Source organism: Cornus florida, unplaced genomic scaffold, assembly GCF_030987335.1.
Source record: "Cornus florida cultivar Cherokee Brave unplaced genomic scaffold, ASM3098733v1 CherokeeBrave_3.0.0_Hap2_Chr01, whole genome shotgun sequence".
Taxonomy (NCBI): domain Eukaryota; kingdom Viridiplantae; phylum Streptophyta; class Magnoliopsida; order Cornales; family Cornaceae; genus Cornus; species Cornus florida.
In genome coordinates this window covers 61,373,935-61,446,023 of record NW_026775571.1, presented here as the reverse complement: position 1 = coordinate 61,446,023, position 72,089 = coordinate 61,373,935, and the positions used below count along the sequence as shown (strand labels likewise).

At 35.5% G+C, this 72,089-nt stretch overlaps 1 protein-coding gene and 1 pseudogene across 1 annotated transcript; one reads left to right on the top strand and one right to left on the bottom strand.

The window, feature by feature from the left end:
• Positions 1 to 937: 937 nt before the first annotated feature.
• On the top strand, positions 938 to 14,097 carry LOC132273286 (G-type lectin S-receptor-like serine/threonine-protein kinase At1g11330; annotated as a pseudogene).
• A 21,767-nt stretch (positions 14,098 to 35,864) lies between these two features.
• LOC132273274 (uncharacterized) lies at positions 35,865 to 39,349 on the bottom strand. The gene is made up of 3 exons (XM_059774270.1): positions 38,908 to 39,349; positions 38,366 to 38,832; positions 35,865 to 35,969 (listed from the first exon to the last, which is right to left on the bottom strand). Exons 1-3 carry the CDS (start codon positions 39,347 to 39,349, stop codon positions 35,865 to 35,867), a joined length of 1,014 nt encoding a protein of 337 aa, XP_059630253.1.
• Positions 39,350 to 72,089: the final 32,740 nt, after the last annotated feature.

Genomic DNA, 72,089 nt, shown 5'->3' with positions numbered 1-72,089 from the left:
TTTTTTTTTTTTTTTTTTTTTTCCCTTTTTTGATCAAATATTTTAGATTTTTACTTCTTTTTAATTAAGTTTAATTTTAGTTTCCTTCTAATATCTACAACTTGACTTGGAATATGCCTAATATTAATATTACTGATGCACATATGAATGGTGGAAATGGTAGTTGAAAAAAAATGATAATTGTGCCAAAAAATAGTATTTTGCATGAAATGCACCATTGGAGTAGAATTGGTAAAATGTAGCATTTTGATACTGTAACACCAGTCAAAATATAGATTTGGCATGTGAAAATGACTTTTAACATTGGAGATGCTCTAACAGAGTCAGATCTAGAAACCTTTGCAATTTAAAGACTATAGAATCCGTTTGGTTACATAAAAATTATTAGTAAAAAGTGAAAGAAAGTAAAAAAGAGAGAATTAATTGCATAACTCTCTCTCTAGGTCAAATTTAAGTAACTAATTAGTAGGTGCTTTCACCATGCTAATTAAGCCTCTTATTACTATTAGTCAAAAAATTGTTAAAAGAGTAGAAGAATTGATTCGTGATTAGACCTCATCTTTGTTTATTATATGGTTTATAAATTAATAATGCTTAAACTGCGCATAATCTTTGATTTATATTGCAGACGACATGAATTTGATAAAATTATCAGTAATGCGCATCCAAACCAATAATGAAAGAACAAAAAACAGTTTTAAATTCACAATTATTTGTGTTATATAGTATCATAGGATACTGCTTCCGTTTACGGGGCTTTGAACCATTCAAAATTTATGACTAGTCGTAGATTCGAATCCGACTTGATTTGGAAATGGAGAGTTGAATTACTGTTAGCGCATGGAAGTCCTTTGGCAAAAGGTCAGAATCAGAAGACATCACACCTTCCATATTCACCAACAAGAGCCACTCAACAGAGTTATTGGACTTAATTGCCATGGTACAAGCCACTTTTTTTCTAATCCTTGCCCTCATATTTTACTGTTCTTGTTGTACTAATGAATTTTGCACTGCCATAGACACAATTACATCTACTCAACCCATCAGTGACACTGAAACTATAATCTCCGATGGTGACACCTTCAAATTGGGATTTTTTAGCCCTGTTAATTCTACTAAAAGATACGTTGGTATCTGGTACAATGAGATCTCTGTGACGGCTGTGGTATGGGTAGCGAATAGGGATAATCCTCTTAATGATTCTTCTGGGACTGTGACAATATTCGATGGCAATCTTGTGGTCTTGGATGGACAGAAACAGATTGTTTGGTCATCAGGTGTTGCACACTCTTCTGTGAACTCAAGTGCCCAGCTTTCCGATTCCGGGAACCTTGTATTACGAGATGAATCTAATGGAAACATAATGTGGGAGAGTTTTGAACACCCTTCTGATTCTTTCTTGCAGGGGATGAAACTTAGTACCAACAGGTTTACAGATAAGAAGACTCAGCTGACCTCATGGAAAAGTCCTTCAGATCCATCCAATGGAAGGTTCACTTTGGGCATCAATCCTCTGAATATTCCGGAAATATATATATGGAATGGCAGTCGTCCATACTGGCGGAGCGGTCCATGGGATGGGCAGATTTTTATCGGCATACCTGAAATGATTTCGGTGTACCATAGCAGATATGATATTGCAGAGGATAAAGAAGGGAACATGTACATAAGTTATACCTATTTAAAAGTGTCTCCTCTGTTATATATTGCCTTAAGTTCTGATGGAAATCTAATGAAGAAGAAGAAGAACTGGGAAAATGTGTGGTCGGCCCCAGACACTGAATGTGACGTTTATGGCAAGTGTGGTCCATTTGGGAGCTGCAATGAGCACGGTTCACCAATTTGCACCTGTTTACAAGGGTTTGTTCCAAAGCATATGGAGGAATGGAGTGGAGGAAATTGGACCAGTGGATGTGTAAGGAGGAGACAGAGGCAATTGCAGTGTGAGAGAAACAACAGTGGTGGTGAAGAGGGCAAAGAAGATGGGTTTATAAAGCTAATGATGGTGAAAGTGCCAGCCTTCGCGTTGCAGCTATTTGCTCCAGGAGACAAGTGCAGAAGTCGGTGCTTGAATAATTGTTCTTGTATAGCTTATTCATATTATAGTGGCATTGGTTGTATGCAGTGGAGTGGAGACTTAATTGACATACAGGAATTCTCCTACGGTGGAGCAGATCTTTACATCCGTGTTGCATATTCAGAACTCGGTAAGTGTTTTTTATCATCCTTAAAAATATAAAATAACAATAATATGTGCTTCTAATCCTTTTTGTCTTATTCTGTTTGTTTTACTTGATGATTCAGTATAAGCAAATCTCACTTGAATTTGAACCATTGCATATTCTAAACATGTTAGCCACCCGACATTTGTACTTTAGTTCACAAATGCGTTTGTTGTCTATTTTAATGGCATAAGTATGATACCTTTTCCCATTTGCCAACCGAAAAAGAGAGCCACGGAAAGCGTCTAAACTCCCAATTCTTTAATCTATATTAACTACAGTAGTCTCACAAAGTTTGTTGTGTTTTACAGAAAAAAAGAGAAGAACAAAACTAGATATCACAATTGTAGTGCTCATAGGCTCATTAATCATTGCAGTCTGTATCTATCTTTCCTGGATGTGGATGGCTAGACCACAAGGTATATGCCCATTAAAATTAGCTCAAGAGATTTGCACATATTGTTGTTATTATATAGATTACCTATTACTAAATTTTGAACCAGGTAGGAAGAAAAAGAGGGCGAAGTTATTATTTAAAAGAGGGGTAGTGAATCCAGATTGTTCAAATGAAAGAATGCTTGGAGATAAGCTCGACCAAATTAAACTTGAAGAGCTACCTCTTTTCAGTTTTGAGAAACTAGCAATTGCAACAGACAATTTTGATGTGGCCAATAAGCTTGGGCAGGGTGGTTTTGGTCCCGTGTACAAGGTAATGTTTGTTCATCGAAGCTCTACGCTGTTTGAAAAAAAAAAAAATTCACTTTCATCTTTAATTTCAGGGAAAACTGTCTAGCGGACAAGATATAGCTGTCAAACGGCTTTCGAGATTCTCTAGACAAGGGCTGGAGGAGTTTATGAATGAGGTTGTGGTAATTTCCCAACTCCAACATCGCAATCTTGTTAGACTTCTTGGCTGCTGTGTGGAAGGAGAAGAAAAAATGTTGATCTATGAATACATGCCAAATAAAAGCTTGGATGCATTTCTCTTTGGTTAGTTCATGATAAAGCTTTTTTTTGTTATTTCAATTAGCAGGAACTTCATTGTTTTGAGAAGACAGAAAGCCTTTTCTTTTGTAGTGTTTGTGAACATACTGATCTACTATAAGTCTAAAACTATAAATCTTATCTCAACATCAATTTTAATTTTCCAAGAAACTTTCACATACTTGTTTTTTCTTTTCTTCAATATTGTTTCAGATCCAATCAAGCGAAGACTCCTAGATTGGAGAAAATGTGCTATCATTATTGAAGGGATTGGCCGAGGCCTTCTTTACCTTCATAGGGATTCTAGATTAAGGATTATACATAGAGATCTGAAGACAAGTAATGTTCTGTTGGATGAAAATTTAAATCCAAAAATTTCAGATTTCGGCTTGGCAAAGATTTTTGGAGGCAACCAAGAACAGGCCAACACTAGAAGGGTTGTTGGAACCTAGTAAGTAGCTTTTGCTTTAATTTGTCCAAAATGATTAATTATTCATGTGATAATTTGTCTTTCTCATGGCAAACTTCAACTCAAATAATTTTACTGTTCGGGCTGTCATGATGCAATGTAGTGGCTATATGGCCCCCGAATATGCAATGCAAGGAAGATTCTCAGAAAAATCTGATGTCTTTAGCTTTGGAGTATTGTTGTTAGAGATAGTAAGTGGGCGAAAGAACACTAGCTTTTACCACGATGAGCACTCTTTAACCCTTCTGGGATTTGTAAGTTCACTCGAACTATTGGCTCAGTTACTACGTATAGTTCATTTTAATCTTTCTAATTTCAACTTTTGGTGGTTGTGTCATCGTGTCTAGGCCTGGAAGTTGTGGAATGAAGATAGGATCGTAATGCTAATAGATCCAACAATTTCTGATCCATGCTTCCAAGTTGAGATCTTGAGATACATACATATAGGATTGTTGTGTGTGCAAGATTCTGCCACTGATAGGCCAACTATGTCGACCGTTCTTTTGATGCTTAGTAGTGAAATTGCAAATCTTCCAACTCCAAAGCAACCTGCATTTACTGAAATATGCAGGTCTTCTCAACAGAGCCAAAGGGGATGTTCTGCGAACAATGTAACTATTACAACCATGTATGGCCGTTAGCACACAACTTCTTCTAGTATTACTCTTACTATCATCCATTAAGTACACTTTAATTGGTTATGCAAAATGTTGTTTTGTTTTACAAAATGTGTTCATCAACTCTATGAATTGGTGTGGGTATTTATACTATTGAAATGTAGTCTCCTTCTTAAGATATGCCTAGGTTGTCTTTGAAGAAATGCTAACATTCAATGATTGGTGTGATGATTGTGTCGAAATCGATTTGGTCTACGGAGCTATGCAAGAAAAGTAAGCAAGGGTTTGGAACCTATGGGAGCCCTAAACCTGAGTGGTTGTGTCACGTGGCTTGTGAAGCTGACGAAATTTAATTACTTAATTTATCATTGTTAATTACTTATTTTATTGAGACATGTAAAAGCAAGAGATTTTAACTACTTTATTTATTTGATTTTATTTTATTTTATTTTGGATAGTTGAATGCTCAATTTTAAATATTTTGATGTGTCTGGGGTTAGATTGGAGTTATATAAATAAATTAGGCATTGGAATGTCAGTATGAATTGCACTTGTGAAATGACTATTACAAGAGATGAGTAAATTCTTGGATTTATAGAGGTAATGGGATTATGTGACCTGAGCAATCCATACCATCACACATATGAATAATAATAATATACATGGTCACTTGTATATTTATATCTATGTGTGTAGGTTGCAATCATGTATCATATACAAGGTACAGAAGTTAAATTCAAATATAGAATAATGGAAATATAAATATCATAGAATTATTAAAATTATCTACTAATCCCCTCAAGTACGTAAACTATTATATTACCCAATCACGTTTTTAAAAATATATCATATCAACCCCTCCCTGTTAGTTGACCATCTAAAATTAATGGGATCTTATCACGCGACCATCACATGCACCATATATTGCATTATAATGGCCAAGATACCCTTGTTCTCTTGAAATGACCAAATTACCCTTCTCTATAGTCTTATTTCTTTCTCTCTATCTATCTTTCTCTCTCTCTCTCACACTCACACCCAAACACAAAGATACGACTTATAGAAAGCTCCTTTCTATTAAGATCGTCTTATCATTATCATATATATCGCTTCGTTTTGATCTTTTCTCTCTACTTTAACCCCCAAAACATATCCAAAACCCTAAAAATTGAATCTTATTTTTATTATCCTTTCCCAACTTTCTACTCTGGCTGTATATTGGATTTTCCTATTTACCACCATCGTCCACTGGACATCACCCCTCTCCGCACCGGTCGTCGGCCGAGATGAATGTTGGCAGTGATGAAGTCAGTAAAGTTGACGACTTCGCCCCACCATCATCAACATGACGACGATAACTATATCAGCTGATTGCAAAGCCGCCGGTGGAGGCAGAGCCGTACTAGCACCGCCGTCGTCGTAGTGGTGGCATTGCTCATTGCCACTGCCACATGGCTATCATTTGTCTTTTTTGGGACCACCACACCTCGCTGGCACCGCTTCTTGTGCTGGGAAGGAAGCCCTAATGGAGTCGAAGGATTGGGGAGAGTGAGGGATGAAGATGGGTAGCAAGAAGGCCCAATTGCTGCATGCAGGTTATGAATATGGAATAATGGGTTGGGGTTTAAAAAGGGGAGTGAATAATTAGAGATGACTTTCGGAGTGAAAGGAATTAGGTTGTCGCCATATACAAGAATTATTATATGTAAAATTTAGAGAGAGAAAGGGACATACAATTTCCATACATACCAGAGAGAGAGGGAGGGAGAGTCAAGTAGACCACGTGGAAGACCTCCAAAGATGATGAAGAAGGCTGCCCAATACTACATCATTTCACACGGGGGCATAATTGTCATTTTAAATTCACAATTTCATTTTAATATAATATTAATATAATATCAAGGGCATTCTTGTCATTTCGCAGTCACTTAACGGTTCTGTAATGGAAAGGGGGTCAATGTGATAGTTTATGTTAGTTTAGAGAGTTTTTCTAATAATTGAGGGTGTTATATGTAGTTGTTGTAAACAATAGGGTTTTTTTATTTATTTTATTATTTTTTTAAAAATGTTTTTAGCCCATATTAAAAAGAAAGAAACAATAAGAGTGACAAAAATTTGTATGAGCCTCCCCCGTTCCTGTGCATGAAAAAGCTATACAGTTTTAAGATACAACCCAACTTGTGAGTTGTTTTCTTGAAAAGCGTTTGAAGAAGACAATTGGGTTAGTCAAAATTCCCCTCAAAATATGTAAACTATATAAGATTGCTAGAGAACATTAAAAGAGAAAGCAGTGTGTTCATTTGATTTGTGAATCTGATCCATGTTGTTCATACTATCGGTCCGGTCGCGGTTTCATAAATAAGTGATGCATAGGAATCGGTTTGATTCATGAATTGGGGTATAAAAAAACTTATTTCATCTATTGATCTGATCCTATTTGTTACTCATATAATATATATGAATATATATAATACTATTTAACCCGAAACATAATAGGCTAACCCCCATCCCCTTATAATATATATTTCTATAATATACATAAATTATATTACTATATATTTATGTAATTCATGAATCAAAGTTCAGTATTGTTTTTGAGCTTATTTTCTGTTTCTCCAATTAAGGGAGGCCACTGAAATAATTTGGTGAGTATAAACCACATGATTTATAAATCTTCATCATGTAGTTACAACTTGCAGTCACTATATTGTCTTAATTATTTCATTTCAATCTTATATCTTGCGATAAATTGCGTTGTTTATAAAAGTCTAATTCGTAAAATCAATCCGATGTTTCACAGATTGGGCTGGCGTTATTTACAAAAACACAATTCAAAAATTAATGTGATGGTTTACTAATTGTGTTGATTCAAATTTAGACTCTCATCGGTGCGGTTAGAATTAGTTTTGGTTTTTATGAAAGCGTTGGACATGATTGGTTTTGATTTTAGGTCTAAGTGGAACCAATCCGATCCGTCTACACCACTAAAAAAATAAGGATATTGTGAATTTGCGAGAGAGAATATACATATATATATATATATGTGTGTATGTGTGTGTGTGTGTGTGTGTGTGTGTGTAAAGCCTATTTGATAGCCCACCTTATATGTTACATTTGATTTTTTTAGCATGAATCTACCTTATGATTCATGTGTAGTAAAAAGAAGCATCTTTTGGCCTGGATGCAAATTTGGGTTTCAGGAATGTCCCCTTGGCCCGCTGAAAAGTCAAAACCTAATAGGCTCGGGCCTAAGTTCCCTAAACTGCAGGCCTTGGATGGACCTAATGTATTATATTTTGCTTGCATAACAATATATATATATTATATCATTAGAGACAAGTATAAAAAAAATACTATGTTGTACGCTAGGAAGCATGGATAATTTTACGAATGAGCCGTACCCATGCCGGAGACACACATTCTGTGTCCGACACTTCATATACGTGTTGATAAATTAAAATTATGTTTTCTTTTTCTTAATTGATACTCACACGCACATACCTCCATCGAGACTTGAACCTTTGACCTTCATTTGGAAAGTAGGAGCCTGGTACTGCTAGGCCATTGGCATATTGGTCAACATAATTATGTTTTCATCAACCAAACCTCCATGACACATATTAAAGATATACACGCTAATTTGTGTCTGATAACTAGAACATGGACAGAAGTCCATCTTGAATTATGGTCAGAAGTTACGATCTTGAATTATAGTCACAACTGTCGGTAAAGGGAGTTGTTGGTACCATCACCATGACCGTCCCTTGCCATATATCAGCCTGTCATGTTAAAATTTGAATTTTGATACTCTCAACTGTAACTTTAAGTTCTAGTCTAACCAAAATCATGAATGTAACTTTATGTTCTAGTCTAACCAAAATCATGAATGTCCTAAGGCAGAGAAGGTTTTTTTTTTTTTTTTTTTTTTTTTTTTTTTTTTTTTTTTTTTTTTTTTTTTAGGACTTAAATTCAAGGAATTTTAAATTTGTATGCTCAATCTTCATTTAAACCTTTCTGGAAATATTGCAGAACAGACTCTTAAAAGGTTGATCCTTATAATTAAGATGCATAGCAGCATTTCTGTTTTGCTAGTTTTTGCCTGTTGGTAAGAAAATGAATGATACTTTGGGAATAAATAAATAAAAAAGAATTAAGTCTATGAACATCTCCAAGAATAAATCAACAATGATCATTTTTTAACTACAATTAAAACGACCCTAAAATGCTACCGGTCATAACAAAAAATATTCGGCATGACCTCTGCTAAAAAGGGTCCTACCACAACCTGTTGAAATGCATAAAAAAAATATAATCACCTCAATTGGCCATAAACTAATCTATCATGTCCTAATATAGAACGCAAATAATATAAAACATTCCCAAAACATCAACATACATATAAAAAGAGTCCCGTTCCTCCAATTCCATCAAAAAAAAAAAAAAAAAAAAAAAAAAAACATAGAAGCGCCAGTCTACTACCTAGTCCCATACTCTTTTACAAGGGACATACTCTAATTACATCAATATACAGTCCATGAAATATAGCTGAAATCAAAAGTCTATAATTTACAACATTATACAAATTATACTGAAGTTTTACAGAATAGTCAAGATTTACATTTACAAAATATTAAAATTCTAAACAAAAATAGTAAAAATATAAATGTCCAATCCCGTCTAATCTTGTTGTGGATGGTCGTCCGCCACCTCTTTTTCGTGTCCTGAAAAATATTAATAATAAAGGAGTGAGCACAATGACTCAATAGGACGTACCTAAGACACACCTCTTGTGACTTTGTGAATCTAAACAAGGAATAAGAAAAAGAACCGAGATCATGCCATTTCCAGAAAAAAAAAATATATATATAACCACAACATCAACAACATAATCCAAGTCATAAACGAACTATGCCATGCTATGGAATGCAATGTCATGCAATGTCGCTCATATTTCCAAAACCTTTTTCTGTCATCATTTTCAAACCGTTAGTATAACCTATCCCATGGCAACTCCATGGCATCATTTGGGCCCAGGTAACTCAACCACACTAGAAAAATCACCCCAGTTCTCTCTAGGCCATACTAACGGCGCGATCCCTAGGCAACTCCTAGGCGGCCGGGTTTTCTCAAATCCTTTCAAAACATTTTTTCCAAAACCTTTTTCATTCCATTTCAAAATAACTTTCCCATTTTCCTTACCCAATGCCTATGCATGAAACGCATCATGCCTTTTCATACCATGCCAATACTCATTTTCATATAATTAATTCAACCGAAAGCACATAGCATGCTTTACAAGTAAATAAATAAATATATATATATATATATAAGAATACTTTCATTAAACAATAATCTAGCATGGTAAGCTTATAAAACATGAATTTTAGTCCACACAAGCATGCTCGATCATAACACATCATTTAACACCTAATTAAACATTCCATATACAACATTTAAGCAATTTTTGCAAGAATTTATACAAATTGAACATGCTAGGTAATAATTTATACAAGATAATTTACAAAAGCACAAGAAGATTATGGATTAGGGATCCCTACCTCACTTAGATGCAAAAACTCTCAATTTGCCCAAATCCAAGCCCTAGAATTTGAAACACCAAAATTACCTTTACTTCGATCAAATCGAAGATCTTGACAAACTCTCCGTTTTGCCGCAAACGGCACCAAAAAATTCCAACTGGTGAGGGAGAAATCAAGGATTGAATATTTGCTTAAAAAGAAAAAAGAAAATGAACAAGAAAGGAGAGGGGGAGGGGGGGGGGGGGGGGGCAACATGGCCTTTTGGCCACAATTCATACCACTTTTTTTTTTTTTTAAACAAAAATTTTCTTTTTAACTTTATTTTTACACCACAATATTATATACATATATATATATATATACCTACACAGGGGGGGGGGAACATGGCCTTTTGGCCACAATTCATACCACTTTAATTCTCAACCATACCTACACATAATAATTCTCAACCATATATAACACATTAAATAAAATAAATGTGATGCAAATGGACCCAAACAACACTCCGTACGCTACAAATCCAGTAGTGGGTCCCACACGAGACCGTCCAGCTCAAAAACGAAAAAATGCCAAAATGGTCACCCTTGCATTTTAAAGAGTCCTGAACTCAAAAGAATGCTTCAACCAACTCTTTGACACACCCGACACACCTCACGGTGCCAGGCACGCAAAATGTGAAAAGACGAAAATGCCCCCGTAAAATTCAAAAAATTCTGGAAAATGGTAAAAAAAAAAATTAGAAACATTCATGCCGCATAGTTTTATTCTCAGAAACTTTCGTGCCAAAGTTTTTCAATGGTTTAAGGGTCTGAATTTAAAAGTCTGCAAAAGTTGTAAGAATTCAATGTTGAATTATTATTTTATTTTTCCTTTTTGATTGGTAATTCAGTGATGATTTTCGTATAAAATAAAATGCTGATGAGTTGGAGAAATAAATTCTTGGTGTATATAAATATGAGTGAATGCATTAGAGTTATCCTACTTACCATAGTACAAGCTTAATGACTCTTCTACAAAACCTTGTTCTCATGTTTTACTTTTTCCAACTAGAGTTTAGCACTGCCATAGACACAATTACACCAATTCAACGAATCAACGACCCTGAAAGTATAGTCTCCAATGGTGCAACTTTCAAACTGGGATTTTTTAGCCCCTTCAATGCTACAAAGCGTTATGTTGCTATCTGGTATAAAAATATCCCTGTTACAGCTGTGATCTAGGTAGCAAATAGAGATAAACCCCTTAATGATTCTTCTGGGACTCTGACTATATCTGAAGATGGAAACCTTGTGGTCATGGATGGACAGAAACTGATTGTTTGGTCATCAAATGTTCCAAATTCTTCGGCACATTCAAGTGCCCAGCTTTTAGATTCTGGGAAACTTGTGTTGCAAGATAACATTGGCGGAAGCATAACGTGGGACAGTTTTGAACACCCTTCTGATTCAATGTTGCAGAAGATGAAAATTAGTACCAACAAATATACAGGTGAGAGGACTGTGCTCACCTCATGGAAAAGCTCTTTGGATCCATCTACTGGAAGCTTCATTTATGGTTTGAATCCCTTGAATATTCCAGAACTGTATGTATGGAGTGGTAGTCATCTTTACTGGCAGAGTGGTCCATGGAATGGACAGAGCATTATTGGAGTACCCAACATGGTTGTGAACTATAACACTCTTGAGGTCGTGGATGATAAAGAAGGAACAGTTTATACAACTTATACTTCTAGAGATGAATCCGTGTGTTACTTTTTCTTGAATTCTGATGGAATTGTAGTGCAGAGATACAGGGATGTTGGAAAGGAGAATTGGGAAGATACGGTTCTGGCTCCACGAAATGAATGTGACGCATATGGTAAGTGCGGTCCATTTGGAAGCTACAATGTGCAGGATTCACCAATTTGCACATGTTTACAAGGGTTTGAATCAAAGGATATGGAGGAATGGAATAGAGGAAATTGGACCAGTGGAAGTGTGAGGAGGAGACAGTTGCAGTGCAAGAGAAACAACATTAATGGTGGGAAGGGAAAAGAAGACGGGTTTTTAAAGAAAAAGACAGTTAAAGTGCCGACCTTTGCAAAGTTGTCACCTGCAATATTGGAGAATAGCTGCAGAAGCGAGTGCTTGAATAATTGTTCATGCATAGGCTATGGATATTATAGTGGTATTGGTTGTTTGCAATGGAGCGAAAACTTAATTGACATACAGAAATTCCCCTATGGTGGGGTGGATCTTTACATCCGTGTGGCATATTCAGAGCTTGGTAAGGTGTTGCATCTCCTTTTTTGATATTGTAATTTAAATAATCCTCTTATGCTTCTATTGTTTGTTTACTGGTTTATTTTAATCTTTTTCTTGGATGTGATCTATCAAAACAGTAACCATTGTACTATCTGAAATTCATGATCAATTTTTGAAGTCAATAATCCATTAATCCATTTTGACAGCATTAGCATAAATCTTTTTCTAATTTACCAAAGAAAAGAGCAGCGTCTATAATAAATTCTCAATTCTTTCTTTTATTTCAACTCCACTCCTTCAAATTTTGTTCTGTCTTACAGATATAAAGAGAAACACACAAATAGTTATTACAATTGCAGTGATCATAGGGTCAGTAGCAACTGCTATCTGCATTTATCTTTCTTGGAGGTGGATGTCTAAGCCAAGAGGTATATTCCCATTACAATTAACTCTAGATAAATAAACTATTTTCTGTTAATAAATGATTGCATAACTGAATTCTGATTCAGGAAGGAAGAAAATTGAAGCCGGTCCAGAGCGTTCAAATGAAAGTGTGCTTGGAGATAAACTAAAGCAAGCTAAATTTGAAGAATTAACTCTGTTTAGTTTTGAGACACTGGCGATTGCAATAGATGAATTTCATGTGGCCAATAAACTTGGGCAGGGTGGTTTTGGTCCAGTGTATAAGGTAATATTTGTTCTTTTGGAGTTGAAGCTTTACTAACAATAAGAAAAATAAAAGTAATAATAATAATTTCACTTTTACCTTATTTTCAGGGGAAAATGCCAAGTGAAGAAGGAATAGCTGTTAAACGGCTTTCAAGATTGTTTGGACAAGGGCTGGAGGAGTTTATGAATGAGGTTTTGGTGATTTGTCAACTCCAGCACCGTAATCTTGTTTGACTTATTGGATGTTGTGTGGAAGGAGAAGAAAATATGTTGATCTATGAATACATGCCAAATAAAAGCTTGGATGCATTACTCTTTGGTCAGTCCATCCAAAGTGTGATCTTTTTGTCATCTTTAGTTGTTTTCTATTCATTGCTTCAGCATGGCTACTACATAATAATTATATTTTGAAGAATACATAGATTTTCTCATTTAGTTTTTGGTTGTAGATCCATGCAAAAAATAACTCTTGGATTGGAGAAAATGTGCCAACATTATTGAAGGGACTGGTCGAGGACTAGTTTACCTCCATAGGGATTCCAGATTAAATATTATTCATAGAGATTTAAAGACAAGTAACATTTTGTTGGATGAAGAGCTTAACCCAAAAATTTCAGATTTCGGCATGGCAAAGATTTGTGGAGGCAATGAAGACCAAGCCAACACTAGAAGGGTTGTGGGAACATAGTAAGCATCTATTACTTTGTCCAAATGCTTAATCATTTCTATTTTATAACTTTCTTTCTCACTAGATAGTTCAACTCAAATAATTTTTCTATTTGGGCTGAAATGATTCAATGTAGTGGCTATATGGCCCCAGAATATGCAATGGAAGGGAGATTCTCGGAAAAATCTGATATCTATAGCTTCGGAGTGCTTTTATTAGAGATTGCAAGTGCGCGAAGAAACACTAGTTTTTATCAGGATGAGCACTCTTCGAACCTTCTTGGATTTGTAAGTCCATTTGGAATACATTGCCCTTTGTTATTGATAGCTCCATCTAAACTTTCCAATGTCAGCATTTCATGGTTGTTTACTGTCTTCAGGCATGGAAACTATGGAATGAACATAGGATTGTAATGCTTAGATCCGAAAATATCTGATCCGTGCTTCCAAGTGGAGATCTTGAGATACATACACGTAGGGCTACTATGTGTCCAAGAATTCGTGAGAGATAGGCCTACTATTTCCACCATTCTATCAATGCTCAGTAGTGATTTTGCAAATCTTCCAACTCCAAAGCAATCTACATTTATTGAAAAACAGTTTCTCTTCAATATCAGGTCTTCTCAACATAGCCATAAGAGATGTTCTGCAAATAATGTCACTGTTACAATCATTGAAGGCCGTTAGTATTTATACTTTTAAGCTTATACTATTGTTTCATTCCTAATGTACATTGTAGTTGAATATTCTAAGTTTGTTTTGTTTTGTTTTCACATTGTTGTAATCAATATTTTTCGAAAGCCAGTGTTTGCCTTGATCACTCACATTGATGTATTTTGGGAGAAAATCTGTTTCATATAAAGAAGCAGCTAGCAATTTTCAGTAACAAAGTGACTAACGTTTTTTTAAATTTTCAGTAACAAAGTGACAACATTTTGTTTTGTTTTTTTTTTTTTTTTTTTTTTTTTTTTTTTGTCTAAAACATTATTGATCAATCCAGAACCTCATACTTTGTTTTATTTTGTTTCAACAAATTTTGATGTGGTAGAGCACCTCTTTTTCAAATTACTTTAGTCATATTGTCATGTAACGACCCAAATCCTCATGGATCCGGATCATTAAACGGGTCATTACTTGACCAAAAAACATCCGAGGGTAGTACGGCCATTTGCTTACATTACGTAATAAACAAAATAAGGTCGGGGGTAATAAAGTCCTTTTTGGTGGTTAAAATATAATTATGGCATTTTAGTTGGTCATAAAATAATTACGTGTAACCTCACTTGGGTGTCAAAGTGCAATTTGGAAACAAAACACATATTACTTAAGAGACAGAAACCGGTCGACGTATCCACACCATACGTCGACTGGTTTGGGTTATAAATAGTGGGAAAACCCACTGCCAAGATACCGGTTGATGTATGGGAAGCCATACGTCGACTGGTTTGGGACGTGATACTGGTCGACGTATGGGGAGCCATACGTCGACTGGTTTGGAACGTATGTCTCAATGACCCTACTATGAAGATACCGGTCGACGTTTGGGAAGCCATACGTCGACCGGTTCTGGGTAATTCACACTTCCACTTCCCATTGACCTGTGGAAACACATATACACCAACTTTTGGTAATCCAACCACCCACGTCACTACACTTACGTGAAATTTTATTCACATTTTAACATCAAAAAAAAAAAAACACAACCACTATCAATAACATAAATTATCACACGTTACTTAAAATGCACAAACTGATTTTGAGTGAGTAAAACTTAATTACATTTTCTTAATAGTCGTGAATACAAATTTAATTACATTCTCAAAACTATAATTGTACACGTAATGGCCAACTACAAAATAGCAAAAATTTCATCTTCTAACAACTTTTAAGCTTGCGAAGGATTTTCATCCTACATTTCCTTGCCATGACCTGAAAAAAATATAATAATATAGTGGGGTGAGCAATTTGCTCAGTAGGTGACGCCTAAGACACACCTCATGAGACCCCATGAATCCAAAACAAAGAATAGGCCAATAGGAGTTGGGGTCATACAACATAGGGGAGAATACAACATGGTTATCCTTCTCAACACAAATAATAAGATGCAATGGAGATGCAATGCATGCCGATGTCGCTCCCCATTTTTCACAATCAGAATCATCACTTTCAAACTGTTAATGTAACCCCCTTTGGTGACTCCGCAGTGCCAAGAGAAGGATTGGTTACTGTCCCTGGCCTTTGGTGACTCCGTAGCGTCATTATGGGGCCCAGATAGCTCAACCACGCTAGGGTAATATCCCTAGTTCCCTCTAGGTTACATTAACCTACCGGCCCGTTGGTGACTCCGCAGCGACCGGGTTTTCCAAAACACTTTCATCAAAATATTCTTTCCCAAAACTCCCGATTTTCATTTTAAAGACAATTTCTTCCCTTCATGCAACCCAATGGTGTACATGCATGTCTCATGATCTCAATACTATGAAAATGAGGAATTTGACACAACACAAGTAAGTATGTTCTCATACTTTAAATATTTAAATAATAATAGATTATCATAAAATACAATAGGGCATGCTTTCATACACCATTCATAGCATGTGAACAATAGAATAGGCATAAAACTTATTATCTAAGCATGCTTCTCATATAGCACAATCAAGACAAGTCTTCACATATTCACATATATACAATCAAGACATTTTAGGCTACAATTAACACCAATAAGCATGCTATAACACAATTCATGTAGAATAACTCACAAAGGTGCATGAATAATGTGAATTAGGAAGCCCTTACCTCAAAATGTGCAAAACCCTTGAAATAGGTCAAGGAATTCAAAAATTAAGGAGGGCACCAAATCTGAAATTGCTTGCATGTATGCGTAGAGCTCGCCGTGCTCTTGGTTTTGCCTCAAACGGCACCTAAATCAGGCAAGTAATGAAGGAACTATCAAGCTTCAAAGATTTGAAGCAAAAGAAGAAGGAAAATTGAAGTTTGAGAGAGTGAGAGAGCTGGTAGCGGGGAGACAGAGAATTGAGAGACCAAAAATGGTCTCTAACCATTATTTACACTAGTGGTGGGTACCGCCACTTCTTTTTATTTTCTCTTTTTTCTTTAATCCTCCATTTACACCACAAAGATAAAAAAAAAATACACCATTTACAATTACCACTTAATCCACATAAGTTAAAATGCACAAAAAATGAAATTGGACACTATTAAGATCCCGTACACAAAATGTTAAAGGACAAAAATGCCCTTGCGGCAACACGAATTACAGAAAATTGAATAACGCTGAAAATCAGAAATGTCACAATCTACCCTCCTTAAAGAGATTTCGAAATCTACCCTCCTTAAGAAGAAGGCCCACCGTCACACATTCACGAAAAACACCTCACATAACCCCAAGACCATGAATTCAACAACATTATTGCCTTTGGCATCAGGTGTCACCAATACCGCCACAGAAACCATTGCGGTTAACCGACTCTCAACACATCATACACAAAACCAACCAGACCATACGCCTGACTCATAATGGACATCGATCTACTCAACACTGCCACGAAAGGCTCCTAACCCAAAAGAAAAATGGTCACCAAATCACCAATTAAGACGACATCCAATCACAACTCATCCCTTAAAGATCACATACACAAAACCACAAATAAGGAATCCCGTCCATCTCTCAATCAATTTCAACTCTAATCTACACATTCCTGACAAATCAAACACTTGCTATCAAATACTTAACTACATCATCACCTAACAGTACAAGCAATCACCAATTGCACCATTCAGCAATCATTACATTCAACAACCTCAAGATAATGAAACAATGAATTCCCTCACGACTACATAATCATGAGTTACCAAAATAAATAAACAATTTATCAGGTACTAAAGACCCCAAATTCTCAAAGCAAGATCTTCAATAATCAATGATCGTATCATAAACCCTTTATCAGACACTTAGTGCCCTCTAACACTCCTCATCTCCCGAGACAAGCACTTGAACCTACCCTATCACACCAACTCAACCTGCGATACCGTACTCTCACCATTTATGACAACTCAAAACAATTATTGACCTTTGACCCGACATTGTGCTAAAAAATGATTGATTCAGGAGAAATGGTTGGCCAGGCCATTCTCATCATCGATCCAATCTCAACACAGACGTCGTTCCTGTCCTCAGGTCTAAACCTCAAACACGTCCCATTAAAGTCCTCAAAGCAATCATGATATCCACTATCTAATCAATCCGTTGCTCTACATAACCCCAACAACCATACAATCATAAACCTATCCTCAAAACCCCAATCATATCTCAATCACGTAGCCATAACAAATGAAACAACACAACATTAATTTTCCATTCATCGACTAACATCTAAGCTCCCTAATCTTTTTATAATACTTATACCATAAAAACAACTCCATAGCATCATTCGATTCAATTTTGACCTCATCAAAACATACCATACAACTGACCTATCCAACCAAACAAAAGGGTATACAACTCTTACACCCCCAACACTATCATTTCTCAACCAATCACTACAATTACCATCCCACAATGGAATGTCCACATCGATTTCATCTGAGTTGTGTGTTCGTAGCTCGCCCAGTGTGGTAGCCTTCTGGTGCCACCTGCACACGCTCACACACACCCGCCCACAGGGCCACAAAATAAAGAAATCAAATAGAATAGGCCACAGAGCCCAAGAGGTCACTCCTCATCTTGGCTCAACATAATCTGTAACCAACACTCTATGGTCGCCAAACAACATCACACTTAGCTTTTGCCTTCCTCACTGGAAATCAAAACAAACGGTGCAACTTGCTTATCTTATCGCTAACTCAAGGTCAACCATAATTTATACTCTCAAAACAACAATCTAAGAGATAAACTCTCAACCTTAAACATCGGTGAACTTCTAAATAAAAACTAAATACCAGCCCTGCGTAACCCGTACAGCACTAGACTAGAACCACACAAGTTATACACTACATGCCACCTTACGTCTTTTGACATCTAATCAACTTTACGTAACATGAAAAGATCCCACAACTCACACACCATACCCTATGAATCCATCATCCCAAGAGCCCACTTACTACACCGAGGAGACTCAACACAAACTTTCCCCCTTGCAAGAAAATGAGAACTTCCGTCTCGGAAGACACCACCTAAGATCAAACCATTCCACCGTTCCTAGCCTCTAAGGAAAAGATTCCTATGGAACAACGTGTCCAGATCAGACCAGACTCAATAGATCGTATTATTCACATCACCTTGGTCCACAATGCTGATATCTTCCTCGTCGTAAGGGATAACTCGCAGAGCTAGTACAACATAGAAGTGCGCATGCTAGACAATTATATACTGAAAACATAATACCTCTTCATGAGTCATTTGAATTAGTGCTACACACACATAAGATATAAGCATGCGATCACATAAGCAAATTAACACGTAGGCAATTAAACAAGTAAGTAAGTAAATAATTTAACATGCTTCATCAATTATCAAAACACGTAACAATTAATCTCATACGTAATGCAAACAACCTCCCACATAATCTTACATAGGCCTCTACTCGTCGTCCTAAGGTTTTCGAACCATCGCTCTGATACCATTCTGTAATGACCCAAATCCTCATGGATCTGGATCATTAAACGGGTCATTACCCGACCCAAAAACATCCGAGGGTAGTACGGTCATTTACTTGCATTACGTAATAAACAAAATAAGGTCCGGGGTAATATAGTCCTTTTTGGTGGTTAAAATATAATTATGGCATTTTAGTGGGTCATAAAATAATTACGTGTAGCCTCACTTGGGTGTCAAAGTGCAATTTGGAAACTAAACACATATTACTTAAGAGACAGAAACTGATCGACGTATCCACACCATACGTATACTGGTTTGGGTTATGAACAGTGGGAAAACCTATTGCCAAGATACCGGCCGATGTATGGGAAGCTATACGTCGACTGATTTGGGACGTGATACCGGTCAACGTATGGAGAGCCATATGTCGACTGGCTTGGAACGTATGTCTCAATGACCCCACTGTGAAGATATCGGTCGACGTTTAGGAAGCCATACGTCGACCGGTTTTGGGTAATTCACACTTCCACTGCCCATTGACCTGTGGAAACACATATACACCAATTTTTGGTAATCCAACCACCCACGTCACTACACTTACGTGAAATTTTATTCACATTTTAACATTAAAAAAAAAAAAAACACCACCACCATCAATAACATAAATTATCACACGTTACTTAAAATGCACAAACTGATTTTGAGTGAGTAAAACTTAATTACATTCTCTCAATAGCCATGAATACAAATTTAATTACATTCTCAAAACTATAATTGTACACGTAATGGCCAAATACAAAATAGCAAAAATTTCGTCTTCTAACAACTTTTAAGCTTGTGAATGATTTTCATCCGACATTTCCTTGCCATGACCTGAAAAAAATATAATAATATAGTGGGGTAAGCAATTTGCTCAGTAGGTGACGCCTAAGACGCACCTCATGAGACCCCGTGAATCCAAAACAAATAATAGGCCAATAGAAGTTGGGGTTATACCACATAGGGGAGAATACAACATAGTTATCCTTCTCAACATAAATAATAAGATACAATGGAGATGCAATGTAACCCCCTTTGGTGACTCCACAGTGCCAAGAGAAGGATTGGTTACTTTCCTTGACCTTTGGTGACTTCGCAGCGTCACTATGGGGCCCAGATAGCTCAACCACGCTAGGGTAATCTCCCTAGTTCCCTCTAGGTTACATTAACCTACCGGTCCGTTGGTGACTCCGCGGCAACCGGGTTTTCCAAAACACTTTCATCAAAATATTCTTTCCCAAAACTCCCCATTTTCATTTCAAAGACAATTTCTTCCCTTTATGCAACCCAATGGTGTACATGCATGTCTCATGATCTCAATACTATGAAAATGAGGAATTTGACACAACACAAGTAAGTATGTTCTCATACTTTTAATATTTAAACAATAATGGATTATCACAAAATACAATAGGGCATGCTTTCATACACCATTCATAGCATGTGAACAATACAATAGGCATAAAACTCATTATCTAAGCATGCTTCTCATATGGCACAATCAAGACAAGTCTTCACATATTCACATATATACAATCAAGACATTTTAGGCTACAATTAACACCAATAAGCATGCTATAACACAATTCAAGTAGAATAACTCACAAAGCTGCATGAATAATGTGAATTAGGAAGCCCCTACCTCAAAATGAGCAAAACCCTTGAAATAGGTCAAGGAATTCAAAAATTAAGGAGGGCACCAAATCTGAAATTGCTTGCATGTATGCGTAGAGCTCGTCGTGCTCTTGGTTTTGCCTCAAACGGCACCTAAATCCGGCAAGTAATGAAGGAACTATCAAGCTTTAAAGATTTGAAGCAAAAGAAGAAGGAAAATTGAAGTTTGAGAGAGTAAGAGAGTTGGTAGCGGGGAGAGAGAGAATTGAGAGACCAAAAATGGTCTCTGACCATTATTTACACTAGTGGTGGGTCCCGCCACTTCTTTTTATTTTCTCTTTTTTCTTTAATCCTCCATTTACACCACAAAGATAAAAAAAATACACCATTTACAATTACCACTTAATCCACATAAATTAAAATGCACAAAAAATGAAATTGGACACTATTAAGATCCCGTACACAAAACGTGAAAGTACAAAAATGCCCTTGCGGCGACACGAATTACAGAAATTTGATAATTTTTTTTTTTTTAAAATCCCAAAATGCCCTCCCAACAAGAATTTTATTTTATTTTGTTTTTCTATCATTTCTCTCTTCAAATCTGGTGACAACAAATCCATTTCAGCTTCCATTAAAACCGACGAGTTCCTTCTGTCTGATGTACTCCTTAAACGACCTCAACACTCCCCGGTGAAACCTAGTTCGGTTTCTTAAGTTTGAATGTGTCATTTGGTATGAAGGAAGAAAATTGGATAGAAGGGAGACAAGAAGGGATGAATGAGACATTGTAAGGACCATGCCTTTTTATTTTATGTTTTGTTTTTATTTATTGCATTATCATTTTTGGGTCACGTGAGCCCATGCCGGGTCGTATGCTTGGGAATAGCTTCCGACACTTCATTTGTTTCATTGGGGCATGCTTTTATCTTCATAACATTATGGGGTTTATTTTACACTTTGATATAGTTATCTTTTCATTTGGGGCATTTATGGCATTATCTTTTGAGATATTTTAATTTGGGGATTTTTTGTAATTTGAGGAGAGTTGTATGACATGTGGAAGGTTGGATGAGTAACAAATGGAGGGTGGATATGAGTGTGTGTGTGAGAGAGGTAGTGCTAGGGTAGGTGTTGAGATATTATATCATAAATATCTATCCCACTTTTCTCCTTCACATCATCTTCCTCACTCTTTCACAATTGTCACCATTGTTGCTCTAACATAAATCTCCATTTCCTTCACCTTCCATTGGTCTTCTTGACTAGCCATAGAAGGGAGAAAGCACGGGGACACTTAGGGCTACAAAACACCTCCATCATTTTCAGATTTGGAACATTCTTCACTTTGGATTTCTAGGGTGTGCTTCCTTAGTGAGGTGGGGGGCGTAGTATGGCTTTAGCCTAGTCATTTCTTTGTGTTTTGAGGTGTTGTGTGTGTTATGCATGTATAGTGTGAGTTGTGAGTGTTTTTTATGCATGATTATTGATAACCTAGCTGTTAAATAATGATATTAAGCATGCCATTGATTAACTCTTTGATTTAGATACTTACATGATATATATATGGATGATGATGCTTGGAGAAATCATAATTTACTTGTATGTGACTTCATGTATTTAGCTTATATGAGGTCAATGGTTGAGTTTAATTATATTGTTCTCCTCATTTTCATAGTAGTACTAGCTCCATTTTGAATACATGGATACATTATCAAATTGGTCACTTGATATGGTTTATATTGATAGAATGCTTCACTTATGATATTTTGTGCTAACTATGATCTTAGACTATCATGTTTGATGTCATTTGTATTGAAATTAATGCCATGATAGCATTTAGGACTCTAGGACATGTGTTGCTTGAGTAATGAAGGTTATGTGTTCTTGTGATGTGCTTTACTTGATCATTATGTATGTGATACGTACATTGTGGGATTTGATTGATGATTTTTGGGAGACACTTGGAACTTTTTGTTACTTTGAGAATGTTAGAGCTTAGCCCTAGCGGGCAAAACTCGGGTTTCCCCAACTTTATAATGGACGTTAGGTTTGTTCCATGTAGTTTACTAGACCGAAAATAACTATTTTACCGGTTCATGCAGTAGGTATGACCGAGGCTAAAGGTGTGTCCAGGTTATCCCTATTATATTATTTCGGATCTTATTTTCTAAATTGACATCCATGTATAGTTGTAACTTGGTGCATTTTGGTTTCATTTTATTTTCTTGTATTGGTATATACTTAAATGAAATTGTCATATTTAATTCAATTGTTAGTTCTAAGATGTTCCTTTAGAATTACCCCTGAATTAGACGGTAGAAGGAATTTCCATACTCGTATAGCATGTGCTACATTTGCGAGACTAATAAAACTTAGTTTATTTCCATAATACATTTCCTACGGAGTAATTTAAATTACTCACACCCGTTGATTTCATCTTTTTAGGTAAGGGCATTTCCCTAGAGGAGCTATCTCATCCCTAACTCGATTGTGGATTTCATTTGTTTTGTATGCTATGTGTAGTAATGGACTTGTATTTTGGGATGTGTATTAACAGACATGTATTATTTTGGATTAATATATTATTTTTTTGAAGAGATAGAGAAATGGGCCGGGAACTCACTCGCATCTTTTGGAGTTTCCGAGTCATTTATACTCTACCTTGTTTACATTTGCTACAATAACAAATGATGTAATAAGTCCAATGAGCCAATTTCATTTCAACGTACGCATTTGTTCTTAAATTGCACACTTGTATGTGTATTTGCACACACATACTTTGATTCACATTGTCAATGCCATAATTTGTGTTTTCATGAGGGTTGGGGTGGACTTCATACTTAGTTCATTGCATCTTTAGGTACCAAGGAAGTGCCAATGTGTAATGACCCAAAATTACGAGTTATGACAAAACAAGTTTCGAAAAAACATCCAAATAAAATCAGACCATTCTTGGTACTACTTTAACCCAAATAACCACAAACAAAATCCCGCTGTGCTACTCCGATACTTGCTAACTTAAACACGTCACAAACAACCTTAAAACAAAATCTACGCTGCAATTAATTAAAAATTCATAGAAAATTCGTTTTAAATCAAAATGGAGCAAATGAAAATGATTTAAACACTAGACTCAAAGGGTAATGTGACACTATAATTCACAGAAACTTAAGCTTTGCCAATAAAATCAGTTTTTGAAAGGAAAGTGGCAGTCAAAGAATGAGCTGCAATTAAAGATTTCAGAAAACTTCATTCATTTGAAAAAATATCTGGAGCTAAGAAAATTCCAATAAATTCATTTTTAGAAATTAGACTTAGTAAAACTTGAAATTTTGATAAGGATTTGGTGTCAAGAAGTTGGTGAAATAATTCAGTTAAAATCTGGTTTGCAGCAGCGATTTAAAGATGGACAACAGGTACTCTCGAATTTTTCAAAAATATATGCTGATTTAAAATTACAAAAGTTTTTGGAGAAATACTAGATGCATAAAGGAAACAGTGGTAAAAATTTGAAAGCATTTGGATCAATACAACTCCTTGGAGAAATTATTGAATTTCCACAAAAATCCAAAATCCATGTTTTCTTACTTAAGCTCCAAATACAAATTTCATCACAACTACAATAGAAAGATATGTACTAGTCTCTAAGTAAACATAGAATGGTTTAGATACAAAATAGGCACTTAAACTCACAAATACATCCAATTCCTCTATTGGCCTAAGGATTTTATCTAAAGGTCAATCTTATGTTTTGATGATTACAAACCATTAATGATGTTTATATACTAATGTTTTCATTGAGTGATATATAGTTGATTAACATTCAATCCTCAATAATGAGCTAGAAGATCCATTCCAAGCATTCCAAAGCATTCCAAACATTCAAGCAATGGATTCAAGGAAGCCTCAAAGTACAAGAAATCAAAGAAAAACTCGGACTTCAAAGATCACACAAAGCATTTCAAAGAAACAAAGCAAGTCTTCATCAAGCCTAATCGATCATGGTCAAAGAATGAAGAAAAGGGTAGATAGGGTGGTGAGAGCTTAAGATTTAATGTCAAAGTTTATTTGAATATATTTTGAAGCTCAATTTTAGGATCTTGCATACTCATTCTAAATTCAGTTTTAAACTGCCTAAAATTTTCTCATTAACCTTATATATATAAGCTACATATAATAGAATGTGCATAGGTCTTAATTAAATTTATTTTTAGTCATGCACATTTTTGGAGCCGCCTCCACTCAAAAAAATGAGCCTGCTCCTTTCACTCCAGTAGCATTTCTTGGCTCGTAGAACAATCTTTCAGAAATGAGCCTGCTCAATCTTTTTTTTGAGCCGCCTCCACTTTAGAAAATGAGCCTGCTCAATCTTTTTTTTGAGCCGCCTCCATTTGAAATTGAGCCGCCTCCACTTTTTATAAGGAGCCGGCTCCATTAAGGGTTTTGAACTACAACGACAATTTTTCTGCATTTAATTCTTCCAACTACTTCTAACAGCTATATGGAGGTGCGAATAAATATTTATACAGAGGTGTTGTTTGGAAAAGAAAAATACATCACTTGAAAGAATATTTTAAGCAGAGCATTCAAGAGCATTCTATATACACAAATTCCTTCTTTGAACTTTTATTGCGTACTGCATTCTCTCATTCTAGATCTTGAGCTTCATTAATATTCTTATCTACTCTAGCTGTGAGCTTACACTTATACATCTATATTGAGAGAGATGTTCAATCTTGTATTTCAAATTACAAACTTTGCTACGATCTTGTAAGGGTTGGTGTGACCCAAAACGAAGTCTAGGAGAAGGGTGTTCTCCTAGCGAGGAAGAGAAGCAAGTCTTGCTTCAAATTGAAGGTTTGCTCTCCACCATTAAGGAGAAGCTTTAGTAAATTTTGGGAAGTCTCAAGGGAGGACCTTGAGCCGAGGAGTAGGAGTTTCCGAACCTCGCTAAATTACTGGGTCACTGTTTGCAATCTCTTATCTCTATCTCTCTTACTTATGCAATATACTGCTTGATTATTTCAATTGATTTGTGCTTAATAGTTTATTAGATTTAACAATTTTAAATTACAAAAATTGGCCCTTGACTCTATTCACCCCCCCTCTAGAGTCAATTTGTGACTAACAATTGGTATCAGAGCCTAATCTCTAGAAAAATATTAATCATCTTAGAGAACGATCATGGCCAATACAAATTTTCGTCAAGAAGGTCAATCTAACAATAGACCCCCTTGGTTTGATGGAAGTGACTATAACTATTGGAAAATCAAAATGAGAGCATTCCTAAGAGGTATTGATATAGATGTTTGGAAAGCCACAGAACAAGGGGACCATGTTCCAACCAAAGTAGTAAATAATGAAAATGTTCCAACACCCGATATTGAATGGGCCCTCAATGACCGTAGGCTTGTACAATGTAACGTCAAGGCTATTACTAATATTTATTGTGCCTTAAGCAAAGACGAATTCAATAGAATTTCTAATTGTGAAACGGCCAAAGAAATTTGGGACAAACTTGAAGTTACCTATGTAGGTACCAGTCATGTTAAGGAATCTAAAATGAATATGCTTGTCCATAAATATGAACTTTTCACCATGAACAACCAAGAAACCATTAGTGAAATGTATTCTCGTTTTACTAACATTGTGAATCCTTTGAAGGCTCTTGGAAGATCATATACATCATCCGACAATGTGAGAAAAATTCTTAGGTCTTTACCAAAAAATTGGGAAGCCAAGAAGACCGCCATCCAAGAGGCCAAAGATCTCAATACACTTCCCATAGATGAACTCATTGGTTCCTTAATGGCCTATGAGCTAGAGATGAATGATAGAGATGAAGACAAAGAAGCTCAAAAGAAAGATATAGCTCTTCAAGCTTCTACCAAAGAAGTCGCAATTGATAAAGCTCCTAATAATGAAGAAGAAGAGGAAATTGCTCTCATTACTAAGACCATGAGAAAAGTTCTTCAAATGAAGAAGTACCAAAAGAGTAACAACTTCAAAAGAAATGGTTTATCAAGTGAGCAAGGAAAAAGAGAAACACCTACATGTTTTCATTGTGGAAAACCGGGGCATTTCAAATCCGATTGCTATGCCTACGAAAATGAAAAGGAAAGGAAAAAGAAAGGCAAAGCCATGCGAGCTACATGGGAGGATGATGATTCAAATGGATCCGAAAATGATGATGATCTCAATGAATTGGTCAATCTCTGTTTCATGGCCGATGAAGATGAGGTAAATTCTAATCATGACTCATTTGATTTAGAAACTTCTTATAATGAATTAGTTGATGCACATAACTATTTGCTAGATGCTTTTAAAGAATTACATGATGAATTAGGCAAAATGGTTCAAAAGTGTGCTAGCCTTAGAAGAGAAAAGCTTATCATCTCTCAAAACCTTGAAAAGTCTCAACTTGAAAATGAAAATTTAAGAAAAGAAAAAGAATTAGCTAAAGAAGCGGCCTCAATTGAGTTAATTAAATGAATCATTAAGAGTCATTATTGAGGATCAAGTTGAAACCTTAGCCAAATTCACAAAAGGTAGAGAAAACTTAGGCCTCATTCTTGGAAAGCAAAGAAATGCTTATGCTAAAGATGGGCTTGGATATGATCCTCACAACAAAGATTATTGTTTATTGAAAAAGAGAAATCCTTTGAACAATTATTTTTTTTAAAATTTCCTCTTTATGTCCAAAATGCAATTATTGTAAAATGCTAGGACATAAGATCAATCATTGTCCTATTAGGCCATGTATGACAAAAGAAATTTGGGTTATTAAAGGGACATATATGGTGTTTCCTAACTCCCATGGACCTAAGAAAGTGTGGGTACCAAAAGAAGATTACTCAAATTCTTTTTGTAGGTTTACTTGAAGTCTCCATACTCATCCAAGGACAAATGGTTCCTTGATAGCGGATGCTCAAGACATATGACGGGAGATCAATCAAAATTTCGCTCCATCAAACCTTATAAAGGAGGAAGTGTTACATTCGACGACAATTCAAAAGGCAAGGTCATTGGCATTGGAACTATTGGTATCTCCTTTTCCTTATCTATTGATGACGTTTTACTTATTAAAGGCTTAAAACACAACCTGTTTAGTATTAGCCAACTATGTGATAAAGGATATGATGTTTTGTTTAAATCGGATAAATGCATTGTCAAAAAAGATAATAATGAAGTTTTTCATGCTCTAAGAAATGGTAATGTGTATACTTTGCTTTTGTGTGAATTACATGATCAAGATGTCAAATGTCTTGTATCCTCAAATGAAAATAGTTGGTTGTGGCATAGAAGGTTAGGTCATGCTAGTATGGACTTGATTTCAAAACTATCTAGAAATGAATTAGTCAAAGGCCTCCCAAAGACTAATTTTTCTAAAGATAAAACTTGTAGCGCATGCCAACTTGGCAAGCAAATCAAGTCATTATTTAAAAGGAAAAAGGACATAACAACTTCAAGACCTCTTGAATTAATTCATATGGATTTATTCGGTCAGGAGAGAACTGCTAGTCTTGGTGGAAAACTCTATGCATTTGTCATTGTTGATGATTACTCTAGATTCACTTGGGTATTTTTTCTTACTCACAAAAATGAGGCTCATACAATCTTTGCTAAATTTTGTAAGAGAATTGAGAACGAAAAAGAGTGTAAGATTAAGACCATTAGAAGTGATAGAGGAAAAGAGTTTAATAACCAAGATGTAGAAAGATTTTGTGATGAAAATGGTTACAATCATAATCTTTCAGCTCCTAGAACTCCTCAACAAAATGGAGTTGTTGAAAGAAAAAATAGATCTCTTTAAGAAATGGCTAGGACTATGTTAAATAAACATAAATCTCCTAGAACTCTTTGGGCCGAAGCCGTTAGTAGCTCATGCTACATTATAAATAGTCATCATTAGAAAACTCATTAATAAGACTCCTTATGAGCTTTGGAACAAAAGGAAGCCAAATATTGGATACTTTAAAGTTTTTGGGTGTAAATGCTTTGTGTTGAATGACAAAGATAATCTAGGAAAATTTGAACCTAAATCGGATGAAGGTATTTTCCTTGGATATTCATCTCGTAGTAAAGCATTTAGAGTGTTTAACAAAAGAACACTAGTAGTTGTGGAATCTATACATGTCGTATTTGATGAATCACCATTACCCCTCTTAGATGCTCGTTGGATGATAATGAAGATGTGATTGAGATTGAAAAGAACATTGAAAATCTTAATTTAAATGGTCAGTCTCTTGAAAATCGCTCCAAAGATGTTCCAAAAGATAGTCACTCTCATATAGACACTCTTCCTAAGGCTTGGAAGCAAGTGCCTAATCATCCAATAAATCAAATTATTGGCGATCCTTCTAAAAGAGTAAGCACTAGATCTCAAATAAGTAATGTTTGCAACTATGTGGCTTTTGTTTCCCAACTAGAACCAAAGAATATTCTTGAAGCCGAAAATGATGAATCTTGACTCTTGGCCATGCAAGAAGAACTTAACCAATTTGAAAGAAATGAAGTTTGGCAATTGGTTCCAAGACCTAAAGATAAAACTATCATTGGCACAAAGTGGGTGTTTAGAAATAAAAAGGATGAATCGGGAACAATTCTGAGAAATAAGGCAAGGCTTGTTGCTCAAGGTTATAACCAAGAAGAAGGAATTGATTATGAGGAAACCTTTGCTCCCGTAGCTCGACTTGAAGCTATAAGAATGCTCCTTGCCTTTGCATCTCATAAAAACTTTAAGTTGTATCAAATGGATGTAAAAAGTGCTTTCTTAAATGGCTTCATTGAAGAAGAAGTGTATGTTGAACAACCACCTAGCTTTGAAAGTTATAATTGTCCAAACCATGTTTTCAAATTGACAAAAGCATTGTATGGCTTGAAACAAGCTCCAAGAGCTTGGTATGAAAGACTAAGTGGTTTTTTACTTGCCAATGGGTTCATTAGAGGAAAAATTGACAATACTCTTTTCACTAAAACCATTGATTGCAACTTGTTGGTCATTCAAATTTATGTTGATGATATTATCTTCGGATTAACCAATAGTGTGCTATGTGAAAAGTTTGCCTCTAGCATACAAAATGAGTTTGAAATGAGCATGATGGGTGAACTTACCTTCTTCTTAGGGTTGCAAATCAAACAAACACTTGATGGCATTTTTGTTTGCCAATCTAAGTATGTTAAAGATTTGCTAAAGAAATATGGCTTGGAGGAAGTCAAACATGCCAATACTCCAATGAGCTCATCCTTGAAACTTGATAAAGATGAAAAGGGCATTAATGTGGATATTAAAAAATATAGAGGTATGATCGGTAGTCTCTTATATTTAACTGCTAGTAGACCAAATATCATGTTTAGTGTATGCTTATGTGCTCGTTTTCAATCTTGTCCTAAAGAATCTCATCTATGTGCCGTTAAACGCATCTTTCGTTATTTAAGCTGTACTTCATTCTTAGGGCTTTGGTATCCTAGGCATACATCATTTGATCTTGTTGGTTACTCCGACGCTGATTTTGGAGGATGCAAAGTTGATAGAAAAAGTACTAGCGGAACTTGCCACTTCATTGGTCAATCATTAGTATCTTGGTCTTGCAAGAAACAAAATTCCGTTGCTCTATCAACGGCAGAAGCCGAGTATATTGCAGCCAGTAGTTGTTGGGCTCAAACGCTTTATATTAAGCAACAACTTGAGGATTTTGGATTCTATTTTGATAACATTCCTATTATGTGTGATAATACCAGTGCAATATGCATTTCTAAAAATCCTATTTAGCATTCAAGGACAAAGCATATAGAAATTAGGTACCATTTTCTTAGGGATCATGTTTTTAAGGGCGACATTGAACTTACATTTATTAATACAGAAAAATAATTAGCTGATATTTTTACTAAACCACTCCAAGAAGATAGATTTTGTCTGCTTAGAAGAGAAATTGGAATGATCACAGAACAGAATACCATACAGTGAAGTTGAAGCATCCATAAACATTGCAAGTGTGATTCATTTTTGCTGATAGAGCTCCCATGGTTTAGGCACCATTGTTTCTTAAAAGATCTGTATTAATTTTTTATTTTTCTTGGGAAGAAAATTGATAAAGCAAGGCTTAGTGTTTGCTAGCACAAGAAATTTCTTTTTGTTCCTTAAATTCTTCTTACTATCAAATTGCAAATTGGATTAAAATTTGATTTTTCACAAGCATTATAATACTTCACTCTCTGTTATCAATTTGTCCTAATGCTTATAAGAGAACTTGCTTCACATTTTTGCTCACTGATGGGAAAAGAGCCGGCTCTATCAATTTTTTTGAGCCGCCTCAAAACCCTTTTGAGCCGCCTCTAATTTTTCTTTTGAGCCGCCTCTAAGTCTCTTGAGCCGGCTCCAAATAAATTCATATCCGGCTCCATCCTTCTCATTCCTTTTATTTCTCGGCATCCTCTCTTTTGGCACATAATTCCTAACTTTCCAGAGAGCATAACTGACTTAGGGCTTCTCCTTGCTATGGGCGAATTTCTTCAAATGTTGGGTTTCTTCACTGGTACGTCAAATTCATGATCTTCACCCTTCATTTTATATATTCTCTTGCTCTTAATTTGTTTCTCTTGCTCCTTTTACATGCATGTCTCTCCTAAATTCGCCATTTCCTCATCTTCATCAAAAATATTAAATTCGCCCTCCATTGGTAAGATTTCACTCCTCTCTTTCTCTTAAAGTTCATATTTCCTTGATGTTCACTATCACCATCACTCAAGCATGAAAATCCATTTACATCCTTGTCTATCTTATCTATGTCAAACCCTTTTAACCCTAGAAATGTCGTGTAGCAATTTGATCACAGATCTTGGGTGTGCTTTGTGAATTCATATTTACAATTGTAAGTTTTATTGTGCTTACTTTTAAGTATGACTTCTTTTTCCACTCTAAATTATAGCTAAATGTGCAAAATCAATTAGTTTGTATTAGCACAAATTCTCGGGCTTCTATATTTTCTAACCATTGAATCTCTATCTTGAGTGTCTTTTGAGTATTCAAATTTTATTCTATGGCTTCCTCTTCCCATAGAAAGAATCCTCCTCGTGGCCAAAATAGGCGTACTCAACCTACCCATGATCATGAATCCGGCCCTAGTGAATCAAATCCTCCTCCAAGACCCATTCAAATCTTTGCAACAATGTTGTATAGAACTCCTACATACAAGAAGTCCTATGAGAAAAATTTTCTTCTTAGGAAGGTGGCCAAAGGAAAAGTTATGTTAAACACAATTTGTGACGACCTCAATCTCAACACTTATAAACTCTTTGATGCTATTGGCCTTGGTGCATTTGTTGGGATGAACAACAAGTACTATCCTAGACTTGTGCAATTATTCTACACCGACCTTGAGAAAATGCCCGATGTAGAGAAATTTCAGTGCTATGTGGCTGGAGTAGTATTCCATCTTGATGTGAGCAGCATTGCCAGAATTCTTCATCTTATGGATGGAATTCGATTCTACTCGCCCAATAAATGGTATAATGGAGAAGGTTTTGACAAACTAGCAGCAATTCGTCAAATGAGCTATGATTCCCGCACTACCAATACCAAAGAAGTCAAATCCAAACAATTAACCATGGAAGCTCGTTTGATCCACAAAATCATTACTTACTCCATTATTCCTAAAACCGGTAGTCGCTCAAAAGTCTCTCACATGGAAATCTTTTTGATTTGGTGTGTCTTGAATGGAGAAGTGTTTGATTTGGCATACATCATTTTTTATCACATGTTGGCTTGCAAGAACAAGGAAAAGAGTCCCCTCTACTATGCCATGGTTCTCACTCACATTTTCATGGATAAACATGTTCCACTTGACAAAGGTGATTCAGTCAAACAAGGACCAAGAGATATACTCGATGCTTTCAATCTTGACCAAATGGGGCTAAAAAGGGACTCAAATGGTGAATGGTTTTATCCTAGGCAACGACGGTTCGAAGAGGCTAGAGCTAGAGGAGAAGAGATTGAGGATGTTGATGATGGGGATGAAGAAGAACATGAGAGTGATGACAGTTCTGAAGATGAGGAAGTTGCCGCTCCAAAGTGCACCAATCGTGATCTTTTGTTGGAAATTCTCAAAGGCACTCGTCAAAACCAAGCCACTCTTGCCAAACAACAAACTCAACTTGACGAAATACAAATGACACTCACTCATCTTAATGAGGATTTTGAAGAATTTCGAAACACATGTGGACCTTCTTCTCCTTAGAACAGTACTTGTGTGCACTTATTTGCTTTATTTGCTTTAGAGAAGCAATTTTTTTTTTTTTTTTTTTTTTTTTTTACCTATGTTTTATAAAATATGCTATTGTCTATCATATGGTTGTGGAATTCATAGTCTTCTTCTGTATTGCCTTCTGTTATCTATAATATGACATATTTGCTCATCAATTCCCCTTTAATTTATTTTTCTCTGACATTTCCTGAAACAGCAAGTTATTTTTTTTTTCTTTTTCATCTCCCACCTTTTTGAGATGACAAAGGGGGGAGAAAGATGTGTTCTTATGCTGATGTGCTATATTTTTTTTATTGCTTTTTAATACTTTGATAGATGCACATTGATAGGGGGAGACTTATTCACTTTGATGTCTAAAATATTTATTGTTGATATAAACTCAATGTATGTTTATCGATAGGGGGAGCATTCTTTCAAAATGCAACTCCACCTTGACAATAAACACATCAATGTTTTGTCATCATCAAAAAGGGGGAGATTGTTGGCCTAAGGATTTTATCTAAAGGTCAATCTTATGTTTTGATGATTACAAACCATTAATGATGTTTATGTACTAATGTTTTCATTGAGTGATATATAGTTGATCAACATTCAATCCTCAATAATGAGCTAGAAGATCCATTCCAAGCATTCCAAAGCATTCCAAACATTCAAGCAATGGATTTAAGGAAGCCTCAAAGTACAAGAAATCAAAGAAAAACTTGGACTTCAAAGATCACACAAAGCATTTCAAAGAAACAAAGCAAGTCTTCATCAAGCCTAATCGATCATGGTCAAAAAATGAAGAAAAGGGTAGATAGGGTGGTGAGAGCTTAAGATTTAATGTCAAAGTTTATTTGAATATATTTTGAAGCTTAATTTTAGGATCATGCATACTCATTCTAAATTCAGTTTTAAACTGCCTAAAATTTTCTCATTAACCTTATATATGCAAGCTACATATAATAGAATGTGCATAGGTCTTAATTAAATTTATTTTTAGTCATGCACATTTTTGGAGCCGCCTCCACTCAAAAAAATGAGCCTGCTCCTTTCACTCCAGTAGCATTTCTTGGCTCGTAGAACAATCTTTCAGAAATGAGCCTACTCAATCTTTTTTTTGAGCCGTCTCCACTTTAGAAAATGAGCCTGCTCAATCTTTTTTTTGAGCCGCCTCCATTTGAAATTGAGCCGCCTCCACTTCTTGTAAGGAGCCGGCTCCAATAAGGGTTTTGAACTACAACGGCAATTTTTCTGCATTTAATTCTTCCAACTACTTCTAACAGCTATATGGAGGTGCGAATAAATATTTATACAGAGGTGTTGTCTAGAAAAGAAAAATACATCACTTGAAAGAGGATTTTAAGCAGAGCATTCAAGAGCATTCTATATACACAAATTCCTTCTCTGAACTTTTATTGCGTACTGCATTCTCTCATTCTAGATCTTGAGCTTCATTAATATTCTTATCTACTCTAGCTGTGAGCTTACACTTATACATCTATATTGAGAGAGAGGTTCAATCTTGTATTTCAAATTACAAACTTTGCTACGATCTTGTAAGGGTTGGTGTGACCCAAAACGAAGTCTAGGAGAAGGGTGTTCTCCTAGCGAGGAAGAGAAGCAAGTCTTGCTTCAAATTGAAGGTTTGCTCTCCACCATTAAGGAGAAGCTTTAGTAAATTTTGGGAAGTCTCAAGGGAGGACCTTGAGCCGAGGAGTAGGAGTTTCTGAACCTCGCTAAATTACTGGGTCACTGTTTGCAATCTCTTATCTCTATCTCTCTTACTTATGCAATATACTGCTTGATTATTTCAATTGATTTGTGCTTAACAGTTTATTAGATTTAACAATTTTAAATTACAAAAATTGGCCCTTGACTCTATTCACCCCCCCTCTAGAGTCAATTTGTGACTAACATCCTCAAATATAAATTCATACAAATAATTTCTCAAACACTTTATACATAAAACTAAATGGTCTCCAATGTTATAATTTTTCAGCAATTCTCAATTGTTCTCTAATGATTATAAAAACCTGCAATAATGGTCGGGTGAGGCTAGAAGTTGTTGAGTGCGCGCAGCGGAATGGTTGTGCAATATAATGTATGGATATATAATCTAGAGAGATGGTAAACAGATTCAACTTGCTCTTTTATTCAATTTTTACTTATTTTAATTTTATTGAAATAAAACTAAAATCAAACCATAAAGCAAAAATAAAGTGCAAGTAAAGTAAATAGAGTTCAAGAGATGACACCAGGATTTTATAGAGGAAACCCCAATTGGTAGAATAGACCAATTGTAACAGGAAAAACCTTGTTGGACCTCACAGTCCTGAGATAAACGATCCACTATGTTTGAAGCAAAGTATACCGAACTTTGACTCAGTCTCACACCCTATCGTTCTACCAAAAATAAATTCCTGACAATCCCTGGCTTTGCGACTCCCCTATCCAATAGCTCTCGACCTCAGGCTTACTCTCGATCTCTGTAGAAGAGTTGCCGGTAGATCGGACAACACTCCATGAATGCTCTGACCCCTTCAAAGTGTGATCGCTTCACACTTTTTCTTCTAGATCTGAATTTGACGAAGAATGAATGAATTCTACTTTTCTGGAATTTCTGAATCTTCAATTATGCTTTAATTCCGATGAGATAGAGAACAACACTCCTAAATCACTCTTGTGTTTATGTGTGTGCTCTCAAAAATAAAATCAGAAAAATCAGATTGATTTTTTGAAGGAATAAAAAATATCTCTCAAAAAGGCTCTAAAAAAGATCTGTATTTTTTTATACAAAAGCCACACCTAAACATATGTGTATGATACAGTTTATATAGAGTTTAGAAAGTTCTAGTCCATTTGAAAATATGATAAAATTCGTGCATAGGACTTGAAACACTTCTAAACCAACTAAGAAAGAAATTAAGAACAGGAAACTAAACTTTCCATAGTTTATTAGGATTCTTGAACCTATTCAAAGAATTTGGAACAGGTTCAAGGATGGCAGAATGTATTTCAAGGCCAATGTTGAAGACTTGAACCTATTCAAAGAATTGGGAACAGGTTCAAAAATGACAGAATGTTTTCTAGGCTAAATTCAAATGGCTTGAACCTGTTCCAAGAATCATGAACAGGTTCAAATCTGCCAGACTTTGATTCCTAAGGTTCTAGGCACTGTTTTTGGTATATTCTGAAACTTACCATATATGGAATGTGGCCTAACCGTTTTAGATTCCTTCCTAAAGTATTGTTTTTACCTATCTCGAATGATCTCAGTCATGGTAACTTTGAACAACCTTCCAATTCCGCAGTTGCTGTCGATCCGGATATGGTAACTTGAATTACAACTCGACAAGAACTTGTTTTGACACCGAAAGTTGCCAATTACAGAATATATATATTTTTTACAATCTTCCCAATATATATATCTTACAATCTCCCCCTTTGGCAATTTCGTGACAAAACCCTAAAAACAACATGTAATCTACCCAAGCTGAAAAAATAAATTACAATAATTGTTAAAGAAATAAAACGGAACTCTTCTTGAACATCATGAAGCTTCAATACATGTAGCAACCTGTAATCTGCACATTAGCTTAACAAAACTACCCGTGAAGCTTAATCAAGAAAGATAAACAATCAATATATATCAATATGTGAATATCAATGTATATGTATCTTCCTCTCAATTCTAGAAACTCTCCCCCTCAATTATGCAGATTCTCCCCCTTTTTGTTACAAATTAACAAATAAAGCTCAACAAAGAAGGAAAATAAATAATGTGGAAGAATTAACAAGAAAAAAAACTAAAAGGAAAATCTTTTTGGATTTTTTTTTAATTTTTCAATTTTTTCATGTTTATGATATTTTAACAAAAAATATGAGATAGCAATTTCCATGAATTTCAAGCATATATGAGATCCAAATTTTTTTGAAGAATTCAAGAGAATTTTAAAACACAATTTTTAGACCCCACAAATTATTCAATCAAATCAATTCTCAAGCATGCAATCACAACATGAAATTCAACTTGCAATTTTTATAAAAATTTAGAAATTTGTCTAGCAAGTTCACATGTGTGTGTGTGCAATCCAATCTTATCAAATTTCAATCAAATCACATTGACCAACTGTCTAAATCATATTGATCAAAAAGCATCAAGATAAGATTGTTTTGAGCAAGCTTTTCTAAGCTAGGCGGCTTTCACTCTAAAGAGTAGAGAATAATTCCCTATTTCGACTTGTCTCCTCCTTTCTTTTTACTCAATTAGCTCCTCTTCAAAGTCTAGTAGGAGCTTTCGAACTAGTCTCAATAGGTAGCCTTTTCCTTAGCAAAAATTTTCAGCGTTCTTTTGATTTTTCTTTTCTTTTTATGCTGAAATTTTTTATTTGCTTTCCTCAAACACATGCTCTATAATTTTTTTTTAAACAATAACCTTTATAGCTTTTATGAGCAATATGACCTAGTCAACTTCACAATGATTTCCAATTAAAATTCTCAAAGTTGGACTAGTGCACAAGAAAAATATGAACTCAAGAGACTCATCTCTAAAAAGAAATAAACAAAGCAAATTGTCTTTCAACATATCGATTACACATCAAGAACCTTTTCAACAAATAATCATGTGTCCCCAATTTGCATTCAAAAATAATTAATTCAAGAGAAATAAGTATCACTCATGCATTGACAATAAAAACATGATCATCACTTTCTCATGAAAGAAAAACAATATAAATCCTAAACTACAAGATATGGTCCAATGAAAACAAGATATTCATAAAAGCATAGTCCATGACCATAAAAACTCTTTAGGACTTAGTTAGGGGGGTTTGCACCCATAGACCTAATAGGAACAAGTCCCATAGCATCAACAGGCACATAATTAACCAAGTCTTCTTTTTTTATCCACACAGTCTTTACATTCAACTTTTGAAAAGACTTATCAATTTCAACCTTTTTCTTATTTGAGTAATTCTTAGCATGAGAATTTTTAGGTTGATTAAAAAAAAATTTGCTTTTTAACATGAACCCTATTCTTAGCACAAGAATCAAAAGCATGAAATTCAGAAAAAGATTCTCTTCTCTTCCTAAAGCAATAATATTGGTTATGTCCATTCCTACCACAATAAGTGCAATGCAAAATAGTAGGCACATAAGACATATTAGCATGTGATGAATCAACAACCTCAGATTTATTTTTAGGCACATTCAAGTTAGTGGGTTTCATAAAAATAGTTTTACCCTCTTTACTACATGAAGCCTTATTAAAACCTAAGCCAGTTTTGTCATTCACATTCTTACCAATATTAATCATCTCCTCAAGTTTAATCTACCCAGAAGTAAATCCATTCAATTTCTCTTGCGACTTTTTCAATTTAACTTCAAAAAATTCTAATTTAGAATCAAGAGATTCATTTGCAGAATTAACTTGACTTACCTCACCTTCTAGGAATCTTATCTTTCCATGAAGATCTTCAATCTCCTTCTTTTTCTGTTCACTTTCCTTCTTCAGAGCATCTCTTTGCTTCTCAACTTCTTTCAATTCTCTAGCTTGTTTATTGAAGCCTTTCTTCGTTTGAACATATGTAACATATAATTCATTGAAGGCTTTATCATAATTCTTCTTTGTTGCTTCCTTGTAACAATCTTCATCATTAGATTTTGCTATGTCCTCAAAATCCGAGTCATCTGTGTCAGACAAAGATAATCTTTTAGAAACATCATTATTCACAAAAGTAATAAAAGCAAGAGGATTATCATCATCATTAGAAGAATCATCAAAAAAAGAAGCATTTTTATCTTTAGAAACTGAAACATTCGTTGCTTTATCCTTCTTTTTATCTTTGGACTCTTTCTTAGCAACAAAGCTATTTTTTGGACTTGGACAAACTGTTGATGTATGACCTATACCACCACATGTTCAACATTTAATCTCAGTTCCTTTAGACTCCTCTTCTCTCCTTTTATCTTGTCTTTCACTTCCCCTAGATGAAAACTCTCTATTCCTAAACCTTGACTCTCCCCCTTTCTTAAATGCATTCATCTTTTCAGACTTGATCAAATTTCTAAACTTCCTAGTTATGAGAGCAATTTCTTCATCAGACTCACTATCATACCTAACCTCAGACTTGGAAAAATCAGACTTTAAAGCTTTTAGGGCTAAGTTTTTAGGTTTTAGGGAATTTCCATAGTACTTCATCTCATAGTTCTTAATATGACCTACAACATCATCAACTTGCATGGTAGTGATGTTTTGAGTTGCTTGCAGTGTTTCAACTTTAATTCTGAACCTTTTAGGTAAAGACCTAAGAATTTTCTTGTTAATCTTCTTATCTGTCACTTTCTTTCCTAGGTTTCTAAGGCCAGACACAATATGGTTGAGTTTCATGCAAAACTTAGAAAAGGTTTCATCTTTTTCCATCTTAAGATTTTCAAATTGAAACACAAGCATCTCAATCTTTGAAGATTTGACTTCATTTGTAGCCTCATGGATAAGTTGAAGTATATCCCATGCCTCCTTTGCAATTTTACAATGAGTAATACAAGCTAACTCAGATTGGACAACAGATTTGAATCAAGAAAACAAAGCTTTGGTGTTTCCTTCTTAAGCATTATTCTCAGCTTGAGTCCACTCAGACTCTTCCTTTTCAATGATAACACCATCCTTTGTGACTGTAGGTTTTTTATAACCTTTTTCAATTGCAGCCCAAACATATTTTCCTTGAGTTATAAGAAAAGCTGTCATGTTAGGTTTCCAAAAAGCATAGTTATCACCATTAAACAAAGGAGTATGTTGAATAGATCCACCTTCCTTAAGAACACTATCCATATCAAATTTTGAAAACAAAAACAGAGATTTTTTTTATTAAAAAAAAATTCCACAAGGAACAACTCAATGTATAGAGGATGGCTCTGATACCACTTACTGAGTGTGCGCAGCGGAATGGTTGTGGAATGTAATATATGGATAGATAATCTAGAGAGATGGTAAACAGATTCAACTTACTCTTTTATCCAATTTTTACTTAGTTTAATTTTATCGAAATAAAACTAAAATCAAACCACAAAGCAAAAATAAAGTGCAAGTAAAGTAAATAGAGTTTGAGAGATGACACCAGGATTTTATCGAGGAAACCCTAATTGGTAGAATAGACCTATTGTAACAGGGAAAACCTCGTTGAACTTCGCAGTCCTGAGATAAACGATCCACTATGTTTGAAGTAAAGTATACCGAACTTTGACTCAGTCTCACACCCTATCGTTCTACCAAAAATAAATTCCTGACAATCCCTGGCTTTGCGACTCCCCCGTCCAACAACTCTTGACCTCAGGCTTACTCTCAATCTCTGTAGAAGAGTTGCAGGTAGATCAGATAACACTCCATGAATGCTCTGACCCCTTCAAAGTGTGATTGTTTCACCCTTTTTCTTCTAGATCTGAATTTGACGAAGAATGAATGAATTCTGCTTTTCTGGAATTTCTAAATCTTCAATTATGCTTCAATTCCGATGAGATAGAGAACAACACTCCTAAATCACTCTTGTGTTTATATGTGTGCTCTCAAAAATAAAATCAGAAAAATCAGATTGATTTTCTAAAGGAATAAAAAATTTCTCTAAAAAAGGCTCTAAAAAAGATCTGTATTTTTTTATGCAAAAGCCACACCTAAACCTATGTGTATGATACAGTTTATATAGAGTTTAGAATGTTCTAGTCCATTTGAAAATATGATAAAATTCGTGCATAGGACTTGAAACACTTTTAAACCAACTAAGAAAGAAATCAGGAACAGGAAACTAAACTTTCCATAGGTTATTAGGATTCTTGAACCTGTTCAAAGAATTTGGAATAGGTTCAAAGATGGCAGAATGTATTTCGAGGCCAATGTTGAAGACTTGAACCTATTCAAAGAATTAGCAACAGGTTCAAAAATGACAGAATGTTTTCTAGGCCAAATTCAAATGGCTTGAACCTATTCCAAGAATCATGAACAGGTTCAAATCTGCCAGACTTGGTTCCTAAGGTTCTAGGCACTGTTTTTGGTATATTATGAAACTTACCATATATGGAATGTGGCCTAACCTTTTTAGATTCCTTCCTAAAGTATTATTCTTAGCTGTCTCAAATGATCTCAATCATGGTAACTTTGAACAATCTTCCAATTCCGCAGTTGCTGTCAATCTGGATATGGTAACTTGAATTACAACTCGACAAGGACTTGTTTTGACACCGAAAGTTGCCAATTATAGAATATATATTTTTTACAATCTTCCCAATATATATATCTTACAGAAGTCCCATAGGAAAATCTAATATGTGTTGCTATAGGATTTCATACATAAGAGGGACATGCTTCACATAATTTAATCATATGGATTTCTATGTTTGAATGTGATAATTGAAACAAAGAACAACCCATGACTTTCAACAAGGAATCCAAATCTCAGCACATGACAACAAGAGAACCAATTCCAATTTATGGAAAATCCAGTAGAGGTCTTGCAAGAGTAAAGCATGGAGAGTATGAAATAAAATAACACATAGCAACATAAATTAGAGGAACCCTACCTCCCATGGAGAAAATATAAATAAATGAAGATGTGCATGGATGGTGAGCATAAAGAAGACCAAGGCGGAGATGCGAAAGTGTAGGTTTGGCCACCCTCCTCCTTTTGTCTCATGGCCAGGGAAATCCCCTTTTTTTCTCTGTTGGCTGAACAACCCTAGTTCCATCAGTCTCTTTTTCTCTAATTTCCTTCTCCTTTCCTTCTGTTTTGGCTGAGACTATCCTATTACCTGCTATTTTTTTTTTTTTTTTTTTTTTTTTTTTTTTTTTTCTATTCCCATACAACCTTAGTAGATGAAAAGCATCCCAACTAAGGCGAATCATTATTTTTACTACTTACTCTAACCTTTTCACCATCTACTATGTGCACCCAAGTATCTATACTTAAAATATAAGTAATATCCACCAAAACAAATCTCCAAAAATCACATTGGCCTCTGAACCTAAAAACAAGGTTGCACCAAAGTCCATCTATAATCATATTAATCACCCTCAACTCTAATAACTCTCACTAAGACCCAAATCTACAGTAATGGAGGAAATAAAATAAATTAATCACAATTAAACCCTAATCCAAAAATTTAGGATATTAGACAATGACCTTTGGCACACTTCTTTTTGGGCTGTTGCATTTTTTGGGGTTTTAAGCATTTTTTTCAATGCTCAAGCATTTTTTTTTTTTTTTTTTTTAGAGCTCAAGCATTGGCTTTGTGAGCCCGAGCTCCCATTTTTTTGAGAAATCCATAACCGCATCCCCATTTATGCTTGAACACTTTTTTCTTAAAGCTCGAGCATTTTTCCCAATGCTCGAGCATTTTCTCAGAGCTCGAGCATTTTTCTCAGTGCTTAAGCTTTCTTCACATCGTGCATATATTTGATTCTCTTTCTTCAAATGGTCATATATCTTTCATTTTATACCCGAATCTGGTCATTTTTGAGCTTAAATTGAAGGGTTTTGAGCTAGCTTTCCAATGGTGCACACCCCATCCTCCATATTTGTAATGGAATGACCATTTTACCCTTAGCTTCTGCATTATGACTATTTTGACCTTAGCTTCCGCATTTTTTGCCCTAGTTCTTGGGTCAGGTTTGGATCTACTTGGTTAATGCATTAGATAGGGCTGCAAATGAACCGAGCTGAGCTAAGCCGAGCCTAGGGTTGTTCGGGCTCAGTTCTTCATTTTCATAGGGTTGCTCGGGCTCAGGGGAGCTTATCCTGGCCAAGCTCAGGCTCGGTCTCGGTCTCGGTCTTGGTAATATTTCTATAAGCTCAGGCTCGATTACATCACCACTGATCACAAAACTAAGAAAATAACATGATTCGTTTGAGGAAATCTAATCTCCATCTCCCAGAAAAAGAAATAGAGAATAAAGTTTCAAAATGAACTTAAACTTACCCAGTTTATGTAGTCCATTTACATATATGTTGCATTGCTTGACCTTCAGATCCATTAAAAAGAGAAAGTTGTGTCATGTGTGAAAGGATCCGTTAGAGAGAGAATGCTTTACCGATTCTAAAAGGCTACCGGTAGATTAAATGGTGGAGCTAAAGATGTCATGGCCCTATACATGAAAATAATGTTTTAGTTATCTATAGCAGCCATGCCGCTATACGCAAAATAGGGTTTTCTATCTCTCTTTAACCTTAGCAAGCCAACGGTTCAGATGGATTAAAAATTATAGGCTAAGATGAAATCTTATTTTTGATGATAGGCCAAGATTTCTCCTTTTGGGATGTTAATGAAATGATATAATTTGGGCCAGATTTAAATTTATATGAGCTAAACCATTTAAATGAAAAATGATAATAATGTGCCCTTTATTCACGAGCTTGTTGAAGAGCCTATACGAGCCAAGCCCAACATTGCTCAAGATTAACTCGTTTAATAAATAAGCCTAAAAATTGTACTCGGGCTCGGCTTGTTTACTTAATGAAAGAGTCTGAGCCGAGCCCGAGCTGTTCATGAACAGCTCAGTTCATTTGCAACCCTAGCACCGGATCATGGGATATGGGGCGTTACAGACATCCCTGGAGAAGAGATTATGTTCTTCCCTTTTTTTATTCAGTTGGATGGAAGAGAAGAGAAGAAGTTGCCAATTTACTTTGAGCGGTAAGATAAAAGGAAAAAGAGATTTTTAAGTTGTTTTTTTACCATTAAACCAATCACTTACTTTATTTGTGAGATTTATTAAATATTTATGAAAGATGATACAGTAACTTAAAACTTCTATAATAGGCCCACTTGTTTTCTCTCCTCTCTTCTACCCATATTTGGATAAATGAAAATTTGTGAAAAAGTAAGGATGACCCATTCATCCTATTATCCTTTCTTTCCTTATATCATTTCTACCGAATAGAGGAAGTTGGTTTATTTTTTTTCCTATTTTCCTTCCACCCTTTTTCTTTCCTTCATACCGAACAAAGCAGAAGTCAATCTTTATTCATAAAACCTTAACTGTGAGTCTGGTAACTGTTGATTGAAACCAGAGAAAATTGACTTCTGCATGATCCCAGGCCAATCATGTCACACATAAACAAATGTGTTAGCTTTATATCCCTTTTTGCTTATGTGCCAGCACGTGAATGGCCCTGGCCAATTGTCTCGTGACCTGGCCATTTAATATTTTCTCCGCACGCACACAATAAATTTATAGAAAAATGTACATATCCTTTCTTATATTGTTTCCTGGGAAAGTGCCATATTATATCACTAGTAGTTATTAAGGCAGCCTCTGTAAAGTTATATCTTCAATCTTAAATTCAATTCTTTTTACACCCTTTCCTTTGTACTCCACTTTCAAAACTATAGCTTTACTAGTTTGCATGCTTTATATACCGAAAATATAGGCACATTGTAGTTCTAGTTGTAGTATACAGCCTTCAAACTTGTGTGTTATATTTGGTGATAGTTTTGACTGTTTTCATTTTGCAGGCACTCAACACCAATTCCATGCGCAAGAAAGTAATTGGGGTTTCACTTCATTCCTGCCTCTTAGTGAACTGTCTGAACTTAGTAGAGGTTATATTGTGAATGATACATGTGTAGTTGAAGTTGATTTTCGTGGCTTTCGTTCAGTTGAACTTAAGGTTGAGGCGGCTAAGACTGCCTCAGTCCAAGTTCCAGTCAGCAATTTTCTCTGGTTTCAATCAACAATGATTTGTTTTTATCTTTGAAAGAAAAGATAAAATCTCAACTCGTTAAATTAAATTCAGTTTGTTTACTTTTCTTATAAAGGGCATGGATGCATGGCTTTTTGGTAATATTCATAACTTGAGGGTTTTAGTGTAGTTAAGTAAAGTAATTATTTTTCGTCTTAGGGACCATTTTGCAATTTAATTTGGGAGATATTTTGGAAAAGGACCTTTTAGCAATTTTTGGAAAGTGTGACAAGTGTCACACTCCCATGGTGCCACTTGTTGGCATTGGGGTGGAAGGACTTGGAAGCATCATCTCTTGACACATGGAGGGTTGAGATTCACCCATTTGTTGGCCTAGGATAGGAGCACTTGTTGGCATGGATGGTTAACAAGTGTAGGCTCAATATTAAGTCTTGAAAGTTTACATAAGATGGTGACAAGTGTAGGCTTCACAATTGGTCTTGCAATTGTGTGTGCGTGAGAGGTAGTGCAAGAGCACATAGTGAGTGGAGAATCCCACCACATTTAGCTTAGGGTTGCATTTCATTTTCATTTCATCTCTTTCCTCTCAAACCCTAACCTAGCCACCATTGAAGGAAAAACTTGGTTTAAAGCTTCAAGCTTCATTTTAGTGCCCTTCCACTTGCCTAAGACCTCTAAGCTTCGAATACTTTATCTTCCTCTCACTCTCCTCTACAAAACCCTAGACTGGTTTACCATTTTAAGCTTGGTTGCTTTGGATTATAGAGATTCAATTCTCTATTGAGGTAGGGGTGGTTGTATGTTTATCCTCTTTGGGTTATATATATATTGGGGCTATATATATATTGATTACATGTTTCTTCAATTCTTGTATTTGCATATAAAGAGAGATTTGATATGCTTGACTTAGGATTTCTAGATTTAAAGCATGTACATGAGTATTAAGTTATATAGATAGATTATTGTTTAATGATGTGCCTAATACTTGTGGTTTCATTGAGGGCTTTTAATGAATATCTTGGAATTGCACTTAAGTTGTTAAGTAATATAGATTTCATTGAGAATTAGTATGAAAAATCTTGTATGTGGTACTTGTAATTATTTATAGGTAGATTACTATTTTGCATGATTAGCAATAGTGGCCTATATTGATAGTAAGTTTATGTAAGATAATGTATAGTAACATTAACTTGTCACTTTAGACATGTAACCATAGGGGCATGGTTTGTATGGTTTCACCCTACTTGTGCTTGGTAGGTAGTTTCATGCATTGAGATTATATAAATGTCATGGACTTCTTGATTTTTGGAAGCTTGTAAGGATATGAAATGTTTGATGGCTAGGGTTTGGCTCTAGTACGGAGGGTAAGAATTCTCCTAAGTTATAGTGCGCATTAGGTTGTAACTTGTGAGTCATAATTATCCGAAATAACTTTTATGGTCTCGTGGCCACATATCTTAGTCTTTCCATTATTTGATTTTGTATTCCTATCCAAATTGTAAATTACGGATTTCTTGTAGCTTGTGATTTGGTAATCTTAGTTTAAATGCGGTTAGTGTACTTGTTTATGTATATTTGGACGCTATGTATTTATTATTTCAAATAATTGTATAGCATGAGATGATCCCTTAGAGTACCATGGAAACATAGACATTAGTTGGAATGCACCCTTGTGATGGTCTATGTTTGGTTCACATTATACTTGAAACTATAGGGTATGCGCATGTACCACATCCTACAAGTAACTTGATTACTCACCCTAGTTGTTTGGGTTATTTTGCAGGTAAAGAAACCTTGTTTTGGGATACACAACATCCCTAGACATGGCTTGGTCTCATTGGATTACCTTTTGTGTAACTTTGTATTCATGCACTTGTTTAACATGCCTGGTTTAATTCTCTTTGTAAATCATGGATGTATGGTATATTGAAGCTTGTTTAATTTCCTTGGAAATGTGTAATATGTTATATTTGGATCCTTTTTGAAGGGGAAAATGGAATTGGGACTTGTAATCTTCTTGGTAGAGTCCCAATGTCATTTTCACCTTAGTTTCATCTTTTGTATAACCATGGATCATATGTAATGAGGCCTTAAAGGTATCTTTTACTTATTTCCTTTTATTGATTAAATTGCACCCTTAATTATGTTGTGCACACTTGCAAATGATCATTTATGTTTATCTATGTTTTGGAGACTTGTATTTCATTTTTGGGTGTTAAGGGAATCATTCTTGAACAATTAGAGTGCTTGTATAAGGTCAAAAATGAACCTGCAGCAGACAACAACATCTGTTGTAATTTTTTTTACTTTGTTCCCAAGATCGAGCCGGCTTAATTGCCAAAGGAGCCAACTCTCTCCCCAACTAAGCCAACTAAGTTCCCAAAAGAGTTGACTTAGTTCCCCTGGGCATCATCTCTGCATATTTTATGCTCTCGGCCTAAAAGAGCCGACTAAGTTCCCAAAAGAGTCGACTGGGTTGCTCTCAGCCCAACTGAGCCGACTAAGTTCCAAAAAGAGCCAACTAGGTTCATTCATAACTCATTTTTATCATTTTTGGTGCTCTCGGCCTAAAAGAGCCGACTCAGTTGCCAACTGAGTCGACTAAGTTGGGCTGCAGTGATGACCTGTCTTCAAATGGTCATAACTTGCTTATTTTAGATCCAAATTAGGCGATTCTTGAGCCTAAACTCAAGAGCTCAAAGTCATCTTTCCAATGGTACCAATCAAAAACTGAAAATCTAACCATAATGAGAGTTATGATGGTTTTAGTGAGATAGGGTCATGGTATCTCTAAATCGAAGGACACCGCTTGTCCTATCCTCATATCTTTATCATCCGGACTCCGAATCAAGTGATTCTTGAGTCTATCTTTATTGATTTTTCATTCTATTTCTAATGGTGTGCACGGTGGCACCCATTTTAGTTTAGAATGACCATTTTACCCTTGGTTCATTCCTTAAAGGGTTTTGAAAACCTAGTTCCAGTTTTTCTTCCACTGAGTCATGGGACTCCTCGGGAGGTCGTTCTTATGTCTTAAGGATGATATACATCTCTATAGATTGTTCATGGTTAGCTTCTACATTTTAGATCCGTTTCGGATCATCACAGGACACACTGGATTTGTAAATTTAGGGTCGTCACAGTTTGCCTGTTAATGTCAAAAAGTATTGCTTCAGCCTCAGCCTTGGACAGAGATGCTTCAACCTTGGACAATGAAGGTTCAGCAGCTATAGGTGCTCAGCCTCAGACAATGAAGGATTAGCATTTCAGTTTTAGCTACAGCCTCAGCTCTGTCACAGTGCTGAGTAGAGGGCAGTATGGTCTTTTCCAGTTTTACTCAAGAATATGACACGTCTCAATGGTCCTTGAGAAGAATATGACACATCTCAGTGGTCCTAGAGAAGAATGTGACAAGTATCGGTAGTCCTAGAGAGCTGATTTATGCAAGAATATTCCATTCTTGAAGGCTAAGTTTGGACAAAAATGGAATTCAGTACTCAAACTTGTTACCTACTGTAGCTGGAACAATAGTGACGAAATTAGCTAAGGTGGCATGCCTGCATTGGTCCATTGCTCTGAAAATATCTGAATTGTGCTCTCCTAATCATTAGTGAAAGGTGACATGTGTATATCCGTGGTGTGTGAGGCCTTATGAAATTGAGAGTCACTATAAATATGCTGCCATAAGGCTCCTTAGGGTTTAAGCCTCTCAAATTTACATTGCACATTGAGCTGCTCGTGAGAACCCTCAAGTATACTTTGTCAAGCAAGTTTTTATCTGCTATTTGATGATGATCCATGCAAGAAAAACTCATTGAATCAACTCTGAGGCATGCTCTGTTTACTGAGATGAGGCAGTTGTCAAATTTGTTGATGCAAAGACTGTGTTAAAGAGTGACTTGGTGTTTCAAGCTTCTGTGGTCGATTTTGAAGGTCGACACAGGTATAATTCATCTTCTCACACTTGTTTAGACTTTATATGTGTTGAGATTATGCTAAAAATGAATTCAGATAGTGTGATCAGTAATTAAGCTTGTTTTTCTGAAGAAATCTTGGATTCAAGTGCTATTTGATTATACTTAGCTATTTCATGATAATCTATGCTGTTAGCTACTATATTTTGATGAATTGGGATTGTCAAAGTTGAGTTGGTATGCTTTGCTTTTGAGTATTCTGTGCTAAAGACATTCTGTGCTGAGGCTATTTTGTGCTATTGAGATTCTGTGCCGAGGCTACATATATGCTGAAGCTTTTTGTGCCGAAGCTGTTACATGCTAAACCAAGGATTTTGACTGAACTTGTGATATACTCATGTTGTATTTGTTTATCTAAAGCTATGAATATCAGTATAACAGTGAAAGAAAACTGTATTAGGCATTGGTGAATTGATCTCAAAAGGAATTTCCTATTTTACCCCTCGGACACTTGATGCAGTAGATTGTAATTCTAAGGTAGTATATTGGAATTCTGTATTGTCCAGCTTATTTGAATTGTATTTAGAGTGTTGACACTTGTTAAATGGCTGTGAGGCATGATCCCTTACCCCATTATTGAGTGGTAGTGAGGCTTTACATCCTCATCCCATTGTTGAGTGAGCTTTAAGAGCTTATTGGGTCCAAGCGTGGTTGCTTCGGATAGGGGAGTGCATGGATGCACTGTGGTGCCCTAGTGTGTGTGTATTGGTTGTGAAAACTAGTGTCTATTATAGTGTATGGGTGTGTGCAGAGAGTGAGATAGTTGAATGTGTAACAAGATACATACAACTAGTGGATTGCTTATTGGCCGAGGCCAAAAACCAAGGTTTTCCCTATTTAAGAGGTTTTCCTTGTAAATATTGTGTTATCTGTTCTTTGAATGCTTGCTTAGTTGTGTGAGAAAGTTTTTGAAAGCAAAGATTTAACAATTCACCCCCTCTTGGTTCAACAATTGGTATCAGAGCTTTGGTCTGCATTGTGAGGTTCTAACAAGCTTGTAGTTGATCCCAGCAATGGATGAAGGTCAAGTTATCAACAAACTCCAGGGTGTGAAGGTTTAAACTATGATTATTGGAAAACTAGATTGGAAGCCTTCTTAATGTCTCAGTCCTATGATGTTTGGCATGATACCGTACATGGTGTTGTGATTCTTAATCCTGATAACCCCTCTGCTAAAGATAAACTAGCTGTGGCTAATGATGGCAAGGCCAAACATATTTTCTTCTGTACTTTGAGGCAATAAGAGTTTACCAGAGTTAAAAATTGTAAAATAGCTAAGGAAATGTGGGATTCTTTTCAGGTAGCTCATGAAGGAAATAAGGTTATTAAGGAGAACAAGATACAGCTATTCAAAGTTTAGTATAAGGTGTGTAAGATAAAGAAACTATTACTGAGTATATGTTCAGGATCAATGACCTTGCTAACAATATAAGAGCACTTGGTGAAGATATTAAGGATGTTGATATTTGTAAGAAGATACTAAGGTCACTCACCTCTAGATTCAATCCTAAAGTGACAATTCTCGAAGACAAAGATCTTTCTGAAGTGAAGATTGATGAGCTTCAGGCCTCTCTCACTGCCTATGAAATAAGAATTGATGTTCCAGCTGTTCATATAAGAGAATCTGCTCTTAAAGCAAAGGAAGTTGTTAAAGAAACTGACGCAAAGTCTGAAGATGATCTTAAAGAAGATGAGGTTGCCTATCTTGCTAAGAAATTCAGAAAGTTCAGGTTTAGAAAGAAGAATTAGCTGCTAAATTTAACTTGTTATGGTTGTGGTAAACCTGGTCATGTTGCAACTAAGTGTCCGAACTCAAAGGGGCAGAGTCAGAAAAAGAATGAGGGAGGAAACTACAAAGGAAGGTTTGGCAGAAAAACACTTATCTCAGTCTGGGATGCAGCTCCAGAAGAAGAAAAACCTAAGGAGACACAAGAAGATAAATGTCTCTTTATGATAATTCTTGAAGCACCACAAACTTCTGTTCAAGTTGAAGAAGATAGTGACACTGAGATTAAGGAAATTCTTGAAGAGTGTGAAAGGCTTGCAGTGAAGTGTGGTCAATAGAAGGCTCAGATAAAAAGGCTCAGCTCAGAATTGTTCAAGTCCAAACAAATTCTCACTAAACACTTCAAACTTAAATTGTCAATACTGTATTCAGTTTCTCTTATTTTTCAAAGCCTATTGAAATCTCAAGTCAACACTCAATGGTCTACTAAGAAGTGTAAAGAAGAACTGTCTCTCATTCTAGAAGAAAGATCCTTAAAAATGGTTGAGATTTGGAAGCAATCCACAAAGCTAATTGGGAAGACTGGAATTGGCTATGTGTGTGATTCAGCCACAAAGGTCAATCAACCTCACTCTGTATTTGTCAAAGCCACAACTGGTGAAGTGTATACAAGGTTTCCTATCATAAAGCCTCGGAGGTTCAAGGATGAGTTACTTAATAACACTTGCAGTGCTCTAAACTTTAGCAAGAGAGACTTTGTTACCACAGCTATAAAAAACTTCAAGATAACTAGAATGTATGTCAATAAGTTAGACTTAGCTTCAGCTCAGAAGGTCAAGGACAAAGGATCATTGGTGAAGACTAAAATGATGTGGATTCCTAAGAAGATGAACTCTATGAGTCTTCTTGTGTATACAGCCTTTAAAGCTTGTAATACTCAGGATAAATGGTATGTTCATAGTGGCTGCTCAAGACACATGATAGGTGATGGTTCCAAATTTAATTCGTTAAAGTAGTTTGATAGTGGAAATGTTATCTTTGGAGATAATCAAAGAGCTAAGATTGTTGGAATTGGTACTGTGAGTAAGTCTGAAGAGTTGCCAGAAATCTACGAAGTTCTATTGGTTGAAGGACTCAAGCACAATCCCCTCAGTGTTAGTCAATTGTGTGATAGTGGGAAGAAGGTCTGTTTCAATAAAGAAAGATGCAATGTGATTGATCTTGAATCAAAACAAGTTTTGTTCTTAGCTAATAGATCTTTAGGAAATGTGTACACAGTCACTGAAGAAAGTCAAGTCACTCAATGTAATTTAACAACCTGTGATGAAGCAAAGTTGTGGCATAAGAGATTAGGTCATCTTCATTCAAGAAATATGTCCAAGATTCTGAAGTTGAAAGCTGTTAAAGGACTGTCTGACATCAATTTTAAAGATGATCACCTTTATAAAGCATGTCAACAAGGAGAGCAAACCAAAGTGTCATTTCCTTCCAAGGAAATCAACTCTTCAACAGCTCTGGACTTGATGCACATTGATCTCTGTGGCCGTACCAGAACCACTAGTGTTGGTGGAAGTAAGTATTTCATGCTTCTTAATGATGATTTTAGTAGGATGGAGTGGGTTTACTTCTTGAAAGTAAAATATGAGGCCATTACATACTTCATTAAGTTTGTTAATCTTGTTGAAAATGAAGGAAGTAGAACTGTGAAGAGACTTAGGTCTGATTTTGGCTTAGAATTCATTATAAAGGAGTTTGAGCTCTATTGTGATGATATAGGTATCAAGAAAGAGTTCTCAACTGTTGCTACTCCTCAGCAGAATGGGGTTGTAGAAAGGAAGAATAGGACAGTTCAAGAAATAGGTAGAACAATGCTTCTTGAAAAAGGTCTAACAAAGGGTTTTTGGGCTGAAGCTGTGAGTACAACTGTGCACATCATAAATAGGGTTCTTCTCAGACCTAATTCAACTAAAACACCTTATGAATTGTGGTATAGAAAACCTTCAACTGTTCACTACTTCAAGGTGTTTGGCAGCAAGTGTTATATATTGAACCACACTGATAGTTTGGGCAAGTTTGATTCAAAGGCTGATAAAGGCAAATTCTTGGGGTACTCTAAGAAAAGTAAAGCTTACAGGTGTTACTGTAATGACCCGGTCATTTTCCTTCCTTTCTTTTTTCTTAGATTTTCACGGATATTTGTTTTCCGTTGATCTTTCCTTTTCTGAGTTCAATTTCTCATCACTTAGTGTCGTCTCGAGTGCTTTGGAATGATTTTCGTGACTCTTTTCCTTGGATTGACAACTTCCTTTTAGGACCGCGTCATTTTCACATTTTCATTTTTTCGACACTATTTACTTTTCGTCTTTTTCCCTATTTTGTCTTTTCCCCATTTGTCACTTTATTGGCATAACCTCACTTTTTTATATTCAGAGTTGGTTTTTGACTTCACATATCTCTATTCTAAGTGGTTCCACGAAATATGTATCTTTACTTTTGTAGTAAAGTACTCTGCTTGCTCTCGGTGTTCATAGGGGCATGGATGCACAGTTCTTCAGAAACTTTTTCTTTTCTTGGGGTGTTTTTTATAAATATCTTTTAAAGATATTTTATTTTAGGGGTTTCTAAGAAAATATTTTTGGAAGATATTTTTATTCTGGGCAGTTGTGTAGTTTTCACTTTTTGGAGGCCATTATGCAATTAATGAAAGTTATTGCAAAATGTTTTGTTTTGAACCTGAATCCTCGTACGGGAATCATTTTCACTTTCGGTCGAGTCGTGTACTCATAGGATTTTCTTCTGATCATTTTTCTCCAGTTTCAGGGTTTCTAGCACCAGTTGCCGCCGAATTTGTTTAGGGCATATCTCTTTGCTCGGGACTCAGTTTTTGACGCCATTTCTTCCGTTATTCATCTTTTCTCATTTCAGTTCTTTTTCATTCATAGTATTTTTCCATTTGAACGTGTCTGCTCAAATTCCACTTTTCCGGACCCGTTCGGGGCGTTTTTAGGGTTTTTCTATAAATAGGGGGTGAAATAAGAAAAAACAGATTTCTCTATCTCTTTCCCCTCTCTTGGCCGGATCTCTCCTCTTTTGAAGTTTCTCCCTTTGGTAAAAAGTCATAGTGCCTTAGTGTTTTATGCTCGCCTTGACTACGTGCATCTTTCCCCCTTATTAGAGTTCATTTTTGGCCATTTTTCAAGTTTGGATTTTCATGGTATTTCCTTGGTGTTTAATGATCACCTTGTTGTCCCCGATAAAACCTATGAGTATCGTAAGATTCAGAGCATTTTTCTTTCGGTTGGATTTGAGATTTCATATCAAATGGAGGTAGGGGGTGTTATAGTTTCAATTTCTTGTGGTCTTGCATGCTATTGATACTTATACAACTTGTATGCATGCTTTTGTTTATAATCTAGGAATTTAATTTAATTATTTCTTTGTATAAGATTTAATTTATATGATTGTCTAAAGCTAGGAATTAAACTATGGCATACTATTAAATTAGGCCATGATATGTTTATTATCATATACTAAATTGAGGACATTTGAATAAGCATTGAGACTTTTATTTAAAAAATTTCTTTGGTGAAAGTTTAATTCACATGGTTGTAACTGTAATGACCCGGTCATTTCCTTCCTTTTCTTTTTCCTCAGAATTTTGCGGATGAATTTTTTTCGTTGAAATTTATTTTCTTAGTTCAGTTTCTCGTCACTTAGTGTCATCTCAAGTGCTCAGAAATGGTTTCTGAGACTCTTTACTTTGGATTGATAACTTCCTTTATGGACCAAGTCATTTTCACATTTTTCGTTTTTCGACACTATTCACTTTTCGTCCTTTTCCCTATTTTGTCTTTTCCCTGTTTGTCACTTTGTTGGCATAACCTCACTTGTTGTGTTCGGAGTTGGTTTTTGACTTCATGTATCTTCATTCTAAGTGGTTTCCATGAAATACGTATATTTACTTTTGTAGGAAAGTACTCTGGTTGCTTCCGGTGTCCATAGGGGCATGGATGCAAAGTTGTTCAGAAACATTTTTATTTCTTGGGGTTTTTTTCGTAAATATCTTTTGGAAATTTTTTATTTCAAGGGTTTTTAAGAAAATATTTTTGAAAGATATTTTCATTCTGGGTTATTAGTGCAGTTTTCACTTTTTTGAGGGGCCATTGTGCAATTAATGAAAGTTATTGCAAAAATGCCTCATTTTGAGTCTGGATCCTTGTACGGGATTCATTTTCACTTTCAGAATTGAGTCGTGTACTCTTAGAATTGCCTTCTAGTTGTTTTTCCCCTAGTTTCAGGGTTTCTAGCCCCGGTTGCCGCCGAACTTATTCGGGGCATATCTCTCTACTCGGGACTCAAATTTTGATGTTGTTTCTTCCGTTGTTCATATTTTCTCATTTTGATTCTTTTTTTTTTTCACAGAGTTGTCATTTGAGTGCGTATGCTCAAATTTCACTTTTCCCGACCCGGCGGGGCCCTTTTGGGGCACTTTTAGTGTTTTCCTATAAAAGGGGGGTGAGACATTTCATTTTTGACCTTCTCCTCTCTTCATGCATGACCAGCAGCTACCATGGCAGCCCAAAGGGGGCCTACCACCCTTCTTCTCTCAATTAAACCTCATTCACTTTGTTATAAAGTCATAGGGCCTTTGCATTTTGTGTTTGTCTTGACAATGCGCATCTTTCCCCCTTATTAGAACCCATTTTTGGCCAAATTTTGAGTTTGAGTTTGAGGTCAAGTTAAGATTCTGGTAGGTCCTCTTTGGAGTTTAATGTTCACCATGTTGTCCCCGACAAAATCCCAAAGTATCGTCGGATTTGGAGCGGTTTCATTTTGTTGGCTTTTGAGATTTTCATCTCAAATTAAGGTAGGGGTGTCTTAAGTTTATATTAATGTTGTATTGATTGTTTTATAAGCATATACAACTTGTGAGCATGCCTTTGTTCAAGATCTAGAATTTTATTTAATTATTTTCTATGTTTAAGATTTAATTCTCATCATGGTAAGCACCTTGGAATTCAATTGTGGCATGTTAGTAAATTAGGCCTTAGTATGTTTATCAACATATATTAAATTGGGAGCATTTGAATAAGAATTGCAAATTTTATTTAATATTTATATTTTATGAAAGTTTAATTCACATATTTGAATTAAGCATGAAATCAACTTGTAATGTGATATTAAAGTAGGCCTTGGTGAGTTCGTTAACATATGTTAATTTAAGGATATTTAGAGTTGTTTAAAAATCTAGAGAAAATTAATTAATTAGCTTAATTAATTTTATTTTAAGTGTTGTAGTCCCTTAAATTGATTTTGGATAGAATATATGCAATGACCATGTTATGTCCTTTTACATATATTAATTTGAGCCTAATTGGAATTTATTTGAAATCTAGAGACTTTTTATGTTAGGGTGATGATCTCATGAAATGTAGTGCAATAAATTACCTTGTGAGCATATTACTAATTAGATTTAGAATTAGTACTTGGGATGTCTTAAAATGGTAATTGGACTTAGCATGATATGTGATATCATTATCTTGAATAGCTTGTTTAAATATATCTTGTGTAGGTATATAGCTTGTTAGAATATTACAATTGTTTACATTGAAATCTTGTTCCTAAATTGAAGCTTATTTTGTACTTGTGGCTTATGATGGTAATATGGCTCAATTGTTGTAAAATATTCTTGCTTTTTATGTAAACTGCATATTGAGGACATGAGATGTCATATCCTATTTAAACATAAATTCTAGGACATGGTTTGTGTGGATTCAACCTTACTTGTGCATGGAATGTGGTAACTTGCATTTAAATTTTGTAAAAGTTCTGAACTTATTGATTTTGGAAAGCTTGTGAGGACATAAATTAAGTGATGGCTAGGGTTTGGCTCTAGTACGGAGACAAAAGTCTTCTAAGTCGTAAGTGCACACTAAGTGGTACCTTATGGGTCACAATTACCCGGAAATACTTGCTTAGTCTAGTGACTGCATGTTCTAGTCTTTACACTATTTGATTTCGCATTTAATTTCATGTTGATAATCATGGATTACTTATAGCTTGAGAATTGATGTTTGCTTTGAGTATTTAAATCCTATTTAGTATACTTGAACTTGTATATTTACTCCGTTAGTTTAAATTTCATTTAAGTATACTTGTGTCGTGTATACTTGTCTTATGTGTATTTTGTTTAGCTTAATATACTTGTGTTTGTAAACCTAATTTATGAGTATTCTATATATATATTGAATACTTGTGTATGTATGTTAGATAATGCTTATCTTGTTTAATATGATTTAAGGTACTTGAACATGTATGTTTGTATGTCATGTATCATGTTTTAATATTGACTTGCATACTTGAGCATGTATACTTGTATGCCGTGGTTCAATTCAATTGCATGAGTAGCTTAGGATGATCCCTGAGTCTCACTTGACATAGACATTAGGTGGCATGAGCCCCTTTAACATGTTTCACCTTAAGGTGATAGAATTGTAAAATACTAGGTCGATGCATGCTCATTTCCTATGAGTAGCTTTATGTTACTCACCCCGAAGTTACTGGGGATTTGTTTTAGGTATGAAGGCTTGGTTCATGATGCTCATCATTCCTTGGATGACTTGTAGCTTTTAGAATTCCCATTTCATGGAAATGTTAGCATGAAATGTCATTTTGTAGTTTTATATATCAAAACTTATATCCTTGATTCCAAATATATAATGTGTACCTAAGTACACTTTTTCGATGCTTATTTTGTATGTATGACATGAGGCCAAGGGCCATTAATTCTAAAGTTTACAAATATGTTTTTAAAACTTAAGATTTTAGTACTTGTTACTATTCATCAACTTTTTTTCGAAAAATGTGTCGACCAATTCGAAACTTCCGGGGGTCTTGTGGGTGTATTTTAAGATTGCATTTTCAATTTAGGCAATTTAAAAAGGTCCCGATGCCCTATTTCCTTTCCTTTGGCAGCAGCTCAGAAAGATTTTAAACTTCTTGACCTGATTTTCTTGGGGGTATTATGGGCATTTTACAGTGCATTTTCTTTGGTTCTGTCTACATTGTCGGATGGAAAACTTGATTTGGGGGGGGGGGGGGGTTTCTTCTTCGTGTTTTTCCAGAAAAATTCGTTTGATGGCCCGTTTTTGCTCTTAGTTGTACACAGATACTGTAGCAACTTTTTGGCCCTCTTGACCTCTTTTGATGTAAGGGCATTTTGGGGATTTTGCAGTGAGTTTTCATTTGCTTTCGCACTGTCGGGTAGAAAATTCAATTTTAGGGGGGCTTTCTTCTTTGTGTTTTCCTAGAAAAAAATCGTTTCGGACCTCGTTCAGCTCTCAGTTCTGGTTGGAACTTTTGTTCCCTTTGCATGTCATGGTGCTCGTGAGGTGTTCGTCTCGACGTCGTGATGTTGAGTTTTGTTTTCGCTCGTTCTTCTTCGTCCGGACTCTAAATCGAGTGAATTTTTTTTTTTGAACTTGACTAATTTTTTGCTGCCTTTCTAACAGTGGGCTCGGTTATACTTAGATCTTACTGAATAATTACCAGTTTACCCTTTTATCCCTAAGTGCTAATTTTTCTTCGTCTTGCCGTTTCTCTTTTGTCCGAACTCCGAATTATGTGATTCTTGAGTCCATCTTGATTAGATTTTTGTTGTCTTTCTAGTGGTGTGCTTAGTGGCACCAGATTCCATACTTTTAGAAATGACTATTTTGCCCCTGAGGGCTTAATTGTTAATTTTTTTGATTTTAGCTTCCGCATTTGATTCTTTTGAGTTCTATGACCTCATGGAAGGTCATCAAAGTGTCTTAAAGGTGTGTTGTGCCTTAGGAGATCGTTGTCTTGTTTCTTACTTCCGCATCTGGAACCGCTATCGGGTCAATCTTCGGTTCATCACAGGACGCATTGGCTTGAAAAACCAGGGCCGTCGCAGGTGGTATCAGAGCTCCTAGGTTTGAAAACCTTAGGACGACGGGTTTTGGGTGCCTATCATACTTGTGTTGCCATGCTCTATATGTTTAGTTACTTCTTAATAACATGTTTACGTGCTTATGTGGACGTATGTTTAGAAGTTTACTTAACTATCTCAGTATGATATACATGCTTGTTTACTTTAGTACATTGTATATACTTATCTATTTTAGCATGTTGATTTATGATTGTCTGCTAACTTGTGGGTTATGCTTATTTACTTTGGTGTATTACATGCGCTTGTTATTCTTAGCATGATAGTATGATGCATACATTGACATGCCTTATGTGATTCCTTACTACTTATGTAAGTATGTAATTCATTGCTATGTTAAGCATTAACTGTTTATTTTTGTGTCTTGTTTAGGCATCACGGGTTATCCCAGCTTGGTTGGTTGAGATTGATGGTAGGGCATCATTTCTTGGAGTTTTAACCTTAATGTGATGACGTCATTAGGGTCTTGTTTCTAGTGTCATGGGATGATGAGTCGGATTGACTCAGGTCCTTCTTTGGGGATTAGGAGTTTTATCTTCGTGAGCCTCAACGGTAGGGTTCTTATGTTTTTTCTTCTTAAAGTGATGGTTAGAGATTTAATAGGTGCATTCCTAGGATATCTTCTTGTCTTGCCTTGGAGAGCTCTTACGAGCTTAGGTTAGGGTGTGAGTGTTTTTACAATTAATTGCATTGGTGCAATCAATTACTCTCCCTCGTTATTGGAGTTTTGGGGTTGTGTTTAGGGTTTCAATAGGATCCTGTAGAGTTCTCGTAGAACTCATCGATAACCTAAGTTGATTTCTTTTGTTGGTGTCTCGTAATGGTTAGTATCGGGACTATCCATTACATTGTTGTTTATTTTGTGTGGCGTTAGGATTCCACCTTGTGTTTGAGCTAATCTTGGGAAAGACTTGTAGACTTTTATTTCAGGGACCATCGTACCCATTCTGGAAGATGATTTATTTCCTCGCGGTGAGGAATTGGACTCATCCAGGTTTTTGAGATTTCTTTTTAGTGAGTTCATCCTTTTGAGAGGCATTTCATCCCTTCTTGTTTATGATTTTATGGGATTGTTATTTGCATAATCATTTCTACATGTTTATATTCCTTATTGTTTTGCGTATGCCTTAGAAATATGTTAGGAGATGTGACTATTTGGTAGTTATGTGATGATATAAGTGATGTGTTCTCATTTACTATATCTGCTTGTCATGCTAGCATCATAGCTGATGTGTAGCGTGTCTCTGATGCTTGACCCCTATGTGATAGGTAGCATATTTGATTACCCTTGTACACTATATGTTATTTGTATGGTGCGTGGACTTTTATTTATATTTAGTATACTTGTACCTAGTATGCTTGCACATTGTTTATTTTAGTTCATTTTGGTTTAGTATACCTGAGCCTGTATACTCGTCTATCATGGATTTAGTACTGCTTAGTATACCTGTGGATGTATACTTGTACACATATATTGTATTTCCATTTCGATATTTTTTAGTATACTTGTGAATGTATACTTGCATATGTATATATATGTTTCTTGACTAATTGCCTTAGTAGTTCATTCCTTTTTATTATTCCGTACTGTGTTTGGGGTTGTATGACCTTGGTTGTCGGGATTGTGTGTGTGAGCTTGATCCAATGTATTGATTCCTAGGCGCAGCCTTGTAGTCGGTCAGCTTTAGAATGATGTGGAGGATTTTGGGTGCATTATCTTGTTAGGAGTCGTTGTGACTAGGGCGATGATGATATTATTTGATTTTGTAAAGTCTGATCCATTGTCTTGAGGGTATAGACTTGTCAGGCTTTGGATTTGTGACTGATGTGGTTGACAACAGTGTTTTGAGACTTGGGATTGTCAGTTTTTCCAATATTAAGGATTTAAGGCCTTAAACATAGCGGTGTCTATGACATTGTTGTCAGAGTCTTGGATTGGCCAGAATAGTCCGGCTGGACATTTTGGACCATATCGCAACACTCACAGAATGCCTGATTCTCATGGTGCTTTTGGTAATTATTGTTTGACATCGATGTCATTTGTATCGATAGGTTTCGCGGGTAAGCTTGTTGAGGGCAGATGACGAATTAAGGCTTTATACTATCATACTACTGTACAGCTTGTGTGTGGGCGAGTGCTAGTTACCGTCAATGCTACCTTGCATTACCTAGCTAGTATTGTGAGTGTGGGCGAGCATTTGACACTGTGGATGCTACCACACCTTGGATACATTGTGGGTGGGTTCTAGTCGCTATTCGTGCTGCCATGTTACTTCTGATTGTATTCTTTGTTTCGACGTGTAGTCGCCTTGGTCTCTTTTGGGTGGTTAACATTGGGTTGGTATGTTAATTCGTTGGAGAGGTGTCTCACAGTTCATGGTTTCGTGTCTTTTCGTTGATCTTGAGACCTTTGGAGTTGTCCTTGGGGACTTTATGATCTATTCATCTGTGTGACCTTGTGTACGGTCCTTTTTCGGTTCTGTTGGGAATGTTCCTAATTTCGGGGACAAAATCTCTTTAAGGAGGGTAGGTTGTAATGACTCGGTCATTTCATTCCTTTCCTTTTTCCTCAGAATTTTGTGGATGAATTTTTTTCGTTGAAATTTCTTTTATTAGTTCAGTTTCTCATCACTTAGTGTCATCTTGAGTGCTCAGAAATGGTTTCTGAGACTCTTTCATTTTGGATTGAAAACTTCCTTTAAGGACCGAGTCATTTCCACATTTTTCATTTTTTGACACTATTTACTTTTCATCCTTTTCCCTATTTTGTCTTTTCCCCATTCACTTTGTTGGCATAACCTCACTTTTTGTGTTTAGAGTTGGTTTTTGACTTCATGTATCTTCATTCTGAGTGGTTTCCACAAAATACGTATATTTACTTTTGTAGAAAAGTACTCTGGTTGTTCCCGGTGTCCATAGGGACATGGATGCAAAGTTCTTCAGAAATATTTTTATTTCTTGGGGTTTTATTTGTATATATCTTTTGGAGATATTTTATTTTAGGGGTTTTTAAGAAAATATTTTTGGAAGATATTTTCATTCTGGGTCATTAGTGCAGTTTTCACTTTTTAGAGGGGCCATTGTGTAATTAATGAAACTTATTGCAAAAATGCCTCGTTTTGAGCCCGGATCCTCATACAGGATTCATTTTCACTTTTCATCGAGTTGTGTACTCTTAGAATTGCCTTTCTGGTCATTTTACCCCTAGTTTTAGGGTTTTTGGCCCCGGTTGCCGCCGAACTTGTTCGGGGCATATCTCTCTGTTCGGGATTCAGTTTTTGATGCTGTTTCCTCCGTTGTTCAAATTTTCACATTTTAATTCTTTTAGTTCATAGAGTTTTGTCATTCGAGCATGTCTGCTCAAATTCCCCTTTTCCGGACCCAACGGGGCCCTTTCGGGGCACTTTTAAGGTTTTCCTATAAAAGGGGGGTGAGACATTTCATTTTTGACCTTCTCCTCTCTTCATGCACGATTAGCAGCTTCCATGGTAGCCTAAGGGGGGCTGCCACCCTTCTTCTCTCAATTAAACCTCATTCCCTTTGTTATAAAGTCATAGGGCCTTTGCATTTTGTGTTTGTCTTGACGACGTGCATCTTTCCTCCTTAATAGAACCCATTTTTGGCCAAATTTTGAGTTCGGGTTTGAGGTCAAGTTAGGATTTTGGTAGCTCCTCTTTGGAGTTTAATGTTCACCATGTTGTCTTCGACAAAACCCCGAACTATCGTCAGATTTGGAGCGGTTTCATTTTGGTGGCTTTTGAGATTTTCATCTCAAATTGAGGTAGGGCTATGTTAAGTTTATATTAATGTTATATTGATTATTTTATAATCACATACAACTTGCGAGCATGCCTTTGTTCAAGATCCAGAATTTAATTTAATTAGTTTCTACGTTTAAGATTTAATTTTCATGATGGTAGGCACCTTAGAATTAAATTGTGGCATGCTAGTAAATTAGGCCGTAGTATGTCTATCAACATATATTAAATTGGGAGCATTTGAATAAGATTGTAAATTTATTTAATATTTATATTTTATGAAAGTTTAATTCACACAGTTGTATCAAACATGAAATCAACTTGTAATGTGATATTAAAGTAGGCCTTGGTGAGTTCTTTAACATATGTTAATTTTAGGATATTTGGAGTTGTTTAAAAATCTAGAGAAAATTAATTAATTAGCTTAATTAATTTTATTTTTAGTATTGTAGTCACTTAAATTGATTTTGGGTAGCATATATGTGAAGGCCATGTTATGTCTTTTTACATATATTAATTTGAGCCTAATTGGAATTTATTTGAAATCTAGAGACTTTTAATGTTAGGGTGATGATCTCATGAAATGTAGTGCAATAAATTACCTTGTGAGCATATTACTAATTAGATGTAGAATTAGTACTTGGGGTATCTTAAAATGGTAATTAGACTTAGCATGATATGTGATATCATTGTCTTGAATAGCTTGTTTAAATATATCTTGTGTAGTTATATAGCTTGTTAGAATATTACAATTGTTTACCTTGAAAGCTTGTTGCTAAATTGAAGCTTATTTAGTACTTGTCGCTTAGGATGGTAATATGGCTCAGATGTTGTAAAATATTCTTGCTTTGTATATAAATTGCGTATTAAGGACATGACATGTCATATGCTATTTAGACTTGAATTCTAGGACATGGCTTGTGTGGATTCAATCTTACTTGTGCATAAGTTTTGAACTTATTGATTTTGGAAAGCTTGTTAGGACATAAATTAAGTGATGGCTAGGGTTTGGCTCTAGTACGGAGACAAGAGTCTTTTAAGTCATAAGTGCGCACTAGGTGATACCTTGTGGGTCGTAATTACACGAAATACTTGATTGGTCTAGTGACCGCATGTCCTAGTCTTTCCACTATTTGATTTCGCATTTAGTTTCAAGGTGTTAATCATGGATTACTTGTAGCTTGAGAATTGATGCTTGCTTTGGGTATTTGAATCCTATTTAGTATAATTGAACTTATATATTTGCTTCGTGAGTTTAAATTTCATTTAAGTATACTTGTGCCGTGTATATTTGTCTTATGTGTATTTTGTTTAGCTTAGTATACTTGTGTTTCTATACCTGATTTGTGAGTACTCTATATATATCAAATACTTGTGTATGTAAGTTAGATAATGCTTATCTTGTTTAACATGATTTAATGTTCTTGAACATGTATGCTTGTATGTCATGTATTATGTTTTAATATTAACTTGCATACTTGAGCATGTATACTTGTATGCCGTGGTTCAATTCAATTGCATGAGTAGTTTAGGATGATCCCCGGGTCTCACTTGACAGAGACGTTAGTTGCCATGAGTCCCTTTAACATGTTTCACCTTAAGGTAATAGAATTGTAAAATGCTAGGTCGATGCATGCTCATTTCCTATGAGTAGCTTTATGTTACTCACCCCGAAGTTACTAGGGATTTGTTTCAGGTATGAAGGCTTGGTTCGTGATGCTCATCATTCCTTGGATGACTTCCAGCTTTGAAAATTCCCATTTCATGCAAATGTTAGTATGAAATGTCATTTTGTAGTTTTGAATATCAAAACTTGTATCATTGATTCCAAATATGTAATGTGTACCTAAGTACACTTTTTAGATGCTTATTCTATATATATGACATGAGGCCAAGGGCTATTAATTCTAAAGTTTGTAAATATGTTTTTAAAACTTGAGATTTTAGTACATGGTACTATTCATCGACTTTTTTTTGAAAAATGTGTCGACCTGTCTGAAACTTTTAGGGGTCTTGTGGGTGTATTTTAATATTGTATTTTAAATTTAGGCAATTTAGAAAGCTCCCAAAGCCCTATTTCCTTTCCTTTGGCAGCAGCTCGGAAAGATTTTAAATTTCTTGACCTAATTTTTGTGGGGGTATTATGGGCATTTTATAGTGCATTTTCTTTGTTTCGGTCCTCATTTTTGGGTAGAAAACTTGATTTTAGGAGGGGGTTTCTTCTCCGTGTTTTTCTAGAAAAATTCATTTGATGGCCCGTTTTTACTCTCAGTTGTAGATAGATACTGTAGAAGCTTTTTGGCCCTCTTGACCTGACGTAGTGAATGTATGGTTCAAGAAAAGCCTTTTGGGTCAAGTTTAAATTTATAAAAACCATTACCAACACTACTACTAACGTAGTAAGAGTGAGTAGGGATTGTCCCAAGGGATTATACGTGTTGGAATTTAACTTTAACTCTAATGTATCACAAGATTGCAAAGAGAGAGATTGGTTTGATTAAACTAAGGTGCAATGAAATTAAAATGCAAGTAAAGTACTAGTTAGAGATAGGGATTTAAGAGATATAAAGAGAGGTCTTAGGATGTTGGAATCACCACTAAGCTCCTGTAATTAACCACTTGCTTTCCATTAATGGGGAATACATTGTTGTGAACAAAATGTGACTACCAATCGCAATATTAAGCATGGACCATCAAATTCATGTATGAATTGACTACCTAACCAACAAATAAACTAAGTGTAGAACAACCCATCAAATCTAAGCATGACCCATCAAACTAGTCACAATTGTAGCACACATCAATCTAGAGAATCATGAAATTTGCAATAATAAGTCATGGAATATCAAATCAAGTATAGATTGTCTACCTACCTACAAACATGAATTAACTTGTAGAACAATCCATCAAGTGTAAGAATAATTCATCAAATTAATTGACAAACCCATTCAATGAAAACCCATGTCTAGCCATCACCAAATCCTTAATTAATCACACATAGACATGCAACCAATATGGAGAATCTAATGTAGAGATTAATTCCCAAATAATCACATATAAGACAACATGTAATCAAATAGAGAATCAATGGAAAGAATTAATCTTATGAATCATGTAAGAAATAATTCCCAATTTAATCACACATAGACATGTAAATAAACTAGAGAATTAATAGAAAGAATTAAACCATAGAAATCATAGAAATATATCAAGATTCATTAAATTCACAAGGCTAGAACACTAATCACAACAATATATATAAATCTCCAAAAATAGAAATACAAGAGTTTATATTACACAAGACTTAGGACTCATCCAAACCCTAAGTGTAGATCTAGCTAATCATGGAGGAGGTAGGTGTGGCCATGAACCCTCAAGGGCAAGCTCCAAACTTGGTTCCATCTTCTTCTTCCTCTTATTCTTTTTCTTCTTCTTTGAAGCTCTAGAGAGAGAAAGTGTAAGGATCTAGAGATGCGTTCTTGAGATGAGCCTCCACTTCCCCCTTTTCTTCTAACCCTAATCTCTAACTTTTCTAGTGAGAGAAATTAAAATTACAATGTAAAAGTAAAATTATAAAAAACTTCTTTACAAAATGGGTCACTTCCCTTTATATAGAACGTCCTTTTCTTAGCCATTAAGTTAGAAATATAGCCCCAAAAATATCTAATCCCGTATTATGTGGTAGGTGGGAGTTTTGGGCGCTTGCGGGAATAAGACAGCTCGCTGCCGGCAAAAGTTCGATCGAAGACTTTTTCTTTAATCGATCAGAGAAAAGTTTGATTGATCCAACTTTTATTTTCGATCGATCCAACTTTGATCGATCATAGAAAAAGTGATCAATCTCAGAAAAAGTTGGATCGATCCAACTTGGCAGTTTTTCAGCATTAGCCTCTTTTTGCCACAAATCAGCTTCCTTTTGCTCCAGATCCTCACTAAGACTTAGTTTGACTCCAAAAAGGCCTTAAGAAACCATTTTTAGCCCATTTTAACATTATTGACCTGAAGTAGACAAAAACACAAATAAGTACTAAAACAAAAAAATAAGATAGATAAAGGTCCTAGAACACTCAAGCTTAAGGGATTTAAAAGCGCACTTTTCAGCGCTCATCATGACCTCTTCTGATGTAAGGGCATTTTGGGGATTTTTGTAGTGAGTTTTTTTTCATTTCCTTTCATAGTATCGGGTAGAAAACTCGATTTTATGGGGGGTTTCATTTTTGTGTTTTTTCTGAAAAAATCGATTCGGACCTGGTTTCAGCCCTCAGTTCTGGCTGGAACTTTTCTTCCCCTAGCATGTCATGGTGCTCGTGGGGTGCTCGTCTCGACATCATTACGTCGAGTTTTGTTTTCGCTCGTTCTCCTTCGTCTGGACTCTAAATCGAGTAAAAAAATTTTTGAACTTGACTAATTTTTTGCTGCCTTTCCAACGATGTGCTCGGTTGCACTTGGATCTTTCTAGATAATTACCAGTTTACCCTTTTAGCCCAAAGTGCTCATTTTTCTTCATCTTGCCGTTTCTCTTTTGTTCGGACTCCGAATCATGCAATTCTTGAGTCCATCTTGATTAGTTTTTTGTTGTCTTTCCAGTGATATGCTTGGTAGCACCGGAATCCATACTTTTGAAATGACTATTTTGCCCCTGGGGGCTTAATTGTTAATTTTTATCGATTTTAGCTTCCGCATTTGATTCTTTTGAGTTCCATGACCTCATGGAAGGTCATCAAAGTGTCTTAGAGGTGTGTTGTGCCTTGGGAGACCATTATCTTGGTTCTTGCTTCCGCATCTGGATCTACTATCAGGTTAATCTTCGGTTCATCAGAGGACGCACTAGCTTGAAAAACCAGGGGCGTCACAGTAACTAACATGAAATTGACTTGTGATGTGATATTAAATTAGGCCTTAGTATGTTCTTTAACATATGTAAATTTGGGAACATTTGGGATTGATTTAAAATCTAGAGGAAATTAATTAATTAGTTTAATTAATTTTATTTTAAGTGATGTAGTCACTTAATTAGATTTTTAACTTGATATCGTTGATAACCATGCTATGTCCCTTAACATATATTAAATTGATGCTATTCGGAATTTATTTGAAATTTAAAGAATTTAATTATTTTTATTTAATTAAATTTTATCTACTTGTTCCATGGATTTAATCATGATTTAGAAGTTATTTTTATGTTAAGATCATGGATTTGGACTTGTTGCAAATTCACTTGATTATGTTTTAAGCATTGAAGAACATTGTTGTTAAATTTGTATTCACGAGAACATGTTTCTAATATGAATATATTGTTGACTTGTGATTTCATAGCATTATGAATATGGAATGCTTATTGTGCACTATTAGAAGTTAAATTGCTAACTTGTTACTATATAGTAGTAATATGAGATTCTTGTGAATTATTGGTAATAATAGCCTTGGAAACTTCTTGCTACAATGTCGTTGAATTAATGTGGAAGTTGACCATGGAATCATGATTTAAGTTGTTAAGTAGATGATATTGTTTTGCACATTGTATCATAGTAAAGACTTGACATTATATGTGCCATTTTAGAATTAATACTCTAAGGCATGGATTATATGGCTTCAACTTACTTGTGCATGGAAGGTGGTTTTGTGCATTAATTATGTATAAGTTTTGAACTTATTTGTTGATTTTGGAGTCACTTGGGACATTGTTACTGTGATATGGCTAGAGTTTGGCTTTAATGTGGGAGGTATGAGTTCTCCCCAATTGAGATAGTGCGAACTAGGGTAGTCTTCCCAGCGGGTTAATGCCCATAATAACCATTTTGAAATTGGTTGAGTCCGAGACGTGGTGTCCAAGTCTTCCACTATTTGATTTTGCATTCAATTCCAAATTGACAACCAATGTTTAATTATGACTTGTGGTTTTGGTTATTGGCAATTTAATGTTGTTGAGTACATTTATGCATTATGATTTTGAATGAATCATAACTTGCTTTTAATGTTGTTAAGTATAATCATGTTTTATGATTTTTGATGAATCATTGTAAATTTCGATATTGTTAAGTACATTATGTTGTAAATGTAGCTTATGAATGATCCTATAAATTCAATTGGAACATAGACGTTAGGTGGCATGACCCACTTTAGTTGTTTTTCTCATTTTAGATTTCAAGTTGATAACATTGAGAATCTATGTCTTGATGCGTGGTATTAGAAATTCTAATTATACTAAATTGTTATATTTAGTTGCTTTCACACTTTTACATTTCAAGTTGATAACTTTGAGAATCTATACCTTGTTGCTTTATATAACATGCTCCTATATTGTTGAAATTGCGTAAATGATGTGTTTTATGCTAGAAATGATTTAAGGTTAGCTTAGGATGTTCCTTTAGTCTCACTTTTGACATAGACGTTAGGTGGAATGAACCACAAGTATCTATTTATGCAAACTTATAAAATATTATGTCTTTGCATGCTCATCTCCAACGAGTAGCTTTATATTACTCACCCAGAAGTTACTAAGGGTATTGTTCAGGTATAGGATTCAAGATTCGAAGATTTGCACTTGCCTTGGGTGGTTTGGAGATTTGAAGTTTCTCTTAAATTATTCTTGTTCACATGCAAGTGTTAGCATGTTTAAGTTTTACTTTTGATGTTGTAACACTCAGTTAGGTTCAATATGCTCTTTTTGCCTTATTATATATAAAGTGTACTTAGATACACCATTTGGGACCTATTTGATAAGTATGACTTGAGGCCAAATGCCATAAACCTTAAAGTTCAAGTGTATGCATTTAAATTCCAAGTCTTGCCTTTGAAATGTAATTTTCCTAACTTTGAGGTTTGGTATGTTAATTAGAGTAAATGATATGTAATGAGGTCATGGGCCATTGTAACACATTTTAATATGTAAAGTACATTTGTTAGCATGCTTGAATAGCTTAAAATCTTATTTTTGGACCACATTCATGTTTGGGTTTTAGGCTTGGGTGAAGCCTCAACATTTCTTGTTCATAACAGGTCATTCAGCAGCGTTTCAAGTCATTTTGACCATCCAAAATGCTAGTTCGGTCGACCGATGGCTTTTGGGAACTTCATTGAACAGTAAAACACTCATTCCAGTAGCCATTTTCACTGTTTAGGGTCAGTTTGGTCAACCGATGCCTTATTTCGGTCTACCAAAGTAACCTCCCCTCAAAAATATGTGTTCAGGAAAGTTTTTGTCCAATTTGGTTGTCCGAAACTCCATTTCGGCCAACCGAAATAGCCCTCATGCACCAGCCTTGCAGATTTTGTTTCAGCATTGTTGTTCCGACTTCAAATAGTCATAACTCCTTTATTTTTATTCTAAATGGGGTGATTCTTGAGCCTAAACTCAAGGATTTTGAGTTAGATTTCCAATGGTACAAATTCCATTCTCAAATTCAAATCAAAGTGGGAGTTATTAATGTTTTAGTGAGACAATGTCAGGTTTTGCTTTAACCGGGAATGGACATTTTGTGGGATTCTTGGCCAAAGTTCTTAGAACCTCTTAGAATGTTGTAAAATGATTAGATTAGTTTGTATTCACCTTGTTTGAGTTATTTAGAGTTAATTTTCTCTTTTTATTTGTGAATTGACCATTTTGCCCTTAATTAACGAATTTCACACCATTTTGACTCTCGTTTGCTCTTTTGCTCTCCTTCTGTTCCGTGACTTCATGGAAGGTCACACTGGTGTCTTAGGGATGATTTATATCTCTAGAGACCTTGGTTTGTCTTTCACTTCCGCATTTTGAATCCGTTATCGGGTTAACTTTCGGTTCATCACTGACGCACCGGGTTGGAAAACTTGGGCCGTCACAAGTGGTATCAGAGCTCCTAAGTTTGAATACCTTGGATGGTGGGTTTTGGGAGCATTTCATACTTATTTTTATTTGCCTTGATATGTTCACGTGCTTTTTGATAACATGTTTACGTGCCTTTTGATAACATGTTCGATGTGATGACATGTTTTTTGTACTTATATGCTTATGTGTTTAAAAGCATCCTAGTTGATACGTGCTTATGAGTTTAAGTACATAGAAGTTTTCATTAACTGTTTAGCATGTTATATATGCTTATCTGCTTATTCATGACTGTATGTTGCATACATTGAGGTGCTACTTATTTGATGCATTCATTGAGTGAGTTGCATTCGATCATAACAACTTGTGTTATTGTTTATCTCGTTTCCTTTTCACGCATATAGCATCACATTCTTGACTCACGGAGGGTTTTCTCGTTAGGGCTTAGGTGAACGTAGGGTTATAGTCTCCGTCTGGCCAGATGAGACGGGGGCCACGGAGGTACCGTTTCGTCTCATATTTCTATTCTCTCTTCGTAATATAGTCATGGTGGTGTTAGAGGTGCCGGTGTCATCTCTTAGGACTTCCTAGTGGTCTTGGCATTATAATGTCATTGAGGTCTTTGTTTCTAACGCTATGAGATGATGAGTCAAGATTGACTCGAATCATTCCTTTGGGAATCTGGAGTTGCCTTGTGAGCCTCAGGGCGAGATTCTCGTGTCTTATTTTCTTAGGATGATGGTTTCAGGATTTGGATAGGTGTGTTGACCTAGGATCCTTCTTGTGTTGCCTTGGACAGCTCTTATGAGCTATGGTTGCGATGCAACTGGGTTCGTGTAATTAATTGTGTTGGTACAATTAATTACTCTCCATTGTCTTTAGAGACTTAGGGTGTTGTGTAAAGGTTCTGGTAAAATCCTGTGGAGTTCCTATCGAGCTCGTTGGCATCTTGGTTTGGGGGTTTTCTTGTTGATGTCTCGTAACGGTTAGCATTGGGGTTATCCATTTCGTTGTTGTCTTGTTTCTTGTGGTGTTAGGATTCCATCGGGGTATGAGCTGGTCTTGGGAAGGACTTGCTAACCCTATATCTTGAGAACCTTAGTGTTCGTTAGGGGGATGGTTCCTTTCCTCATGGTGAGAGATTGTACTCGTCCAGGTTTAGTTGTACGTTTTCTGCGTGGTGTCCTTTGAGAGGCATTCCATTCATTTCTTTTAATTTTACGAACTTGTCATTTGTATGATCACTTTTATATGTTTATGAGCCCCATTGTTTTTGGGCATGCCTTAGAAACATGTTTAGGATGTATGACTATGTAGTAGTTTTATGAGGATGTATATGATACGTTGTTTATACTGTATCTGCTTACCATCTTTATGCCGTCGGTGGTGTATAGTGCGTCGTTATTTGTTTGACCCCTATGTGATAGGTGGTTTATTTGGTTTACCTTATGTGTATTGTGCCTAGTACTAACATATTATTTGATTTATGTCATTTAATTTTGCAAGAATATCATATGTGAGTATTTGGTTTATACTATTTCATCCTTCTTGCACTTATATTAGAGTTTTGTTGTACTGACCCGGTCATTTTCTTCCTTTCCCTTTTCCTCAGAATTTTACGGATGAATTTTTTTCATTGAAATTTCTTTTTTGAGTTCGGTTTCTTGTCACTTAGTGTCATCTCAAGTGCTTAGTAATGGTTTCTGAGGCTCTTTCCTTTGGATTGACAACTTCCTTTAAGGACCGACTCATTTCCACATTTTTTGTTTTTCGACACTATTCACTTTTCGTCCTTTTCCCTATTTTGTCTTTTTCCCCGTTTGTCACTTTGTTAGCATAACCTCACTTTTTATGTTCGAAGTTGCTTTTTGACTTCATGTATCTTCATTCTAAGTGGTTTCCTGAAATACATATCTTTACTTTTGTAAGAAAGTACTCTGGTTGCTCCTGGTGTCCATAAGGGCATGGATGCAAAGTTCTTCAGAAACATTTTTTTTCTTATGGTGCTTTTTGTAAATATCTTTTGGAGATATTTTATTTTAGGGGTTTTTAAGAAAATATTTTTTGAAGATATTTTCTTCCTGGGTCATTAGTGTAGTTTTCACTTTTTGGAAGGGCCATTGCGCAATTAATGAAAGTTATTACAAAAATGCCTCATTTTGAGCCTGAATCCTTGTACAGGATTCATTTTCACTTTTCGTTGAGTTGTGTACTCTTAGAATTGCCTTCTGGTCATTTGCCCC

What these genes read in the sequence shown, in the direction of transcription:
- LOC132273274 (XM_059774270.1), bottom strand. Translation starts at nt 39,349, where the DNA reads ATGGAAAAAGATGAAACCTTTTCTAAGTTTTGCATGAAACTCAACCAT. An exon ending in AGAGTTTTCATCTAGGGGAA is followed by an intron (nt 38,833 to 38,907) that starts GTGAAAGACAAG and finishes GTGGTGGTATAG; the next exon opens with GTCATACATCAACAGTTTGT. An exon ending in TAAGATTCCTAGAAGGTGAG is followed by an intron (nt 35,970 to 38,365) that starts GTAAGTCAAGTT and finishes TTCTTTGAATAG; the next exon opens with GTTCAAGTCTTCAACATTGG.